Genomic DNA, 72,089 nt, shown 5'->3' with positions numbered 1-72,089 from the left:
TCCTGTTTGTCTAAGTTATTACTAATAAGTTAGTATGCAAAATGTATAAATAAATTCATGTATCCCTCACACAAAGGCCCAGAGGGTGCTGTCCGTGGTCTTGTTGTGTTTTTTGCACAACACTCTTGTCGCAAGTTGGCCTCAGACCTGCTGAAAACTAAACCAGTGAATGATGCGTTTCAAGGTCCATCAATAATTAACTTGAAGAAAACACATCAATAAGTAAGCATTTCTGAAATCAGCTCAGCCTCTCTGACAGAAGTTTGTAGCGCGTCAAAAATATTCCCTGTGTTGCTCAAGTAAAAGAGAACATTCCTAATCACAGACAATAAAATGAAAGGGGAAGAAGAAGAACATTTCGCTTGCAAGTCACCATTTTAATTAATCTCCTCTCAGTCTGGGTGGAATTAAATATTTCATTAGAAAATGATGAAGAGACATTATTTAATTCACTTCAAACAGAATAGAGCTAGTAAGTAAGCTCAAGTCCTATCTTGGCCTCTGCCTTCATCCTGCCTTCTTCCACATGAGAAGATAAAATAAACAAAAACTCCAATTGTTTTCAGAACGTACCATCATGGGCCTCATCCATTCTGATGGCTAAATAATGCAATACACAATGGGAGTAGGAAAACGTTGTGCCTTTAATGCCATTCTCGCTCATTAAAGGCCTTTATTGATAAGCAGGACACGGCAAGCCAAGGTGTTTGATGCTTATTTCATCAAAACATTTCTATTGAGCCCGACTAAGGAACACAACATACATCGTTTACTCACTTGAAAGCTCTTACACACAAAACATACATGTTGGCGCAATGAGCAAAGCTTCCACACTGGAGGTTTTTGATGGTATGAAGGTACAGTAATTACATTTTTGTCTTTATCAGAGAATTAAATGAATTGAATTGGTTACAATACTGGTTTGACAACAACTCTCTCAGTATCAGAATGTAGCCTCCATCTCCAGCGTAATGAGTCCTGCTCAGGGAAACTATTCTAACCACTTTGATTTCATTGAGGGACAGGATGACAAGACCATTGAACATCAACACTGTTTGCTTCCCTTGATCATTTGCAGGCAAGAAAACCAAATCATCCTCCTTTTTTTTAAGGTGAGACAGGATGCAACTGACAATTTTGCATAATGAAAAAAGCAGTGGAGGAGTAGTGGGAGAATTTCTCATCAGAGAGACTGCTCACTGTAAAAAAAAAAAAAAAAAGACTGCAGCCCGAGCATTACACAATGACAATTATAACATGCTGATGTTTAGAGGTCATTTTGTTTACCATGGAAGTTAATTGATTCTTCAACTAATTGTTGCAGCTCCAATTAGATTTATCTTCTTACATCATTTTGTGCCAGTCAATCAAGCACATGTAGAGATATTTCAGGGGGTAAGTGGAAACTTTGAGAATAAGGGGGATCACCAAATCAGGCTCCATCACCTGAGGACCATCATTGTCTTTATAAAATTTCTTGACAGTGCATTCAAAAGTTGTTGAGATATTTCAGTTAGAATACAAGTCTTGGCCCAACTAACAGACTGACATCACCATCCATATTGCTAATGTGGCCTTCTTGAGAATGCTTTGTTGGGGAGAAAGGCTGAATTTTCTGCTGGAGGAAAATGTCTTACAAGACCTATTCCGTTGATGTGTGTATGGGCTGGCAGACAAAAGGAACCGTGGGTGCTGGAAAGGGCAACGGGTGTACTTCTGTCAGCGGTGATGACTGGGCAGATAAAGGTTGGGGGTGGCGCATTGATTTCTGCTCTTGTGTACGAACAGTTAGCCGCGGCAAATTAATGTGACGCTTTGCATTCAGCCCAGCCTGTCTCCCATTACATAGGACTGGAGACCTAAAAAACCACAGTTAATAGATAATGCATGTGAGGGAGTGAGATTAAAGGATTGTGAAAAAAGAAAAAAAAAGATCCAGCTGGGAGTGGAATAGGGAGGAGATGAGCTAGTGAAATAGATTGTACAAGAAAAATAGTCGCACAAAAGTGACACACAATAGAAAGGGAAGTGAAGTGAAAGAAAGTGGAATCGAAGGAGAAGAAGAAAAGCAATAAAGCTGTTGTGAAGAGATACAAGCTTGCTGAAAAGGCGGATGGAGAGAAAGAGGCCTGAGGGCAGGCATTGATCGACATTTACCTGGGAAACATGAAACACACAGTCAAGCAAACACACATTAAATCTTGAGATGTCTCGGTTTTAATAGAAGTAATGTCACCCATGCAAAGAAGTACATATATAAGCCCATACCCTGTAGACCACACAATTATATTTACACATATACATAATAAAGAGAAAAATACTGTAGAAATACACCAAACACACAAGACACTGGGAGCTGATGCTCAGCCAGTGTTTGCTTACACACTCTCCCTCAGAATGATTAATGTCTCTTTGCTCCACACACTGACCTATGGGGCACAGCAGGCCAGTAGCTGAACACAATTTATTAAGTAGCACAAGTGTGTGTGTGTGTGTGTGTGTGTGTGTGTGTGTGTGTGTGTGTGTGTGTGTGTATGCGTGTATGTGTACGTGTATGTGTATGTGTATGTGTATGTCCTGGTTGTAAAGGGAAAAGTTTTTATCTGCAAGGGCTCTCCACAGAGTTCTGGACATTTAAGGGTTTTCAATCTTGGTGGAAGAGGGCACAGCATTGAGAGAGAGCACGAGAGGACAGGTTTGGGGGCGGAGGGTGGATATTGCAGAGTTTCCATGGAGATATCTGTCATCATCCTGACTGGATATAACACACCATATGGATGTGTGTGTATATATATATATATATATATATATATATACACAATACATACATACACAATCTAGTCACCTGTCCAACCTGAAGCTGACAGCCAGAGGGAGAGAGACACATCACGATTACAAAGAGACCCAGCGAAGAGACACACAGAGAAATAGAGAGAGCGTGAAAACCACATCATATTCATGGAATATATCTTGCTCCAAAAACTGAACCCCTCGAACCGCTCCACTGCTTTGCTGCATCATAGCTGACCCTGTGTTCCAACCTGTAGAGAAAATGCATGTAAATAGAGAATATGTGTGCTTTATGCTTTATGCATAAACAGCTGTGTAGGAAAAATGAAATCCCTTAAAAGGTTGTAGAAAGTTCAATTATGTCATCTGTGCATGAAATGTATTGAAAATAAAGACTCTTTTATTTTGAAGTTCAATGTGCGTTCTGTAGCCTAATCACTAAACATTAAGATTTCCCGGCAGTGAACCAATCTAATCCACTGTTCACTATAGACAAAGGTATTAACTGTTTTTTTTAAGGGGAAAAGTAAATGAGGGAAAAATTGAAAACTGGTTTCCAGTATATATTTTAAAAACAAAAATGCAACTATTAAAATATAAATGACACTTGATGTTGGACCAACTTTCTTAAACCGAACAGAAGCTTTAGCGATTCACTTTTCAAAACAAGAAGAGTTTGATATTCTTGGCCAGTCAATGTGCTTGTCATTTAGCTAAACGGAGATAGATTGTGATATAAGCTAACCAAACAGATGTGGTTTGACAAGCCTGACTGCCTTTATCTCTGTTGTTGGTTTAGCTAACACTTCCATCAAGTAAGGATTAACAAAATGGGATTTCAGTAATGAGGCACAAGCCTGGTAATGGACACTGAAGCTATCTCTTTGCAGGCCTCTGCTGACACAACAACAAAAAAATTGAATGACAAGAAAAGGTGAGTGAGGTAGAGGACAGTTTTGGAGAGCTGAAAGAACTGAAGGCACTGTCAAATCATTTCATCACCCTTGAAAAAAAAGTGCAGCTGCAGAAGATAAGTGACAATACAGAGCAGAAGATTGAATCTGCTTCACTGTGGTCTGCCACAGGCCCACACTGAAGATGTAAGGAGTGAGGTTTTCAGCTTTTGGCTTGCTGCACAAGACAACGAAAAAACAAGAGTTGCTGGGTTTCATGACAAGTCTTTCTGCCATGGTATACTTCACAAAATGACGGGTTATCCTTCATTATACTGACAGACAGCAGAGCGTTGAATTTAGCCCCTCTTAAAAGCAGCAAAAAGACATAATTATTAAACAACAAAAAATCGTTTGAACCTTTGAACAAGTTCTAAAGCTTCCAATGGTTTCCAAAGGGGAAAGGCTGTTTACAGTGTCACAGAAAGAAAAGTGCAGATGTAAATAATACAATGAATCCTAAGAACATTCCATTCAGCTGCTTCATTGTCAGAGACTAACTGTGCATGTTCACTCACTGTCACATTGCAGTAGTTTACTTGTTTTCCATTCTAAGTGTGACCAGTAGTACCGCTGCTTTCTAACTATGATAATTCTGATTTCAGGAAGGGTCTGCTGGGAAAAAAAACCTGTTGTGAAGAGCATTGGCCTCCGTCTTAAATGTGGTTTAATTGTTAATTTGTTGTGCATTTTCTAAAGATATTATATGTGAGCCATAATTTTCAACCAACCACCTCATTTGTTATGTTTGTTATGTTATGATACTATTTTTTGAGGTGTAAACATTTAACAGGCTACTCTTTTTCTTTCTTTTTTTGGCTTGTTATGCCTTTATTAGAGAGAGGAGAGCGAATAGTGTCGGAAATGGGGGAAGATAGAGTGAGGATGGCACGCAGCAAGGGGCTGAGGGTGGGAGCTGAACCCTCGGTCGCCACATCGAGGACTATGGACCTCTGCATATGGTCGCCGATTTTAACCACTGAGCTAAACGGACGCCCAACAAGCTATTCTGAAAGTGAAAGTTTATCTTTCATTATTCTCAATATCCTTCATAAAGGACAAACCGTTCAGGATTTCTTTGATATTGTTCAATTTAGTAAAAATGTGCTATAATAATAACAATTGACTGATAATCTATGAGTGAAGAATAGAAATACAAAGCCTGGGGCGCTGGTTTGGCTCAGTTGGTAGAGCAGGCGCCCCATATACAGAGGCTACAGTCCTCGTTGCACTGATCGCAGGCTCGACTCCCAGTCTGCCGATCATTTGGTGCATGTCGTCCCCTGCTCTCTCCTCCCAGCATTTCCTGTCTATCTTCAGCTGTCCTGTCAATTAAAGGCAAAAAAGCCCAAAAAATAATCTTTAAAAAAAAAGAAATACAAAGCCTTGATAGAACAGTCCAGTAACATATATAATAATAAATGATAAATGGACTGCACTTATAAAGCGCTTTTCAAGTCCACTGACCACTTTACATTACATATCAGCATTTACCCTTTTACACACACATTAATACACTTATGGCAAGGGCTGCTATACAAAATGCCAAGCTGCCCATTATTACTGATCTAATCATTCACAGACATTCACAGCCAATGGAGATACCTTTAGGAGCAATTTGGGGCTCAGTATGTTGCCCAAGGAAGCCTCAACATTTGGACGGCAGGGGATGGAACCGCCAACCTTATGATTAGAAGATGTCCCACTCCACCTATGAGCCAAAGCTGGTGAGTAAATGACTAAACAAAACAAAGTCAGGGATTGCCACTTTATCAGATTCCCAGTCGTTTCTTGTCGTAATTTCTGTTTGTTTTGTAAATACCCAACAAAATAATGTAAATATATTTCCATATTGTAAAGCAGACAATATGACAACGCAATATGGTTCCACAGTGAATAAACTGGTAAATACTGAACTGAAACTAATTGAATTGAATAGACTGAGAGCATAACAATGTCACCACAGCCCTTTTAAGGTTCATCAGTGATGTCCATTTCTGTGCTGAACATCTGCTTGCATGTCTTTGGGGCAAATGATTAACATCCCCTTCAATGATTACCACTAAGTGAACCACATGAGGCAGTAGCCGATAGGTCCATTTGGATTCCTCTGCAATAGAAGCCACACACACACATGCACAGTACCATACATAAGACTAATACATCATTCATAGTAATATAGCAAAGGATGTATAGTTCTGGGGGGGAACAGGATCGTCATGAATAGAATGTATGATACTGCAGGCGCCCTGAGTGAGGATTTGGTGCCAAGGTAATTGCACTGATGTCATAAGAGAGAGATTGCCACAGGTCTTTGTATGAAGCTTGTGATGGGGAGGTAGGGTTGCAAATATGAGCTGAATAAAATCGCATTTCTACTCATGTTGATTAAGTGACAAGATTTTAGCTTGAGGGTTTTTATTAACCCTGATGTAGCATGCCAAGTTTTCTTCTCTAATATAAAACAAATACAGGCATATATTATTTGGCCATGGTGGGAGAAACAGTCCTCATTTACTTTCCCCACCCAGGTTTTCCAAGATTCATCCATCCATGCTGTTCAGGCTGTTATCGTGGATCCCTATGTAGAAGCCCTCTTTCATGTAAATAGCTGAGCATTACTCTTATGGTAACCACTTCTGAAATAAAAAATACAGATAGCAGCCTTAGACATTTAAAATGACGACAATGGCCCCACATTGAGAAGACATTCAATACTTTTTCAAAAGTGAAAGTTTTTCACAGACGTTCATTGAACGTTCATGTTTAGACCACATATTACCTGCTTGGGTCACAGGATTCATCCCACATTCACACACATATTAACGGCAATGTTCGAGTCTGGTAGCGGCTAAAATGATTATATAAGTGAGCAGTGCAAAACAGTCACCAACACATTTTCTTTTGCTAAATGGGTTGACCTGGGTTTGATCCAACGATAGCTGCATTCAAGCTGAGCACTCAAACCAATCGGCTACCGTGTTCTCTTATTTCAGGCATAGGTGTCGGAACCATTATATGTGAGTGGGACAAGTCCCACCCACTTTTTAAAACTATTGGTTCAGACCCACCTACCACCTATCATTGCAAAATAATAACAACTGCTAAACAAGTAATTATCATTCCACCACCCCTCTTGACATCTAGACACAGGCAGGGGCAAAATGCAGTGAGAGGGAGAGTGGAGAGAATTTCCTTGCTGAGGTGAGTGATTTGACAGTTTAGAAAAAACAGCAAAAAGCATCAATCCCCCTTAAGTCATTGATGGTGATTAATTGGGTTAACATTTCATTTCACTGCTTTTCATGAAAGGTGGCAGGTGACTGTTATATTGATGCCTTTCGTTACGAAATGTTGCCCTAAACACTTATGTGGAGTGTTTCTTGGTAGCAGTGGTATGTGTGTAAAAATGTGTGTAAACAAAACCATTGAGATAACTGGCTGACAACATAATCTAGCTTTGAGACTCAGGCCTTAGGTCCTGGTGATTCTTCATAATAGTAGAAATGATTGGAGTGTGAATGAAGTTTATTGGAGAATGTACTTTGACTACAGTTGTCCTCTCCACTTAACTCAATGATTTAATAACAACAACAGGAATTCATTTTACAGAAATTGCAATTGCATGCAAGCATGAAGAGATCCTCAAGTTTAAATAAACAATGAGTGGTTACTGTTAAAGATGGCTCTGAATTAGTCATCAAATCAATTTCTGTACTTTTAGCTTTTTAATATCTTCAAATGTGTGATCTGACTGGGGCCAACCACTTCCTCTGGATGAAATTATAAAATATACCCATCATTTGGGGCCAGATAATTAACTACATGTTCAAAGGCACCAGAATATAGGAAATTACATCTACTCTGTTATTTGTGATGGTTTACAATGTCATCACAAATGTTTTATCGTTGTACAGCTACAGATGGTTGTAATTGTAAGATGCATTTGATAATAGACTTTTATTGTGGCATTACTGTCCCTCCAGAAAAAGACCAGCACAGACCCTGACACAGAATTACTTAAAACAGTTTGGGTAAAGCTTTATTGTCTGTAAACTGAATACAGAATCCTGTGCAAGGATTTAGAGAGTGCAATGAAGAAAAATGACAACAAACTAAACAGTTTAATTAATAAAAATAGAATATCTGCTTCATCAGTAATGCTACAGAAAGTCCTCGAAAATGTAAGCACTTTGATCACAGTATTAGATCATGCTCACTGTGATACCAGCCAAAGTTCTCATGTACTTTTCTTTTGCACTTGCAGAGATAATCACAGCATTTGGACACACACTGTGGAAGTTAAAAGAGGCTTGTCCTGTGATTTAGATGCTTCCTGCAGCACTGTCCTTCTCTTAGAATTTGGATTACTCCCAATTGTGGTACCATAATGATGACTTGTGTCCTTCAGTCCTTACTTTTTAAGCTAATACCCACAGAGACAATCTCTCCTCAACTGATAGTGTGAGGGAGAGGATAACAAATGAATGTTATTAGAGGAGAGAGAGAGCAGAAGAGCTGTGGCTTTGGAGGACAGATTAGCAGTAATACCAGGTCATTTCAGCATGTGGCTATAAGACTCTTGCAAGAGCTCAGTGGGAAAATGAAAGGGTAGCATAATTACCTGAGTCAGATCACTAAGAACTTCCAGCCTTGCAGACCACAATTAGTTTGAGCACAGAGGAGAGCCCATTGCTTTATCTCACTAATGACCGTAATAAATCATTAATCATAAACGGAATCAAAGACAGTGGATGGGATGAATCTGTAGTAATTTACTTTCAGTTACTCATTCGCAGAACTTTGTGTTGTCATGCAGTACAAATGGATATGCTTTATATGTAAAGCATGCTATCTGCACTCTTGTCCTGCTGGAGATGATTCTCTCTGTTCTTTTATTTTTCGTACACATCTTACCAGGGAGAATCCAATCCAATTTATGGATATTCAGTTCAGGATTGCATGTATGTCCAAGCACTACCATAGAAAATGCATCAAAACTTAAATTTTTACACACAGTATAGATTTTGTGGAGAAAAATGTAACCCCGGTAGTTATTGATCTGTGTATGACCAAGTCCATAAGATATCATGCTTGTGATATTTTTTTAATAGTTGCAATCTGAACAATTTATGACAACACTTGCAGCCTTAAAAGACTGCATTATGAGCCCAAGATGTTCCAGGTCTTTGGATTTTACCCAATGTTTACCTAACTTTCCTTCTCCCCTAGCTTGTCAAGTCAAGCCAATTTTATTCATATAACACCAAATCAATCAATCAATCAAACAATCAATCAAATTTTATTTGTATAGCGTCAAATCAAAACCAAAGTGATCATAAGACACTTTACAAAAAGAGCAGGTCCAGACTGTAATCTTTTTTTAAATTTTTTAGAGAGAGGCCCAACATGAATCCACAATGAGCAGTACTTAGCAACATTTCACAACAAATGTTTATTATAATAGAGTATTGTGTGACACTGCATCCATAACCTTTTGATCATAAATTGTCATCAATGTTCTACGACAAACATAACCTAATTCTTAGTTGAAAAAAAATTTGCAATGTTTTCTCAGAAAATGTATTTTGATAATTAAGTTTAATCATTTAAATCATTTATGGATTCTTTACAAGTCATGTGTATATTGCTCACATAGACTGTATAAAAAGATGGACGACATGACAGCTCCCTAAAAGTGAAGCCAAAACATTTCGGGCGCCCCCTGCTGAATGGGTGCAGTATAGGTCATAAAGCCCACCTCCTCCATGTTAACAGGTGGGACATGGGTCAAACTATAAAATCAAAATACACACCTGATAAATTTTTCTCAAACATGGTTTCTGTCATTATAGCTAGTTATTATCATGCTGATTTACGTCCAAGTGTTCATTTTTCTGACAAGTTTATTTTTAATTAGTTATTTGATGCTGTCAAAGTGATGATAGACAGCTCTGTTGACAAATTAGGCTCCTGCAGCCAATCAGTTCCGGGTGAGCAGAGCGGAGGACGATCCACGAGTAGAAACGTAACTAAAACAATCACTAAAGTCATTGAAGTTTCCATACCTGTGAGCGTTAACCTCAGACCAACACAGAGAAGCTATTCTGCTGTTAAACACACCGGTGTGCGGGATCCTTGCTGTTTTTTCGGTAAGTTAAGTGTTGTTTGGGTTAGCGGAAGTGGCTACCGCCGCTTCACTCGCTGATCTCTACTGCACAGACTCTGGCTCCGTATGATGTCACCATAGCAAGATGGCAGCACCTATCGCAGGGGCTATTTTGGCATCAATTACGTACAATGGGAGCAGATGGAGACGCACTGTCCATCTATATATACAGTCATTGATTGCTCATATGGAAGCACTAACAAATCACATAACATCTAGCCTTTGAAATTACCAAAGTGTAAGTTTCCTTGCCTAACATGCAAACCTTTCTTTTTGCTTTCTTTGAATGTTGAAAGTCAATGTTATGATAGAATTTAAATACTCAGAAGAATACCGACTTAAATGGATAATTCTTGGTTCTGAGTGTACTCAGTACAGTAGATAACAGTCAGCACGGCCCCTGTTAGGACAAGACAGACGGTGTTCCCACACAGAAGCTAATCAATTTACCGCTGCAGACGGGGTCACGAGTACCACGTACTTTAGCCATTAAATAGAGTCCTACATTTAAAAGAACATTTCATTTTGACTGTACGCTATATTTTTCAAATTTTTCACCACTCCACCTTGACATCAGACAGCCCTGTTCCTTTATGTCTTACTTTGCATGTCCCTGTATGCCTACTCATACAGCACACGGTATCAGGTACAACAGCTTTTCAGGTCAGCGGTAGCAGAGACAACAAATAAAAGAAAATGCAATATTATGGAAGCAACAAAATGTCACAGTTTGCCTGAGATATTACAGGTTTCAAGCTGGGTGTCATGAATCTCAACAAATATCTGTTACAGAAGTTTTCAACATTCACGGCCAAATTGTCCAGACTTTTACCAAAAGTATAATGATAATTATAATGTTATTCTTGTTTTCAGGGCTCAGATGTTTATCATGTTCTGTCCCATTAATTATTTCCTAATAAAATAAAGAAACATAGAAAATGCGCCAAGAGTCTTTATTCTACACTGATTTGACTGTATGTGCGTCAATCAATCAATGTGTTGTTGTTTAAGCTGTTGCTTGCTCGGGGCTGGGAGTTGTTGATGCTTGGGGCTCTTTCGGCGCTAACTGTTAGCTTTCATTTTCAGAAAGTCATTCTTTTCTAAAGAGCTCCTGGAGGCAGAAATTCTTTCTTTGATTTAAACCTTCCAGGAGGCTTACACCTTCCCAAAGCAATGTCCACAGAAAAGGCTGCGTTGGGCATGGTGATGAAAGGTGCACAAAGAAGGTGTGCTAAAGGACTCAAATAATTATCCCCTATCCTGATGAAAACACCAAAGCACATACATTTGCTCACGTCTGAAAATGCAGCTGTGGGACAGACAGCCAGACAATTACCCAAAATGCCCTTACCTGAGCTCCATAAAGCTGAGGGGCACTGAAATTCAGGTCATAATTCACTTTTCACATATTTGTCACTGATGGTCCATATTAAAAACACATACAGGTGGTATGTTATTTAGGAAGAGCAATGCAGTTCCTACTTTAAAATGAAAATAACAGTAAAACAAATAATATACAAAATAAAAAATTATTTGGCAGAAATTTGATAGAAACTTGGCACTATGGATACATGGATCTCTGCTATTTTATTGTAAGTCATCATAAAATACACTTTTTAAATGAGAACATCATGTTTTACATGTACAGACAAATGCATGACACATACATGTTTATGTGCACACTGTCAAGATGTATAGCCAATCACTTATTAAACATGGATATTTTAAGAGATATTGATAACTAATTCTAGGCATACATGTATAATGCATTTACATATTCACATATATAATTCACCACCTCCAAATGGTCCTTGTTCTTGGATTTGTCTTTGACTGGGTTTGACTTTGTGCCTGCTGCCAGAGCTAAATCCCTGAGCTCTCCTTAGTCTCCTCATGAGACAGCATCTAATGAAACATTTAAATATTTATGTGTTGAAAGTTGTTTACCTCCCTCTCTCCGGTGTACTGTAGGGTGAATGTGGAGAAAGCTGACTCTCTCTCTGTTCTGTTTGAGCAATGTCCTTTCTCTTTTGTTTCACTCCTACCTCCATTTATCAGAGTTGGTGAATTAATGATGGTGAAGACAAAAGAGAGGAGCATTTTCAAAGACCAAGGAAGGACAAATGGAGCCATACAATATTTATATTGGTATTTTCTGTAACTGCCTCATTCTCCAACTTTCCCATATGCATTGGCTGTATATTACAGGTTACTTTTGAAAATAGACATAAGTGTGAAAAATGGGATTTACACTTGCATATGTAAATGCTTTACTCCCTACTAACTTCTAGTCCTGAATGTGTTGTTCATGGTGGTGACTATATTTTCAACCGTGTTAATGAAAGACTAATACTTTAACAGTATAGCAATTAGTGGACATTCTCCTCAGCTTTGTCCTTCCAAGATTTTTTTGCATAAACAGGTTCATATTCCGATGAACTTTTATGTGCACCTTGGGTAATACAGGTCAATTTCTTTTATATTTATTTTAGGCTGTTGATGCATGAGCTAATGAGCATGGCAAATTTAAGGTGACAAAAGTAACTTCGGAAGGTTAGATAAGTGCTGTATGCGGAACATGTCGTGTTGCATAGCAACAACATTAAGATTGTGCTCTTTATAGAGGTGGGCTGCATTCCAGTTTGGGTGAAGCTTAACTGGGAAATTGGGATCGTGTTCTCATGGAATGCATGAAGACTAGGGTTGAGAGAGAGAGAAGGTAGTCTGGGTTAGGCAATTAGTTAGTTAGTTAGTTAGACAGACAGACAGACAGACAGACTTTACTGATCCCAAACTTGGAAATTGTGAGAAAAGTTCCAGAATTGAAAATAGCCATGACAACTTACTAGTGTGAACGAAAAACTTGAAAAACACACAGTAACAAAAATAGTAAAGCTACAAAATTTAAGAAAAAATAAAACACACATAAAGGGAGCTGCTGCAACAGGCTGCCACCTAACATCATACTAATATACAACCTGCTGCTGCTGCATTTCCCGACATTTGTCCAACTCAGATTCAGGTGCAGGAGGTGCCACCTCAGCCCTCTGAAAGGGGTCTGACCGGGGTACAAATTTCACTTCTTAGATGTCTGGGAAGAATTTGAAGCAACTCCATGTCATACACATGCCACCTCTAGTGCATACCATCCACAAAGCCCGGGAGCTCTTGAAAGGTTTCATCAAACCCTTAAATCTTTGTTATGCTCCTACTCTAATGAGTTGAACCCTGACTGGGTAGAGGGTTAACCTTGTTGTTGTTGGCTGCCAGGGAGGTCATTCAATCCAGTACCGGTTTAAGCCCAAATGATCTAATTTTCGGACATCATGTCAGAGGCTTTTTAGCAGTCCTACAGGAAGATTGGAAGTTTCCTGATCCCCCAACCAACCTGTTGTTATGTTAATGGTTTCAAGAGATGGCTCTTTGAAGCTGGCTAAGGAAAAGTTGCAGTCTGCTCAGCAGAAAAAGAAAAGGTTATATCACAGGAAAACTGAAAAACGCATATTTAGGCCTGGTGTTAGCATTATTGCCTTTGGTTACTTCCCCTTTTCAGGCTAAATTAATGGGACCTTATTCAGTGTTGAGAAAAGTGTCTGATCAAAATTATGTGATCTCGATTCCTGATAAAAAGAAAGCTACCCAGTTGTGTCACATAAATCTGTTAAAGCCTTATTTTTCTCGTGCTTCCTCTTCAGGAACTGGACCAGGGGTTAAGGTGGTAGCCGTAGCAGTATCTACTGGGAGTGTGGAATCGTGCCAGTCCATGGTGGAGACTAAGGTCGGTTACAAAATTCAGAGTCTCTGGGTAAACTAGGGCAGGGGTTCTCAAACTTTTTGGGGCCAGGGAAAGAACATTTTCAAAGGACTGCCTCATAATCCTAACATCGATTAAGCATAAGCTTACTACCATTTTAGGGCTGCACCTGATGATTATTTTTTCTACGGCACTGTGTGATGATATTAATACTGTAAGTACCTGTTTTGTTTTTTTTGGTATGTTTTTTTTCCTGGACTGTTTGGTGTGTATATCCAACCAGTCCATGTATACATCCATCTACATCTCATTACATTAGATTACTCCAACACGTAGACTCTTAAGTGAGAGTAATAATAATATAAAGAATATTGCTTTCTTTTGTTTCTTTTGTTTTTTTGCCATTTTGGATAATGAAAAAATCGCACAAAAATCAAGAAAGAAGAAGATGAAGCAAACAGCAATTCAAATACTGATAATATGAACACTGGAATACATGGAATGAAAAATGTGTGTACAAAATGATGATATATATCATGTAAGCACATCTAATTATACATTTTCTTTGAAGCGACACAGCGAACACTTTGTGTGTTTGTGAATGTGTGTGTATGTGTGTTGGCTCACACATGATGAGGCTAATGTGTCCAGACACCTTGCCGGTCCCAAAGTGACACTTGCAGTAACAGATCAATCAGGGCTGGCTGAGTAGACAAGCTCCCCATGCCTCCATTGTGATACCATTATCTTCCATTTAGGAAGGAAAAGCTGTATTGATTCTTTCCATTATGCCCCCGCAAATTTGGCTCCATTTTGCTCTTTACAAGTTCTCTGTTTCCCTGCAAGGTAAAAGCTTCAAGCTATGGAGCTCTGAAAGGCGTTTCTTCACAAATAATCGTCTATATGGCTATAAGTGGCACAAAAATACTGACGTAATTATATAATGAGTTGTTTGGCTTGTTTATTGAACACGGTAGTGCATACTGTTTGGCCTCTATCTGCAGCATTCACAACATCGCATTCATCGCCAAAGAAAAGAGAGACTTCCTCCTTCTAGTGAGATGAATACTCACATTGATTGTTGTATTGATTAGCTGAGGGAGGCCGGGTGGGCTTTTGTCAAAATTTACGGTGTCGTCTTCACAGTAGAGTTTGGATTAGCAAAAAATGGAGAGAATAGGATGCTCACTGCAGTTGGCCTGGAAAAGTGATGGAGGGAAGCTGTGCTGTCAGTGAGGAGTGTAAGATAAGTAAAAAGAAAGCACAGAGAGGTGAAGGGGGCTGAGGTTATACTATACTTAACAGTGATGAGACTGAAAGTCTTTTATATAATGAAACATATTTTACATTCCTGCTGATAAACAAGAACTAGCCATTGATTCTCCGACAGCCATTGCCAGTGACTAGGCTACAGCTGTCTGTTGAAATGGCTCAAGGATGCAACCTGCACGCAGCTGTCTCGAATATGTAATTATTTGTCCTAAGATTCTATGATTGTAACTCAAATGGTATGCATACCTGTGTAATCACAGCAGGTAGTTGGCTGTGAATGCTACTGTGTTCTATCAATGTAAAATTGTTGAGTCGAGTTTGTGTACTGTATAAATAGTAATAATAGCACACAGTTGTCTCAGCCTGAGTCAAGTGTTTTTTCTTTGTCGATAGTTACTTCTTTAGCACACCTGCACATGAATAACAAACTGCATTCTGTAATTAAACTATGTACTGTGTCCTCCTTATAGGCAAGGGAACCATTTGTAATAGCAGAATGAAATTATGTAGTTACACATTATTTTCATCTTTGTTTTTTAAAGGTGCACTATGTAAGATTTTATGTATTTATCAGTCAAATAAGTTTTTATTGGCAATGTGTGAAGGGATAGTAGAGGAATGGGACGTTTTTTCCGAAAAAGAAGAGGATGTAACGTATCTGCGCGCTCGCAAGTACCTCTGCCCAGAGCTCATTCTCCTCCCCTACAGTCAACAGTGTGCAACACGAGACCACGCAAGCTGTGAAATGGAGACGGATAATGCCAACAAATGACCGGCACCCACAACAACACTAACACAAAGTACACACAAGAATAAAAAACAAAAAAACGTTTTATCTAGTGAAGCCCGTCTGACCAAACAGGAATGTGACTGACGTCATGGGGAAAACTAGAGTCAACATCAGCAGGGCATTCGAATCATGGAGAGACTTCCAAATGCTTTTGGGGATTAAAACAGACCCTGATCTGGCTTTCTTGCTACGTGATGTAAGCTTGTTGTTAGCTCTGTAGTAAGTAAAACACTCGCGTGTAGCGTTTTTTCTCTCACTGGTCGCAGCGTTTTTTCTCTCATCGCACAAGCGCCCAGCTCTCTCCAGCCGCCCCGACCTGCCTGGCTAATGTTAGCTGTTGTGATGATTTGCTGGTTCGCCAGCGTAATCTGCCGTTTGGTTATGAAGCACAATACCAGAGTCATGTTGTGTAGTTATGTTGGAGCCAGTGTTGTAGTAGCCTACTCAAGTCCACGACTCGGACTTGAATATTGGGGACTCGAGACTTGACTCAGACTCAAGGTTTGGTGACTCTACTACAACACTGGTTAGAGCTAGTTGGCTAACCTTAGCATGCTCGTTAACGTTATGACTACCAAAATACTATGTGTGTGTATGTCAGTTGTTTATCTTGACAAATAACTTTGCCAGCTCACATTATACTAAATTAGGTATTAGGACAAACTGTGTTGATTTTGGACAACATGACGCCAGTTCAGAGACTGAGCATGCTCAGTTTCGTGTGTCTTTGGCAAAAACCCCGGATGCTCGTTCATGCGTGTGAGTGTCCACCAGAGAGCGTACAAGAAGGTTGACTGCAGTTCACTCAACAGCCAACTGTGCCACTAGGAATGAGAATTTCTTTAAAGTTACATGTAGCCCCTTTATCTTGAATGAATTGAATTCCTAAAATGTACACATTTGAAGAAATGTATAATGTTTGAGATGAATAGAAATTATGTTACTCATATCAAACCATTGCTCAGGAATAACCAACCTTACATGTGACTGAATTGAAATAACAATTAATCAGAGGTGTAAAGAGTACTGAAATGTTCTACTCATGTAGAAGTATTGTTACTTGACTGAAATTGTACTCAAGTAAAACCACACTGATTTTTATACCATCCCATATGCTGAATCTCCAGCTTTAGGGGCGGGACCGTGTGGTCACGGCAGATATGATGCAGTGAGACCTTTCCAAGCCAAGCTGCACCTGTTGGAGAATTACAGTAGATGAAGCAAGGAAACTTAACTTGGGTCACTTTTCGTGTGGCCATGACAAACCAGGTCTCCACTGCTGTGTTCCCAACTGCACATTTTGCTGACACTTGACACTGAGTTTACACGGTGATTTGCTGACTTTTAATTTGCACTGCTCAGTAATTTGTTTGCAGTTGACGTGGAAAGTGCACCTGTAAACATCCAAAGGGAGCTGATACAACTCCAATGTAATGGCACACTCAAGGCAAAGTATGACTCTGTGGGTGCTGCAGTGTCTACACTTCATCCCTGGAATGATACACCAACACCGCAAACATCACAAAGCACACCTTGATTCCATCCTAAGATTTTCCACAACTCAGAACCTTACCCCAAAACATTAATGAACTTGCAGCCAAGAAAAGATGGAAAGCATCTGGCTCGAGCAAATGGGCATGAGAGCAGAGTGCACTTAAATAGGTTTTGTTTTTCCTGTTTTTGGTTGAAATATTTGCACATTTTCATGATATTGATCACATTTAAAATATTCTCCTTTTGCTTGATGGCACTGATTATGAAAAACAAAATAGTTAAATAGTTTAGATTTTCTCGAGAATATTTATAGTTTTCTGGCTGTTTTGGATGGCCTGTGACAAGACTGCTGAAAAACTGCTGATAAAGAGGGAGACAAAAAATAAATGATGCTGATGTGTCTTATTTTAGATTTGATCTCTCATTTGTTTTCTTCGATACCCTTGGTTTATTCTGGATTCTAAAAGATGTCTTGGCAGCATTTAAGTTCATATTTCTGTTTGAATAATTTGTTATATTACCTCTGATGAATACATTGTCAATTTAGGTCTGTTGTTCAATAAATGACCAAGTTTGGCTCTCAACTTAAAACCAGTTTTAAATTTTGGCCCCCCTCTGCAAACGATCAGGAATCATAGGAGGGCGTGTCAGCCAGTAAAAGACTTCTGTGAAGGCTGCTCTCCTTGTTCATGGCTCCTCAGAGATCCCTACTGGCTCCTAGTTTCTTGCAGCAGATCGGAAGATGACAGAAGTTCCTGAACAACTTACAGTTCAATTGAGGAAATATCAAATAAGAGAATTGAGATGCACCCATGGTTCTGTTTTGTCACAGGGATGAATGGGCACACCGGGCAAGTGGGCCCAGCTGTGTACCTGAATGGAAGGTCATAAAGGCAGCTTCATGAATCACCTCAGCAGGGTTAGCCTGCCACAGATCCCCATGATTTATCTGCAGCTTGAGACAGCAGCCATGAGAGGAGGTCAGATGCATATAGCATGCAGTGGAGGACTCACATAGAGTATTCACCTGTAACTGCCAATGTAGAAGGCATACACAAACACAAAGCCACATGCCCTCAAGCATGGCTAACAGCACACTCGACCAAGATACAGTTACATACACAAAAATCTTAGTCTCGACCCCAAAGAGCAAAGCTTTCTTGTTGTTTGATTATAACCAAGACAAACAGCCAATATAAGCAAAGTTATCCATCTTAACGAGCATTCAGCGGTGTGAGTCGATTCACAAGGGTGCTCCATAGTTACGAAGACAAGTGTGGGGAAGGGGACTCAAACCTGAGGACAAGAAGGAGAAAGGTGATGTGATTCCACGAGAATTCACTTGCCTGGTGACAATTGGATTAGATGTAAAAAAAAAAAAAAAGAGAGAAGGGAGCATACAACTCTTTAGATTTACTCACTCAAGGTACTTATTTTCTGTTCTTTCCACTGATTTCCACAAGCTTCAACTACATATATTATTATATGGCCCAGATAGAGTTATTGAGTATTGGCCCCACCACAGTACTGCCATGGATTCTGCTTTTATGAAGTTTAGTTTTTGTTGACTTTTGTTTTGTTGAGAAGTGTGTAAATTCAATTGTTTTTTATTTTTTTATTCTTTTTTTAAAACAAAACACGACATACATGACCAATACATAACAAATATAACACATCAAGTCACATTAAAGTAAAGCACAAACACATAACATATTTATACACCAAATATTCTCAGGTCAACCCAACCCAAATTAAGTAACAATGTTTAAATACTAAAGGAAGTGAGGATTGTATAGATAAGGTAAAATAATAATAACAATGATAATTAAAAAAAGATTAATAATAATACTAAAACAATTCAATTATGTTTATTACTGAGGCCATAATTAGTTAGGTGGTGTTGTACTGAACTAAATTATATTGAGATGTGTCTCTAATTTTTTGTCCTCCCTATTTACATACATGAGGGGGCCAGAGTATTGGAAACACCTCTGAATATAATGCAGCTCAGTACAGCCCCACCACCAATAATGACCTTGACGCTGAAATATCATTGAAGCTGGTGTATTGGAAGTGATCGGTGAGTGTATATATATGCAGTATACAATAAAATATAAAGAAGACTTTGATTACTAATATGAATTGGTAACCAATACTGAATATGAATTGGTAGCCAACTTTGGGTCGGTTTAAGCCGGTCAATGGCCTGATTCTAAAGTTATAAAAGAAGATTTTAACGTTGACCTTTTACATTTTATATGAGTACTGTTAGTGTTAGGTGGGTCGTAAGGAGAAAAAAAGTCTGAAAAAGAGATTTATAGTGCAACAATGTCACAATCAGAAGTCATGAACTTTATATGAAGAAAGGAAAACTTTGTCTGCAACAATGTTTAGGTAGGTGGTACGTGTCAAAGTAACATCCACATGAATGGCAGGACCTTCTTCCCCCATGAATAAACTGTGATGCACTGTGTTCTGACACCTTTCTATCAGAACCAGGATAAACATTTTCAGCAGTTTATGCTCGAGTAGCTCTTCTGTTGGATTGGGCCAGCCTTCAGTGTGGCTCAGTGGTGGAGTCGGTCGTCTTTCAATTGGAAGGTTGGTGGTTCAATCCCCAGCTCCCTCAGTCTACATGTCAAAGTGTCCTTGGGCAAGACACTGAATCCCGATTTGATCCCGATGGCATAGCCAACGGTGTGTGAATGTGACGACTGATTGACTGTGGAGCACTTTAGGTGGCAGCCTCTACCATTAGTGTGTGTGTGGGCGTGTGTGTGTGTGTGTGTGTGTGTGTGAGTGAAAGGGTGAATCTGACATGGAGTGTTAAAGTGCTTTGAGTGAATGATGAACTTATCCAACATTGTTTTAGTTTTTTTTGCAGCCTAATGCAAATTTGAAAAAAAGTTGAATTAAATTCTTATTCAAATCTAAGATTTAATATTGTCAGAGTCATTCGTCCCAAGTTGTGGTTCTCCACTTGAGAGACAGGCTATCATACAACTGTTTGCATCTGTGAGCTTTGCACAACCAGATATATTAAATATCAGGCTGCCTGCGTCTCTGCGCAGTGACATGGTAGAACATATTAGATATCTCCTTTTCTCTTATATTGTGGTGGTGTTGTTTGGTGTTGCCGTCAAAACACAGTGGTACAGGTGGTAATGGGATTTCTAAGAATGATATTGTGCTGTCCTCCTGCAAGTCTGAACTTTAGTCACTTCCAATAGTGCAGACGGTACAGTGCGGTGAGTCTAAATCTCCCAAATGAGTGTGGGGCCAGTTAAGTATACATTCCACCAGCTGAAATAAACTTTGACAGTATTATTCTGTTTGGTGTTTTAATACATAATAATCAGTGTTGTAGTTCGAGAGTCCAGGACTCAGACACAAGTTCAACTCAAGTCTTGTTTTACAAGACTCGTCACTAAACTTGGACTTGAGCACTGATTACTCGGACTTGGACTGTGACGACCATTGACTGCATTCAGACTCGGAAGATGGAGAGGACTGTTTTTTTTGTATAAGGTCCAAATAATTTATTCAGTTTTGAGCAGGGCTGGCAGGTGTGTTCACCTGCATATGTGGTCATGTGCTGTCTTGTTAAGCAACAGTTCCTGCCAGGATACTGAAAGAGGTGCCACGAATGCCCTTTGTTTTCAAAGATTTTAGAGCAAATGTTAAAAAGCTACCTGGATATTTTTTTAGTTCAAGTGCACAGAAAGATTTATATACTTGGATGATGTCTGATGTTAACTATACCAAAATTTTTTGTACATTTACATTACTGTCACATTGTAAATATGAGGATATGTGTATTCAGCACTGGGTCTGCCATTAGAGATGCGCAGATTGCAGTCCTCTCAATGTGAATTGGGCTAACGTGGTCATGAAAATTAAAATTCTGATTAACAGCAGGTGGGTTGCAGGTATTTTTGAGTTTATTAGACACCTGCAGTGATCCCGCCCTGCAGAAACAATGAGTGTGTCTCCCCATTAAGAGAGGCACAGCACACATTTACGCAGAGCGCTGTAACTTCATTGATAATTAAAAATCTCCAGACACGCCGACAGGATCAGGCAGAATCTAATGTTAATAAATGAAATGTTTGTTTTTACATATCCAAAAGGTCCCACATAGTCAGGTTAATACAGCGAAATTGGTTAGAATGAAACCGCAGTCCTCCTTAAAATCCTCAGCTCCATCAGAGCTGTCTTCAAAATTTTATTTCAGATAAAAGTTTATTTAGTTCTCTCTGGAGGGTTTCCTCTATCCTGTCAATTTCTAACCTTTTAGAACAGTTTTTTGCTGCTTAAGGGCCCGATCAGACAGGGCGCGTTTTAGCAGCTGGGGGCGGCTTTTTTGTCATTGTTTTCGATGAGAGGGACGCTTTTTGCGCGCTGCTTTTGCTTTGTGGAGCCTTCTATCAGTTTACAATGTAACGGTTAGGTTAATGACAGCTAATGATTCGGTGGTTGCCTTAACAACAGTAGGGGAAAAAAGCCACCCACAGCTGCTAAAACGCGCTCTGTCTGATTTGGTATTTACTTTCACAAAAAGGCAGTGCGGTGCGCCTCGGGTTTTACACCTGCAAAACGCGTTTGGTCTGATCGGGCCCTAAATATTCCACGATATTCTCTGCAGTGACATCAATGTGCACAAGGAAACATTTACAATTGCTGTAAATGGCTTCTCTAATCTTTTGAAGTAAATAGTTGAAGAAGACATTCATACATCAGTACAACACAGTAAAGAAATCACCTGGAAAGCTGCACTGCTCAATATAATTTATAATAATTTATTGAACATTTGGCTCCGTGTTTTAAAAATATCACACCCTCAAAGACTTAAAGGGTGAAAGAGAGTTAAAGCTCAGCTTAGTAGCATTTAACATGATGAAACCTTGAGGACTCAGACTTGGACTCGACTCAAATTCTTCTTAGGTGACTTGGACTTGAACCCTGAAGACGAAAGACTCGACTCGGAGTCAGGGTTTAGTGACTTGACTACAACACTGAGTAGCGCCTTTTAACCGGTGATCATGTATTTTGTAAGTACCCTCCTACACACCAGCTGTGCACCAAACTTACATCTGAAACTGACCTGAGCACTAATAAGCCAGTGCATTTTAAAATACCTATGTGGGTGTGTGAAGCCTTGTCTTTGCAACGTGACTACAGTAGAACCATTTTCCCCCTCTAAAATGTCTGTTAAGGTTAAAAGTGTAGAAATTGTATAAAAATCCAATTGAATGTTTAACAGTTGTAATTTCTGGGCAAATCTGAGCAAACCGATGGCATTTAATCCACCTGTAAGGTCATGCCCTGCACCTTGGAATCATTTAGATCCCCAGAATCTCCATGAATCCCCTGCAACACCTTTCAAAGGACTCGGAGGGTGGGTATTAAAGTGCTCTCATTCTGTTCTGCCCCGCAGGCATTGCTGTCAGCTGGAGCAGGTCTGTTGCAAAGCAGAAAAAAGCCATGACAGCTGTGTCCACAGTGTACTGTGCTCATCTCCTTACTGTGATAAGATGCAAGAAATGTCTGTAAAGCAGCATCCTGATGAAGGCAATGTCGGAAGGTGAACAGAGTATACAGAGAGCAGTTCTACTCAGTGTTTATCTTTTAGATTTTATATCTGTTGAGGATAGAACAGTAGGATCAAATACAGATATGCCAGATAAAGAACTCTGAGCCAATCTATGCTGGTAATGTGTTTTTAATAATAAGACTTTTTCACCTCGATTCCTAATGATGATCTAAATACATCTGAGCAGTTCTGTCAAACATACCAGCTTATTTGTCTTCAGTTTATGTCTCTCTCTCATTAGTTTCCAGGAGCGCAGAAATCAAACATGTTGAAAATATATACTTTTTCTGCATGTAGGTGGCAGAGCAGCTCTGATGGAAACCTTGACTTAGAATCCTCTACCAGCAGCTTCAGTGCATAAGAATGGAGGAACAGTAATTATTATTTCCATCATATTCATTACATTTTGAGTGCGTTATTGCAAAATGTATCATTTAATATTAGCTTCATATCCCCAATATGGTAATGTAAAGAAACAAAGAAAACATCGGGTGACAGAAATCAATTTTATCCCTTTGATGTAGTAAACAAACCACCTTATCCATGAAACAAGCATGAAATAATTTCTATTCCTCAAAGTAAATAACAAGACCAATAAGGGTAATAATGAGTCAGGTGAGTTGCCCATATCACCCTTGTCTGCATATGTTGAAAAGAACTTCAACTAAAGTAGGTTTGACCACTTTTATAGCAATAAACTTTGATTGTACAAGAGTAAAATCTTCTCTTTAAAGTCCTGTGGTTCCTTTAGGTCTGTGTTTCAGGTACTGTGACCACTGTAGTGCAATACTAAGGTATTTACAACAAGTGATGTGAATAGAGGGGATTAATTCACAATGACACATTTTAAAATTAATCAATTTTAAAATATGTTTAAATAAACAGATACAACTAGCTATGATAACTATGATACAACTAGGCACAATACTGTACTGACATGGAAATAGAACATAAATCTAATTAACACAAAGTCATTGGACACTTAGTCAAATGCCCCTCAGATGCAAACAGATATGCAAGTGCATTCACACTTGATAGAGCTAGTCAAACAAAACATTAACAACATTTGGGGAGAGATTAGTTTGATTTGTACTTATTATCGCATGTGGATCAAGCCAAGGCAAAGAGAAATCAAACAAAGCGCATATATGTACACAGTCACACAGACTGCAAAACAAAGACAAACCCCCTGCAGACACCAAGTGCAAGCATGCAGGCAGGAATAAATCAGAGCTCTAGCCAGGCAGATGAGGTGTATTTCACACTCAAAGAGTGGCCTACTCTGCCGGCACCAGGGATCATTAATCTCTAGGAGACAGGCCCTCTGGCTTGAAGCTGGCACAGGTACCTGAGCCGGCGAGACCTGCACTACGAGCCTACAACACTAATGGTCTCATTGTGTTATCAGTTGTCAGATAGTACAGAGCTGGTGCTGTTGACCTAAATGGAAGGGTATACCCCTGCCAAGAGCCACAGGCCCTTGTGGAGTAATGGCAGCAGTGTTTGAGCTGGATCTGGAGCTACACTGTCGATGCTTGGATCCGGACAGCAAGATAAAACTGCTAGGGCAAAAGTTTGGGCTGTAGCATGGAAGTGCTACCCAAGGGAGCAGTGTTGGACTCATTATTTAAAAGAAATCACATCTATTATTTATGGTCATTATTCATTTAAAATGTAATTTCTGGATTTCAGACACCACTGCCATTGCTCTTCCTCTCCATCTGTATGCATTAATTTCCCATTAATGCATGTTAGTAACTTTGCGTCTTCCCTGGAGTTCTTGTACTTCCTCGTCTTGCAGGTTCCTGTCAATAGTTGTTAGACTGAACTGCTTGACTTCCACTACTGCTGTTATTATAATCAGTCATAATTTTACTTTTATTTTTGTTGTTTTTGCTTTAGGTAGTCATTGACTGTATGTGTTTTTAGTATTAGTATTTTTTGCTATTGTTAGGATTGCTATTGCTTCTTATATTTTTATTATTATAGCTGTGATGACTATTTTAAGCTGCTGTTGCTACTGGGAAATTATTGTGATTTGGTACATTAAAATTAGACAAGTCATGATTCTGCTCCAAAGCTGCCAAATTAATTTTCTGTACACTTTTACATTACTCAGACACCTGTGTTACCAGCATCATTCATTTGTAGTGCTCTGCATCTGCTTTATGGAATTATTTCTACCCACAGACAGAGAATTCACTGTCTCATTGAGGTTGAGATATCTAGTAACTGAATTAAACATTCCCAGTGGTGGCAGTACTTTAGCCAAATAACATGAAATGTGATGAGCATTTCTTTATACACCATCAAAGCCAATATTTCCTTCAATCGAAACAGTTAAAAGTAAAAGTAGTTTCGATCAGACTAAAGCTGTGGCTTGAATGTTGAAATGTTAAGTGTTTTAAAACCTTAGAAAATGAGTAAAAACATCAATAATCCACGTGAAGTTGATTCTGTAAAGCAAAATATCCCTTAATTTTCAAACTTAGAAGTGAGATTCTCAATTACAATTCAGTTTGAAACAACAATGTCAGGAGATGTAACAATTTGAATTGTACACTGTATGCAACTAGATTAACCATAAATGGTTAAATCAGAGGCCAAACAGAAGATGTTGCTATGAACAAATCCAGCAACACCTGCAAAATAGTTCAGGCAGTCAACTCGAGTTGCACTGTTATACACATTTAACAGGTCTCATTTACACAATTACATGGCAAACACACCCTGCCAATTTGGCGGGCTATTTCAACTGCAAAATTTCCCATCTCTCCCTTTGCCCTGTCAGTGCCAAACACAGTGCCGCACTCAGTCTTTAAGCCCCTCCACCAGCTTAGACCCCAACTGTGGGCTCCAATTAGGTGGTTTAAGATAGTATCTCATCACTCCCCAAATTTATGGAGGAGTGGTGATGCCGGAGCCAAGACGCCAAAGTAAAACAATATTCCGCTCTTGCAATAAACATTTGAAGCGTGAGCTGTCTGACTGAGATGAGGTTTAAATGTTCTGTACTTGATTTGATTGACAAATGAATCAAGGATATAGATTTATTTTAGCATCAAGAGACTTTGAGCTACAGCAGACAAGCATCACATAGCTTAGACAGAATCAGAGACAGCTGACTGACTTCTCATACAGAACAATGCATGTGTTAAACTGACCTCTGTTTATGTTATTTTTTTTATTCTGCATGAGGTTTAGTGATAAGGCTATTAATGATAGTTGTTTAAAATTTACTGAGATCAATCACATTGCTTGTTCTCGGGTGCAGTTAAATTTAATATTGCTGGCAAAACTGTTATGCTAATTCCAGCTGCAGGTGTGTTTGTTTAGTGGTAGATGATAGATGCCAGAGAAATGGAAAATAAACACTCACATTTTCCAGTGAAAGTGAAAACAATTTGGTCAAATTCAGATACACAATTATTGAATTGTTGCATCCTGTTCAGCTAGTGAGCCTGCAATCACATTGGCAACTAAGCAAAATTTGACATTTATTTTTGAAGGGGGAAGAAAAGGCAAACTTTATTCTTTAGGTTTGCTAAATCCTGAGCTTATCTCAGGTTGGTGCTCAGCGATGTTTTCTTCTAGTGTTGTGACGTTCGCGAACCATCCGATTCTTTCTAAGGGCTCTTTGGTGCGAAAGATGGGAACCATGTCGTAGGTGAGCCGTAGGTCTTTTTAAAGGTGCCCAAATTTCACTGCCTGCCCTAGATCCACTCCCCTTTATGCCGAATTACCACAAGCAGTGTCATATATACGCTTGGTCCATGGGTTGACAACATTGACGCGTTGTGGGAGCATGTTTAGGATAATTGACTTTTCTTATGGGCAAATATCTACACTCCCCCATGTGGTCTCTTGATTCTCGCATATGGTCTCTGGATCCCTCAGTGTGTGTCCGAGAAAAAGAAATAGCTGTGAAGTGGGCATTTCTTGGCACCGTCTATCTTGGCATCTAAGCAAGAACAGTCAAAAACAAAATCAAGGACAACAACGACAATGGCACAGTATAAATAATATAACATCAAATTTGTGGGGTTTTTTTTATAACAGTATTACGAGTGATATAAATCTGTTAAGGTGAGATCCAGAAAGAGTGGCACCTGGAATGATAAGGCCATTTCTGGAGTGTCCAAGACTTTTTAATGGTTTATTCTGAATGGATTGACAGTACTGATAATAAGGTATAACGTATGACTTTGATCTCGGCAGACTTAACAATTTATTCCTTAAGGCATTGATGATACAGTAGGGTGTTATCACATTTTCTGAAATGTCATAGTCCTACCAGCTGTATCATGGTGATGTAAAGGGTTTGTTTAACAGCACAGTAATGTCCAAATCTTGTGTCGGATAGGACATATGTGAATTAGTGTTCTGCTACAATGATATTACAGACAAAAACTACCCCAGAGTTGATTTAAGTCCACTTGCAAAGCTGGACAGTTGTGTCTGAAAGTCCATTGAGAATTTAGGCATCTCTCAGCTAATGGCTATTACTGAGTCTATAATTATGTAGTTGCTGCTGCGTACAAATTAGTTTGCCTGTGCAGAAAGGTACCCTAAGATTGGAGCTCTTTTGCCCTAAGTTTGTCTTAATTTTGGGGCTCAGGGCTTAAACACTTAAAGTCGAGGTGAAATGAAAACTGTCATTTTACTCCTTTTAGATCACATCCCCGGTAATATTGTGCATCAATTTGACAATATAGGCAAAAAAAATTACAGAAAATCAATTTCTTCGTATTCTTATATCAAAATCCGATAATTTTTTCTTCCGGTAAAACTAAATTTCACGCGTGCTTACGTAAGTTAGCACCAAACAATTTCAACCAATCAATCTCCAACATTTAGCCGCAGAGCACCAAGAACGCTCGGTCAGTTAGCTAGCTACTGCGCTGGGGAGAACGTCTGTCCCGCCTGCACGTCCTGTTTCACTCGGAAATACGTCACGATACGGAAGCTAGATACTCTCGAAATGCCGTTTCAGCTCGACTTTAATAGCCTGAATCAGAGGGACATTCATAGGCACTGCACTGTCAATGTCTGATGGATTTTGACTATGTTCTGAACTGATTTTCTATTCGTGCTTGATGCAGGTCTTTGTGGTACTTTCTGACACTAGGAGGCTGTGATTGTTTATCATGTTTAATTTTCTTAATTTGGCATGTGTTTGAATCAATTACTCTTTGGATTCTGCATATGCACAGCAGCCTGGTACCTGTTGTTTCTTAATTACCAATAAAAATGTGAATACGTGAGATGGGTTCATCAAAGACTGGGCAATAGCTTTAGGCAGTAATAAAGTTAAGGGTTATGTTTTGGAGTGATAATAGTGTATCCGTGTTCTCTGCAGGCAGATATACAACACAAACACATTATTGTAAAAAGAACACAAGATGCGTAAATCTCTGGGATATCCAGTCTCCTATAATAGTGAAGTGTCTTCATCACAAAGGGAAACTGGAACATTGTCCTTGCATCCTGGTGTTGTTTATGACCCAGCTCAATAATATTCCATGTGCACTTCCCAAAGCCAGCTCATTTTAAATCCTTTCTCTAAACCTTTGAGTTTACATGCTGTGTGAATTTTAAGGCATGTGATGAATATATGGGTCTCTGGTAAGTGAAGAACGTGACATACAGTCTAGCCATTGTAACATATTTACCAAGCCCCTTTTCGTTTAGAAATGAAAATGCACCCTGCTGGCATTAACAAAAAACAGATCCAAAAGAGTTTACATAAGCACACTTGATTTTCATCCATGAGTAATTCACAACCCCTGAAAAGATATGTATAGTACTGTCATACCAATTTGTCTATCACTCCCCCACCTCCCTTTTTCTTCCTCCCGCTCCCGCCTTCCTCACTCTGGGTAAACAGATGGAGGTGTCAGTGGATTTCCACCTTAACACAAGCCAGGGAGGAGCTATCAGGCTCATTTGCATGTTCTGGAGTGAGGAGTTGTCTGTTTGGGTCACAGAGGTTTCTCAGCTGACCCAGCTGCTAGGTCTGTCTGCACAGAGAGGTCAAGGGTAGGTGAGCGATGACAGGGGGAAAGGCTTAGTGTTGCATCTCTACAACTGTAAGCTCAGAATGCACCTTTTGTCCTTGGTCTGATAAAAATGGCACTGTTTTTGGCATCTGTACTCCAAAAATAAAATCTGTCCTTATATACTCAACCTGAAGTGATTCTACAGCATTTCATCAGTCTACCAACTGATGTTAGGATGGCTGGTTTTTGTTTTTTTACAGAATTTATTATGTAGATTTTTGTCAGCTGATTCTTACTAATCAAAGATGGTATTTATTTGATATCACAAGGTGATCTATTAATTTTTAACAAGGGGATGGACCATTGTGAGCACCTAACCCTTTCCTAGATTGGGGCAGCAGTTACTCAGAGGATAATTCACTAATTGTAATATCGGGGGTTACCTGACTCCTGAAGTTGGTATGTTAAGGTTTCCTTGGTTAAGACACTGAACCCTATAATGCTGCTATAGTGATTTTCATAACTGGCCCTGTAAAAGAGGCCAGTGTGTGTGTCTGTGTGTGAATGTGTGAATTAAATATGACAATAATGAGCACATTGGCATCTTGCATGGCAGCCTCTGCCATCCGTGTATGATTGACTGTGTGATTCGGTGATGTTGGGGTGTAAACACTTTAAGTAGTTAGAAGACTAGAAAAGCACTAGTCCTTTTACCTTTTAGATCATGGATCAATGAGTCAGGTAGACTAGACTAGAAAAATATGTATTCTATTGCCACTATTCCATCATCTAATCTGATCTTATTAATTGATTAATTATTTGCCAATTTAAAACGCATATTGTGAATTATTGTATTATAAATGACATTATATAAGAATAAATTAAATATAATCACCCTTTCACACTAGGACCTTCTCAAACTACCCCCTACTCCCTCTCCTTAGACACTTCCACTCCTATTGCACGCTTGCGTGGAGGCTCCGCCACATTGAGTGCTGTCAAAAACCTCTAAGTGTGGAGTGGGTTGTTAAACCCTCCACCAGCGAGTCTGCACCGATGCTGATTTACTGACCAGGTGAAACACTGTGTTATGATCATCAAGAGATGAGAGACGTAAATTAAAGTTCTATGTTATTACCCGTTCAAATGAAAACTGCTTAAATTAAAAACATGAAATAATATATGACATCTAAACGTCTTAAAGTTAACGTTATATTCAGGATCTAATAAACCATTCTAAAAATGATACAAGTGAAAAGTCTTTATATTAACAAGGACTGTTGTAAAAACTCAGCAGTTCATTAACATCAGATTGAAAAATAATTACAGAATATGGTATTTATGTAGCTTTTATTATTAGTGCGACATGAAACCATGCTACATAAATTCCCTGTCTCCACCCGGAGTGGGGGGAGTTCATCTTAAAGCTCGCCGCTGTATTTAATCCCTTCACCTAAACAAAGGGTTCTCCATTCAGCTGTCAGAGTGACTTCAAACGGAGTTCACTACGTGACGGAGTGTGAGTGGGAAGGGTCCTGTTTGACAGCAGACATCCCTCCTCATACACTGATGGCAGAGACTGCAATGCCAAGTGCCAGGATTCTCAACAGGACTTAATCTATCTATCAGGATCTATTCTATTCGCATTCACACAAGCTCATGGATGGCTGTGATGGCTTTGCCAGTGGCATGTTCTTGTTCGCTATCAGGAGTGTGCTATCATGATCTATTCTATTTGCATTCCCATACAAGCACACCTGTGGCTATGCATTTGGGGGCAATTTGGGGTTCAACATCCTGCCCAAGGGAATTGACCAACCAATCTTGAGATTGGTGGTGTTATGCCCCACCCTAAGGCGGCCCTATTGGGCTAACAACTGTCCACAATTGACCCAACAAAATCACATGAAACATCTTAGAAAAGTCAAAACCAGGGGATTTATTATAGGATAATCAAACAACCGAATCGTTCAGTGAAGGCAAACAAAATCAACCAAGACACAACAATACAAAATCCCTGCTGAGAGGCAGAACCACTGTAGTCCACACTCCAGAAGCCTCTTCTGCATATCTCATCACTTGGGTTTTAAAGCATCCTTCAAGTGAACCTTGTGCAATGACCTGGGAAGAGCTGAGAAGACACAACAGGAGGGGAAAAGGGACACACAGTGCAGGGAACACATGGAAAAGGGACACACAGTGTAGGGAACACATAAAGTCATAACAGGGGACGACTCTCTCAATGTTGTTTTGAAGCGGAGGCCAGTGCTTCTTATACGTACGCACATGGTGGATAGAAACCGAAAATGTAGAGGACCAAGCTGCCTTCAAATGGGTCGCCGCCCCAGTGTGTGTTTTTACACTACGTTCCAGCGTTGCGAAAGCAAAACGTTCACAAGGTGTAAACAGAGTGTGCTTCACATATATACACATGGCGCTGTTCCGCCCTGCCATCTCCGTCGTTTACACTGACGCTGTTTTGCCAGTTACTACCTCCGAAAAAGAGAAAAAAGAAGAATTTGAGCTGAGCGATTTGCCATTAGGAGTGTCAGTTCTGTTATCACTCTGTACCTAACATACAGATATAAGATAGGTAGCTTTTGTTGACAAACTTTTAGAATAAAAAAGGCATTCAGCTATTTTTTAATTGGACCAGGCATCTACAGTATTCCTTCATGCTGTTTAATGTTACCTAATGCTCAATTTCCAGTGGCAGTTAAATGTTCACAGATCCCTGACTATCTGGTATGTCATTAGGGCTATTGATGATTTTCATGTAAAAAAAGTTGTAAAACACTGCGGGCCCTATTTAGACGGAAGGCACACAGTCTAAAGCGCATGTCGATAAGTGATTTAGTGTGTGTCTGACGCACTTTTGTTAGTAACATGGCGCGCAATCGAGCCACAAACCGAGGCGCAAGGCGCAAAGAGGTTGGCTTAAGTCTTATATAAACCGGAACCCGACCCGCATATTTAACTTATTTCTTTCCACTGTGTCCTTGAACATGCAGTAAAAATGTAGGTCACTGTACAATACATGTCGAATCACAGATTGATGTAAAAGCCACTGAATTAATCCCACTGCCCAACGGAAACAATAATGAAGAGAGACATATATTTATGCTGTGTACATTTACGCACAAGGCACAGCATTAATTGTTTATAGATGCTATATGTAACTTTCAGAAAATACTCATTCCTAGCGACACGGTCGGCCGTTGAGGGAACTGCAGTTACCCTTCTTGTACACGCTCGCACGGACTCTCACACACATGAACGAGCATCCGGGGTTTTTGCCGAAGACGCACGAAACTAAGCATGCTCAATCTCTGAACTCACCAGCTCTGTTTACTTTTCACTTACGAGAAGTGTTCATTGACCAGTATCATGTTGACCGGCATCATGTTGTCCAAAATCAACACTGTTTGTCATAATACCTTAGTTAATATCATGTTAGGTGGCAAAGTTATTTGTCATGCTAGACTGACAACACTGAAATACACACTTGGATAGTATTTTGGTTGTCATAACGTTAACGAGCATGCTAATGTTAGCAAACTAGCTCTCACTTAACTGCATGGATCTGGCATTGTGCTTCGTAACCAAACGTCAAATTACTCAATTACCAGCCAGATCAGCCCCGGGAGTCTGTATGAGTTGGCTGATGTTATCTACTCGACGGTATTTTGCTACGTTGCCTAACTGGCAAATCGTCTGCAGTAGCAAACAAGCTAACTGTAGCTTGTTGCCAGCTTACAGTTGGCTGGCTAACCTTAGCCTGGGCAAGTAATGCAATGATATTGGCTATTAGAAAACAATCGGTAGTTATACACATTTGCTTTGTTCTGCTACATAATTCACAAAATCAACACCGTTTGTTATGTTAGCTGGTGAAGTTATTTGTCAAGCTAGATAACTGACGAACACACTCAGATAGTATTTTGGTAGTCATAACTTTAGCGAGCATGCTAAGGTTAACCAACTAGCTCTAACATAAATACCCTTATTTACACAGTCTATGATAAATGCACTGCAAGACTCCGGCATTGTGCTTTGTAACCAAATGGCAAATTATGCCGGCGCACGAGCAAATCATCACAAGCATTAGCGAACATTAGCCAGGCGGGGCGCGGCGGCTGGAGAGAGCTGGGTGATGCGCATGACTCTGGCATTGTGCTTCGTAACCAAACGGCAAATTACGCCAACAAAACCCCAAAAGCAATCAAAGGTCTGCATGATTTGCATGCCCTGCTGATGTTGACTCTAGTTTTCCCCGACACCGATCACATTCCTGTTTGGTCAGACGGGCTTCACTAGATAAAACTTTTTTTGTTTTTTTATTCTTGTGTGTGGTTTGTGTTGGTGTTGTTATGGGTCCCAGTCATTTGTTAACATTATCCATCCCCATTTCATAGCTTGAATCATCTCGTGTTGCACAGATTACTGTTGTGGAAGAAAATGAGCTCAGAGGTACTCGCGAACATGCAGATAACACATCGTCTTGTTTCCCGGAAAAAACGTCCCGAGTGCTTTACATAGAAATCAGCCCACAGGTTGTTTGGGCCAATGGAGAAAGTTGGGGAAGGTCTCAATTTATCAGTTCCTCTACTATCCCTTCACACATTGGCAATAAAAAATGATATTTGATTGATGAATATTAAAGTTCTGTGTGCTGACCATCAAAGAAAGGTAGGCTTTAAATGTATATTTGCTAATTGTTGCTGCTCGATCACATGGCTTTGTTGACTCCTGCGTGCGTAATTGAGTCTGGACAGTGTTTTAATATCTGTGGACACGATTGTCAGTGCCGCAGGTAGTTATGTTTGAGTATGGTAATAAATGTACCTCTTAGTTACGTGTGTGTGTGAGTGTGTGTCTATTTCTGTGTGTATTAGAGAGAACATGCGTCAGAATGAGCGTGCATTATGGAGAGCTTTGTGTCAGTCTCGGTAGTTTTTGGCCGTGCGTGGCTGGAGCAGGAATCTAGGTGAAGCAGGTGAGGCAGCTTGTTCACTTCTTCCTGCACTTCTCAGCAGATTGGTAACAACTATTAACCAGTATCATGATTTAAGGAGACGAGGGAAACAAAAGCTTGCAGTCTGTCTCTTAAACAACGTTTAACAACAACCGTATCTGCAAACACAGTGCTTTTTCCTTATGAGTCAAAGCACTGCTGTGCATCAAGCAAAGACTCGTGTTGTGAACGCTCCGATGTATGCCCATAATGCGCCCTTTAAATAGCAAGCACAGATTGCACCATAGACTTAAGCCCGCATTTAGCAAGATCACTTGCTATTTACTTAGATGTTTTAAGAAACATGCTAACATAAAGTTTTATAAATAGCAGCAGCAATGGTGAAAACACTCATTATTTAAAACAGTCCCTTATACAGCTCTTGGCTGGCACTGAATTTCAGGCGCAATATGAAAATAAAGTGGTGAGTGCAGAGTTCAGCACGTAAAGTAATGATCTTACAGATAAAAAATCAAAACATTCGGCTACAATAAACTATCACGTCAGGTCATTAAGAAGAACTTCCTTTTTGAAGTGGACGTTTTAATTTACTGAAATGATTTCATAATTAAATGAAATTCACTCCTCTGTTTCTTCCCACCAATTGCACTTATTTTGCCCATATTGGAAAGTAAAACCATACAAATGTGCTTTTTGTCACTCTCTCTAACAGCCAAACAAACATATGGAGAGTTTCAGTTTGTCAGCGTCAAGCATCTTTAAAAAAAACAAACTGTGTGATGTTCAGATGATGAGACAGATGGTTCATTAGAGAATCACAAGTATCACACTAAGTCTTCCACTCACTTCAGGAGCAGACCTCAGAGGCTGAAACCAAGGCTGCTGAGAGTTTGGTTTAGTGTGCATGCTGCTACCATAACAGCAGCTTGATGCAAGACATGAAAAGGAGATTACAATGAGCAGTCAAATGTTTAAGAAAAGGTCTGTTTTGTACTTGTGTCTTTTAAATTCATGGGCCTTTATGTCATCCTAACTTATTGCTTTATACTTTCTGAATGAAATGCTCTTTGCCCATGTCTGCTCTGTTCTGCATTTCATTTCTTCCTCTTTTCCTTATTATTTTCTGTTACTTTAATCACATCTTCAGTTTTTCTTTTCCATCTGGACTACCAAGTTTTAGTTTCCATGGCAACATTCTGTATTTTTTTTTTCTTCAGCTAAACTAGTAAAGAGTTTGGATTGCAGCTACTTTACAGATCATTTCATTTGGTTAGAGTGTATATTCTTGTGTTTTTCTTCAACCTATACTAAATGCAATACTTTCAGTCATGCTGCTAGAGAACATGAAGTATGTATAGCTGAAGTTACATATGCACAATGTGTAGATGATTTAAACAAACCTTTTTAACATTTAACTGTTATACTTAAATTAAAAATAAAACAGTCGTCTTCTGAATTAGATTAAAGACTTAGTAATCTCAGCTAATGTCATTCCTCCCTGCTCTATTTTGATCACATTTTATTGACAACTGTGATGACAAAGTGTTTTGAATTCACGGCCGCTGCAAATCACACCTCTGACTATTTTTCGGTAACAAAGTTTCAGAACCATCAGGACTAATTTTTTACTGGTCGTAATGTAAACATATACTGTCATACTCATGTTTCTATGCTCCTAACCATTGAGGATATTGCCCCCTAGGATAAATGTAAGTATCTCATTGATGTACCATTAATGTTGTTAAAGGCAAAGTGAGTAGGATTTTCCCTCAAATATATATATTGACTCATACCAAAGTAATCACTCTCATTCACCACTTTTGACGAACTAAAATTATGTGGCCTTCTTTTATATTTGCAGTCACCTTGCCTTCCAGTATTTTCTTATTTTGCTGTGTTTAGGATGTTGAGGTGTATACAGGTCTGGAATCAAAAGTAAACACAATACATTGCTGTTATTGTCCATTGCCTCTCAGAGAGGCCACAGTGGGCAGGATGACGCTAGGCTGGCCTGGATTCCCTAAAAATCTAGCACCTGTGTGGACATGTGGCTGTTTTTATTTATGCTTTGGAACACGTGAATCAATCTGAAAAAAAAGTTAATTTTCAGCTTTATTCTCTCTAACAACACTCCTCTCTAAATTATGTCTCTGTTTCTCCCTCTCAGTCGTTGAGCCAGCAAGGAGGGGAAGACTTTCAATGATGCATCAAACCAATGCTCATTCTGCCTTTAAACCCTTCCAGCTTAATATGAAAGCACTTACAACATACGATGCTCTTGATCAACTAGTGACCTGGAATATAAAGACTTCAGCACTCTCAGCCATCATTGTCCTTTAGCATAATTATAACAGCATTATTGTGATCCATAGAGATACCAAAGCCTTTTTATACATTTTTCCTGGTGGGTTGTTTATGTGTAGCTCCAAGTAGCATATGGTTAGTTGGCTCATTTATGGCAACATGGAGACTCAATCACAGGTAATCAAAGGTTCATGTTAACAGATTAACCTTATTTGTGTTGGGCCAACAGCCAGTATTTCTGTTGCGTAAAACAGCCAGTGAATACATCATGCCATGTCAAACGGGCAGTGAGGGAATAAAAGGCTGTGTAGTAATGAATGTGTGTGACTGCTGCGTAAATCTCACTTTTCCAGTCACCATGCCCTTCACACTGCTGCCTTCAAAATGGGTGATCAGTTACACATGACAGTTCGGGCCAAGCTATTCATCAAGGAATAATGGGGAAATACAAATAGAGTGTTTGCAAAAAATAAATATATTGCTCAGAACTATTTATTGTTTCTAATAAGCCTTGAAAATACAGACCTTCCCAAATGATTGCATGTGTTTTCCTAAACTGACTATTGGTAAATCCAATAAGCTATGGCTTAGTCAGTGTAAATCATAACATTGATCATATCAACCACCCGACAGCTGTTACAATGATTCTCATTCATGCAAAGAAAATGTCCATATTTTCAGAATCCTTTCCCTTAGTAATGTCTTCAAATTGATTGAATTCTCCAGTAGATAGACTGAAAACTATTATGTTGATGGTCTTCTTGGCTTTGGGACATTCACTGTCAATTACTTAATAAAGCAAACAGTGTAACAAAATGCAGCCATTTACTCAAAAAATAGAGAGGTATTCACTGATGAAAAATGTAATATTCTTCCAGGTTGGTACGAAAATCATTACTCAATCATGCATGGAGATATTTTTGCTTCAGGAGATTTAAGGGGAGAGATGAAAATGGTGCATAAAGATGATTCTGCGTCGTGGATATGAGAACAATTTTCCAAATTAAGTGTGAAACACAATACTCTGAAATTGGTGAGACAGTCTCAATATATGCAAATGGAGTTCCACAGGAAGTCCAACTCGCTTTGCAAGGTCAACAATAAACTATCATGCTCTGCTTAAACCCTCCTTTTATCCTTGTTAAGTGTCCTTAAATAAATGGGGGGGGGGGCATAATACTCTCTAGAACTTTCCAGAATATTTCCAGCGACGTGAGGTTGGGCATATATGTTCCCCCAAGGACATTGACAGTTCAGTGGAGGAGCAAACATATAAAAGCTTGCACTATAGCCTTCTACTGGTGCTCTGTTTGCTTTCTCTTCATGCTCTCTCTGAAGAGAAAGCTGCCAGCCATGTCCAAGACATAAAGTCAGCATTTGAGCTCAAATAAGAAGCATATACTTGAGATGACAAATTTAGAGGGGAGGCGCAAGTCAAGTGAAACAAGTCAAAAGGTGAAGCAACAGCAAGCCTTTGGAACGCTGACACTGGAAGGACAATGTTTTAGGCCACCATGTCTCTCAAGACATTCCATGTTTTCATAAGTGTCATACGCTTTGATGACAGCGAAACAGGGCAGGGCCGATGACAAACATGCAGCAATACGGGATGTATGGGACAGGGTTCAGCGATTACCCTTGCTCTATACTCCAGGCCCCCATGTGACTGTGGATGATTGTCTGGTTGCGTTTTGTGCGCTCTCTCCTTCAGACAATACAGGAAGGTCGGAGGTTTGATCCCCAGCTCCCTCAGTCTACATGTCGAAGTGTCCTTGGGCAAGACACTGAACCCCAAATTGCTCCCGGTAGCATAGCAAACGGGTATGAATGTGATGACTGATTGACATCTTGGGCACTTTACATAGCAGCCTCTGCCATCAGTGTGTGAATGTGTGTGTGACTGGATGAAAATGATATGTAGTGTAAAAGCAGCTTTGAGTGGTCATTTACCATTTACTATTTACATAACAAGCAAACCAGCCAAATACATTACCAACATATTGGCAACATGTTATGACAGTCCAGCTATGCCTTGAATATGCAGGTGTACACTGGTAAAAACCCTAGGCAACCTTGAAAAAATCAAGTCAAGGTTGTACTGGTCAATAAAAGTTTGTATTTCTTTCAAAATTTTATAAATAAATTAAAAAAAAACACTCAGAATTTAAATAAATCCCTTAAAACACAAAAAAGATCTTTCTTTCCAATTTTAGGTCAATCGGCATTTTGGATGTATGATTATGTTTTATTTAAAGGGCTATTTAGGTAGTCAACAAAAAACCATAAAGGACTTGACATATAAACCTGGGTAAAAATTTTGATTATAATAATAATAATTTTCTGAAGGTTTAAATTGCTGGGGTCAAATTGACCCTAAAGCTGCTTTCCCACTGGTCAAAAAACCCGCTAAGACCCGGCTTTTTTTCCTTAGTGGGGAAGGTTACAATCGGCAGTCAGACCCAGGTCAAATGACTCTGCAGTAGATCCAGGTAATTATCGCATAGGTCCGATCGGCATTGATGGGAACACAAAACCTGTGTCGACATGCTAATCTCCTACCCCCTCGCGATGCTATGCTCTGTCGTTAACTTCTGTTACTCCTTGTCATCTCAACTACAAATTCTGCCCGTCTCCATCCGAGCAGCACTCGAACATCGTTCCAAATTTGTCGGCGCCAAGTTTGATAAACAGACTGAATGAGTAATAGATACAATAAAGATGTAACCACCGTAACATCTTCACTGCTTACTAACCCTTTTCAGACATGTTTGTGACGTCAGACGGTGACACAGCAGAAAAGAGACCGACAGGAGTATACTCCACTGGCAATGGGAAAACAGACAATTGGCATCTAAAAGCTGGTCTTCCCGGGTCTGAAAAACCCACCTCAAAGTGTTAATTTTGGTGGTAAAGGGGTATAAGGGTCAACGATATTAGTAAATTTGAGGAAAACAGGAGGGTTAAGCCAGAATGAACGACAAAGGCAGATAATAATGGAAATTTAAAATGGTATTCTGGGAAGTATTTTAATTTGTTTTCTTTCAAAGAGTTAATTAAGTGAAAGCTACAACTCTGTCTGCTTAATGAGAAGCCAGCAAGAACTTAGGTGCTGGTATGCAGTTTTTTTGGGGGCGTTTCAGAGCCCGGCTAGCTGCGACATGTTGAATCCCATGATCACAGCTGACTCAAGTTGGTGAAAAAACTGTGGTGTATCTTGGTGAGTCTGACTGCTAGCTTAGGTTATTGTGACAGTTGATAAACTACAGCCCAACACAAATACGTGGTTTATCATACAGAGGAACCCTGTGGGACACCATTGTCCGCTATTACAGCTCTATATTTTGAGGGGAAAAAAACAAAAAACAACTGCACTCCTAATGACAATAATAATTCCGCACAGGAAACTTGTGTCCACACAAAAACAACCAATACCAGTACAGTGGCCAGATGCCATAAGGAAAAAATCTGGTGAGTATGACCATAATATTGCCATATATTGATCTAAATGGTGAACATAAGACCTTAGATGTAATAAATTGACCTTTCATAATCTTTGGCCTGAAATTCTAAACCAGAGAATCATTAGCAGAGTAAAATAAATGAAGCTCAGTTTGGATATCAGTTTCACTCTAAATTGTGGAATCTGCCATTAAAAACAAATTTCTAACAATGAGAATAGAATGATTATCATCATAAAGTATGAGTCACCTTTCCTTTCAAACTCCAGATGTTGAAGATAGACCTCTATTTCATGAAAGACTGGCCAATTACCTTGATTTTAAATATATACTGTATGTGGAGTGAACACATGACCCCCCCCCCTCCTGAAACCTGGATAACAGTCATCAGCATCATTAGCCTCAAGACTGCATTGTAAGATCCCACTGATTTTAAAGATTTCAGAATTGTGCTTCTTCACAAGCGGGGGAAAGGAAAAACAAGACAGCGTGAAACAAGAGGGGAAAGGAGAGAGTGATACATGACATGCTGTGATGTCTCTGGAGGGTTGAAAAAAAGGAAGAGAAAGGAGCAGGAGGAGAGGAAGAGAGCTTCAATGTTAGCTTTTGGATCAAAGGAGAGAAAGGGAGGCAGACTTTGGCGATGAAGGCAATTGAAACTGAAATCCATTGAAGTTAATAACATACAGTACACTGACACAGAAGTCAGCACATGAAAACAAAGACTGACTTAGATGTGTTTGTTTGTTGAGCCTGTAGGCGAGAGAAAGGTAGGGCACGTTGTATACTGTACATGTGAGTGTTTGTCTGGCTGTTTGACTATCTGCCTGTGTGGAAGTCCCTCCGCTCAACTGTGTGCGTGTTTGTGTGTGTGAGTGTATGCGAGACAGAGAGAGAGCAAGAGCATGTGCGTGGACATTTACTTGCGTTTGTGCGAGTGTGTATTTGTTTATGGCCGGAGGTAGGTGAGCGTCAGGGAGCAGGGAGCTAGGGAGTTTTGGGAAAGGTCGTGAGGCACAAGGGCTTGGCATGGTGGCAGATTTCATTTATAAGCTCACTGGGGCATAACTGTGCTGCAGGGAAGATTAAACTGTAACTCTTCTGTTTGTACTGAAAATGCAGGGCATGTTCCATTAGTGAGGAAAACTAAACCCTTCTTAGACCTACAAGTAAATTAGTTATGTTGCTGTGGTTGATTTCAGCTGCACAATGCCATTTTGTATATATATATATATTTTTTTTTTTTCATCATATTCATTAATTACATTTTCGATCAACTAGGTTAAAAGGGACCAAGGGTCACAGAATATACAGAAAGAGGTCATTCATACAAACAGACATTTTTAAGTAATATTTTGGGCAGCTTAATCTGCTTTTATGTGTTTTATTCTTCAGTTTCATAAAACCCTAGCAACACTTTAAGTTATCAAGCTCAGAAAACCGAAGTGCACCCTATACCTCCCATTACCAAAACACGAGAAAGACCAAATGTGTGGTTTTAGTAGGGTGACTGAGGTTTTGTTAGCAAATGGGCCAGTATTCCAATTAGGGCTGTAACGGCTAATCGATTAAATTGATTAAAATCGATGATTAATATAGTTGGCAACGAATTTCAGCATCAATTAGTTGGGTCTTTGTTATCATGCACGGAGGACAGTATACCGTGGTAGTAAAGCCTATAATATGCTAACACCACTGGTAAAGCTAATTTAATGCTAACTATTGATAAAGCTAATACCCGGCTTCATTAAACCATCATAAAATGGAGAGAAAACTGACGAAAAGTATTTCTGTTTAAATTAACTTGTAATTGTGCGTTTTTCCGTCAGAACGGAAACAAATCTATCGCTACTTAGCTGAAATTGGGTTGGACAGACACTGGAGTTTTTTTATATTTCATGCCATTAGTCAGAGAAGGACTAAAGTAAATTTTATTTGTTCACAACAGAAACTTGGGCAATATCTGCTTAAATATATATTGGTAAGTTACATTTTCCTATTATACTAGTCCCTAGTTCATGGCTGCATCCCCAATGTCCTTTTTTATTCATTTTATATATCTTTCCTTTTTAATGTGAAATTATTAAGTAAATCAAGAAAATATTAATTGAGTGATATTAATGACATATTAACATTGCATTGTACAAGAAAACATGATATATATACTCTGTATATATATATTTATATATATATTGAATATAACGCTAATACTAAAATTGAGCTCTTTTTCTTTTTATCCGATGAATAATCCATAAATCGTAATTTAAAAAATCAAAATAGTTGATAGCTGCAGCCCTAATTCCCATTAATGTTTATGCTTAAATAAAAAGCTGACAAAGTTCAGATTCAGCAACATGAATCTGCACACAGACAGAAGTGTATTAGGTATAATGCATGGAAATTCAGGACCTGAGTATAATACAATATTTCATTCAGGAGAGACCAGTAAATGAAGTAAGGATAAATATTTATTATACAATAATAGCGGTAATGAAACATGGTCAGAAGTCTTTGGTGTATGGACTCTACAGGGAGAGACGTGGAGCTTAGAGTGAGCTTCCCTGAGCAGCAAGATACATCCCCCTGTGGAGTTCAGACACTGACGGTGGTGCCTGTTATTATTATAAAATCTCTTTCATCATTTCATTTCATTTTTGTATGATAACTTTGCCTGTGCATACTATTTTACTTTTGACAAGATGTAGATATGAGACACCCCTTATACACGAGCTAATGGAACAATTACCATGTGCAGTAAAGTCTATCTTTGTGATGCTTATTATATTCATTGTTTGTTGACAATGTGTCAGGTTGTTTATTCTTATGTATGTAATTGGTGATATACAAATACACTCTATGCAACCACAGATCAATATCCAGCTTGGACAAACAGAACTTATACCAACTAAGTCTGCCCGGAACCTGGGTGTCACAATTGACAACCAGCTAACCTTTAAGCTTCATGTGGCCTAGATTGCTCGGTCATGTCGATTTGCCCTGTACAACATCAGGAAGATCAGACCCTACCTCTCAGAGCATGCAGCACAACTGCTGGCACAGAATCTCGTGATATCACACATTGATTACTGCAACTCCCTCCTGGCAGGCTTTCCTGCATGGACATTCAAACCTCTGCAGATGATCCAGAACGCAGCACCGCGACTGGTCTTCAATCAACCCAAAACGGCACGTCACTCCACTGCTCATCCCTCCACTGGCTCCCAGTTGTTGCTCGCATCAAATTCAAAACCCTGTTGCTTGCTTACAAAACAGCAACAAAAACGGCTCCTGTACGTTTTCGTACGTCTCTTTGGATAAAAGCGTCTGCTAAATGAAACTTTAACATTGGAACATTGTAACAAAATTCAATCTGAAAAACCACCACACAGTGGTGGGAAGTTACCAAGCACAAATACTATTATTGTTCTTAAGTAGAGTTTACTGTGAGTACATTTCAGAGCCCGTATTTTTGACTTTTACTTCAACAAAGAACTGAAATCATTTTTTCTACTGTTACCACAGTCTCATTTTCACAGAAGTATCTGCACTAGTATCCAGTAAAGAATGTGTGTACTGTTGTTGTTTTAAATAGTAAGTGCAGGGTGATTCTTAATTTCTGTTGTTATTGTTGCTTGTTTCCATACCTTTATTTTATGTTGTGTCTATATACTATCACCTCTTTAAATGTTATACATTTTGGGTTTTGATGCCTCCTTGATGCAAAAATAATTTCCTCGTTGAACAATAAAGATCTGAATTGAACTCAACAAACAGTCATTCATAATATTCCTAATTGCTTGCTGAACAGCTCTTAGATGCCTATATGTCTCAACAGTAATTAACATGAATGTATTATACTGGTTCATGTACACCACCGGAAAGACCTCATCCCAGTCTGAGTCAGCAGGGCAGCAGGAGAACAGTATGCCGTTTATCATTTAACATATTTCATGTTTCTTTCACCTTTAGTGCTGTTCAATACTGTCTGACGGCTGACCTTTATTGGGAGAATGAGAAAGGCCTGTGACTGTAAGCACACACTCACACACAAGCAAGGAGAAATAGGCAAGTGCACACACTCTTCTAAGGTCATAGCTCAAGGCAGTCAACAAAAATGGTGAGCTTTTGTATTTGTCAGTACCTGCGAGCAAACAGTTAGACGTGGCTATATGCTTAAGATAAACACAAGGAAGAGCTTCTCTGATCCATTTATGATAATGCACATATGTAATACAAATACTCACATATTGGATCAGTGTTCATGTTATAACAAAAATATGACACTTCCTAACTTCACCACAACCTCTACTATATATGTTTACTTAAAACTGATTAAATGGCAACCCAACTATGGTTGCTGCAGTTACACATACAGAGACACAGCCTGTCGGTAACACACACAGACACATTCAGCTGCATAATACCACACACACACACACACGCTCAAAAAACACAGTCAGAGCTGTGTATACACTGCTCCAAAATCCTGCAGAGAGGAACATTAAGCCATACAAACACCTTGAGTGTCAGCCTTGGCTGTGAAAGGGGGGAAGATGGATGGTCTTTAGCCTCGGCTGCTCAGGCAGTGATGAATGACCAGATAATCCAGGCCACACACACAAACAAGCATGTCAGGGTACACACCCGCACACAAAGATACACACATCTGTATGAAAACTGGCACACTTGAAAAAATTACACTTAAAAGCACATATGTATATACATCTTTACATATACAGAATGTTGCAAACAATGCATTTGCACCTGCATACCCTACACAACAAGCTTAGGACACACAAGCACTCGTGAACAGCAAATACACACATGGAACCTGTCTCCCACAGTCCACGTGTGATGTATTGCATCTCCATCTAACGTTTTGACAGTACAGACAGGTCCCTTCTCAGACCGTTCATACCTTCTGTCCTCCCTGCTATATGCTCCTGTACACTGCCCACTGATGACTGACTAACTGCTGATAGTGAAGAGATCCCACAAGAATCCATAGCTGTTCCACTGACTGAAAAAAGATAGATAGAGGCAGAGGATATTGGTTCGATATTAAAAAAAAAGATGGACAATAACATAGAGCTGTTTTATGGTCTCTCTGGGGATGCGGGATGTGGAAAATAATGGAGGAGTGTGCCCTATCCTAAGGGAGCATTTTCACTTTTATTTGTTAGACTGCAGCGAAATTAACATACTAGGTAGAAACAATATTCCATTGCAAGTAATAGTCTAATATTTAAAACCTTTTCTAAAGAGTATTATAAGCAAATTGTGCTAATGGTAAAATTACTAATAGCAGATAATTGGCCCATGCTTGTGTTGTCATATTTAATATAAAAAAATTGGATTACCAAATAAAATAAAAAAACCTTTTTTTCTATATACTGCTCTGTTGAGGTTAAGTTAAACTTAAATCTGTATACATTCAACCACTGTTCTTCAAGCACAAGTACAGTGAAAGCTTCCTCTGCCTTGCCCAGGACAGTATCTGGAGGAGTTATATTGTTATTGGACAATTCAATGTCAATTTTTAGTTCCACTGAAGGATGCAGTGTGACAGAGGGAAACTTGAGTTTGTATTCTGTCAATATCAGGCACTTTTTTACAACTATTATGATCTTTTATTCCTAAAGTCTGTGTTTCACGTGCTCATAATTAACCACACTGGGACAACAGTTAATATTCCTTAACTACCATAACCATACTTTGCTATTATGTGCAGCTAAATATATTTTTTAAAAATGACCATCAACTTTTTCTACAGAGTCTTCCACTATCAACATTTTTTTATGGAGATAGTGTTGACTTGCAAAGCCAGATGCTGAAGTGAGAAAATGCTTTTATGTTGGTCTGTTGTCTTTCAGTAAACAAAAGCACAACAGTTGACTGCACCCACTAGTTTGGTTCAATTTGGTTCCCTACTGTGTTACAGCCAATCTTCTTTTAGACTGGGCTACCACTTATAAATACAAAACAGAATACTAAATGGAGACTCACTCACCAGCTAACCTTGCCCTTTTTTGTAATATGTCCCTGGTATCTGCATCATAGAGTATGAGTGTGTACTTTTACTGTGGACTCGTCAGTCAGCTACTCCATCATAATTCTGAAGATTTAACAGTACAGGCTGCTGTAGAACAGTGAACTAGTGCATCAACTAAGTTACTTTGCCACCACCATGTCTCTATAAAAACTGTTATTACACAGCTGTGTTGAATATTTGATTCTTATTTGTCAATTACATCATTCTAAGGTCTGCTATTTCTCTATAGCAGACTGCTGCTATAAAGTAAAGTTATTGGGACTGTTATTAGGGACACAGTTCCAAACACAGGCACTGGAGGACAAACTAATCAAATCAATCTGAGTTTGCTGTGGGGGGGGGGGGGAAAGGAAAGAAAAATCCAAAGCGATTACAAGACAAAAAACAGGATGACAGCAAAATCGACAAAATTACAGCAGGCAGATGAAGTAAACTCTAAACAGAACACAGTATGGGATACAAAAGTGTTTAAAGTTATAGGGCCCTATCGTCCACCCAGCACAAAGCGCGCAGCGCAAATGTCATTGCTATCTTCCACCAGGCGCAGTCGTCATTTTCACGCCCAGCGCCCACGTTGTGTAAATAGCAAGTGATCTTGCGCCACCAATAGCGCGCGTAGGCGTGCTAGTTTTGATATGAGGTGTGGTCAGGCAAACAGGTGGCGCGTTGCTATCTAGAGGACGCAGAAGGGGCTGCGCCTTAGACCAACAAAAACCTGGTCTAAAGTCTATGGCGCAATCTGTGTTTGCTATTTAGGGGGCGCATTATGGACATACATCGGAGAGTTTACAACACGAGTCTGCTTGTCACTCACACAGGGACGCATGCTTCTACTCATAAGGAAAAGCGGTGTGTTTGCAAATACAGTGAAAACACGTTTTTTAAGGGACAGACTGCAAGCCTTTGTTTCCCCCTATCCTTAAATCATGATACTGCTTTCGGTTTGTTACTGATCTGCTGAGAAGTGCAGGAAGACGTGGAAAAGATCACTGCTGCCTCCACACAAACCTGCCTCACCTCTGGGAGATTCCTACTCCAGCCGCACATGGGCCAAAAACTACTGAAAACCAAGACACACTCACGTAACTAGGAGGTAAATTAAATACCATACTCAAACATAACCACCGACAATCATGCCCACAGACATTAATACACTGTCCAGTTAGTCCCATTACGCGGAGTGCCCATTACGCAAGGACAGAATATAGCCATGTGATCCAGCAGCAACAATAAGTAAATTAACATTTAAAGCCTACCTGTCTTTGACAGTCAACATGCAGAACTTTAATAATCATAAGATCCTGTCCGTCTGGAGATTTAAATCATTAATGCTGTGCCTCGTGCATATATGTACACAGCATGCCTCTTTTCATTTTCATTTCTGTTGGTGGGATCACTTCAGTGGCTTTAACATCAATCTGTGATTCGACATATTGTACAGTAACCTGTGTTTTTTGATGGTAATCAAGGACACAGTGGAAAGAAATAAGTTAAATATGCATGTCGGGGTCCGGTTTATAAACGAGGAATGACTGAAATCCGCATTGTAAATAGCAACACGCCTGCCTACAGGCGCACCGGGCTCTAAAAGGGAATTAGAGCTGACACTCTGATTGGTTTGATTCATGTTATGCCGAAAACACGCCTATGAATAATCAAGGTACTTAAGCAAACCTCTCTGTGCCTTGTGCCTCGGTTTGCGCCCAGATTGTGCATTGTGTGACGAGCAAAAGTGCGTTGGACTTGCCTAAATCACTTAGCGCCATGCGCTAAATAGGGCCCACTATCTCGAAGATGTCAGTTTAATTCTCTTTGGCGGCACCTTTAGCAGTAAACTGTAATTGTGGGAGCACACTTCCCAGATATCCAAACAGTGTTGCATAAGTGACATCGTCAGTTGGCTCCGCTTGTAACGGTTGTAACTCTTGATTTTCCTTCCTGACGGTCACTTTCCTTTTTAGACTGTTTGCCTTCATCTGAATGGATTTTCACTTATTTTTGAAATCTATCTTTTCTTTGTTTGTTCAGCCATATTACATTACTTTTTACTCGCAACACTTGCAGAGGTCGAAAAAGCAGCCGCTTAGCTCTGCCTACCCTCTCTGGTAGACCAACTACTACTAGGTGATGGAAAACGCGTCACTAATCGGGCGCCACTTGTGATTTTTTCCGCTAAAGTCGCTCCAGACACCTAGTCCATAATTCTGCAAATGCAAAAGCTTTCATCAGTGGGCCATGGGCTCAATCACCATTGTGTTACCCCATTCGCTGATTGATAGTGACTAAACAGACATTTATTTAAATGAAAATCTTCGAGATTATTACTTTAAAGACTGATGGATGGAAATTGTCAAGGTTTCAGCTGAAACAAGGTTGAGGACCCAGATGCAGACTTGGGTATGTATTTATTTAAACAAAAAGGCAGAAGGCAAAACAAAAGGCTTCAAGGCTACTGATTGAGAGTCCAGGTAACAAAATAATCCAAAGGGAAAAAACCAAAACACATTGGAAACAGGTAAATCCATCACAAGAAAAAGCGACAAAAGTCAACAGGAAACACGACAAAGACAAAATCCAGGGGTAACACGACAATGAACCAGCACAGAGACAAGGAAGCAGAGAGACTAAATAAACTTAGGAGGTGAGGCTAATCAGACACGTGAGACAATCAAGGGCAGGTGAAAATACTCAGGGCAAGGCACACAATCAAACAAGCGGGAAACACAAAGGCAGGAAGTGGACCAACACGAGTAGACAAAGTGAAACAGGAAATGATCTAACCAAAAAGACACAAGTGAAATACTACACTAAACAAGACTAAATACTGACAAGAACACGGAATAAACTATATACAAAACTAAATGATGAGAAGTCATGACAAGAGACAAAGTGACCAGGTAAAACAGCAAACAACAAAACAATATCTGAACCCCGAAATACAAATCAAAAACATAACTAAACTAGAATAACTCGTGACAGAAATGACTTTGACATGGACGTGGCAGAAAACTTCAATCTGGTGCTGAATCCAGAATCTATTTTTTCTTGGAATTTCTGGCAATGGTATGTTCATATGTACAAAAAATGCATTTTTTTCTTTTTCATAAACCTCTCACCTTAGATTAAGGACATACTGGCTAACCCTTTGAAGCTAGGTTGGGTGCATGGCTAAATAATTTGGTTAGTGCTTATCATTTGTTCTTAATTTAAATTGAAAATATAAGAATATGGATGATGAAATGATTGGGTTCCTTGTGACACACCTCAGGGGGGGATTTGAGCTAACACGTTACTGCAAAACTTTAGTATTATAGATATGACAATGACTGTTCCAAACCCAGCATGTGGTTGTATTTTTTCTGAGAATCTGATCTGTTCCAGGTTTGTTTGAATTAGTAGACAAAGCACTACTGTGGGTGATTGACATGAACAGTGAAAACGTGACTGAGGAGACAAAGAAAAGAGCACCGCCTACAGAAACCTAAACTTCATCAACAGGAACTGAGCACTCAGGCTGATTGACAGCTGATCTCTGGGTAGTGCAGTGCAGAAGCACCCCGGTAATGAGCTATCAGCACCTCAGCTAGAGCAAAGGATGAGAGATTTTGAGATGTCATTGAATACAAGTTTAAAAACAGTCCGTTCTTACAAAGCCTTCAGTCAGAAAACGTATTCCCATCAAGTGAGTGCTAAGATGGCGGGATGAGCTTTAGCGTCTTAAAATTGTTGGTCTTCTCATTCTCTGGTCTGGCCTCTCAGGTGTGCAACCCTTCTCAGGGTGGTTGAGAAAACCTCTGTGTAACAGGTAGACACACTCTAGCACAGATGCAGCCTGCAGAATGAAAAACATTTCGGGTTGCAGCAGCAGTGCAAGATCCCATTGTCATTATCTATGTTTGTGGTAGTGAGTGCGGGATTGCATGTATTGATACTAATGAGAACTGTATTTCACTCAATGCAAATTCAACTTTTGTATATGTGTACATGTGTGAAATGTATGCAGCATGTATGTCTATGTGTCAAGATGCTACGATCTGCTCATACTCATACAGATGCTTTCGCTCACATTCTGTCTTTCTCTCTCTGTATCTCTCTCACTCACTCGCACACACATACACAAACAAGCTGCCAGGCTATACCTAGTTAGTGTAATGACACATTGGAGGGCCATCAACTGTCCAGGAAGATAAACAGTAGTGACTGGAGGGCCCATTACTCTCAGTCATGCCTGAAGGAACCCATTTTAGATGCTCCATCATCACCACCCATATTAAGCCACAGTAAAATCCAGGAACAGAGGCGCAATAGGCAATTTCTGTCTTTGATGAAAACTGAACTGTTTTGTGGGATACACTGATTAATTTACTTCTATTTTTCATATTTTCTACTGTCCCAAGAAATAGTATGCTATCTTGTGGTTTAAGCTGAATATCATTCAGTCCCAAAGTTAGAAGCAAGAAAGCTAGTCGTCAAGATAAAATATAGAGTTGGACTTTTTGGGATATCTGCTAATTCAAGTTTTTGCTGAGAGTTAGATAAAGGTTGATACCACAGTCATTTGTGTACAGTGAATTTATCGTTTAAGCCAGCAGCCACATAGCGTAGCTTCGCATAAAGTCTAATCAGGTAGGGGTTGGGGCAAACTCTAGCCTGGCTTGGTTTTATAAAGACTAAATGTAACCGGTAAATCAGCAGGGTACGCCCCGTAGTGTGTCGGGTTAGGGGGGGGGACCAATCAATGGTTTTGCATAATCCTCTTCAGAAAAATGATCAGTGCAGGCCTATAACTGTCTCAGTTTTGTGCCTGGAGTGTTGATGTTTTTATTTTGCGGAGCTAGCCACCGCTGTCTAACACCACTATCACTTAACAGTATAAAACACTTCACGGCATGAAGGAAAACAATGTCTTCTAGTCCCCACCATGAGCGTCACTTTGTCATTTCCATAATATTTTGGGTTTTTTTGGTTTGTTGTCTCTTAAACAAACTGCTGACACAAACAGCTGAAGTGACACCTTATGTTGTTGCAGGCATAGTAACACGTATGTGTTGCGGTCCACACAAAGTAGTGCCAAATAAAGAGGCTTCCTTACTGAAAAATGAAACGCAGTAAATTATTCAAATAGCATACAATTGAAACCACCATTGATTTTTAGGTGGAACATCCTTTTAAGTGAATAAATTACGTGTGAAAGTGACCCTATCTGCAGTGGCATATAGCCCTGGCCGTGCTGACCGCCATCCACTGTATGTAGTACACTTACTATTGATAAGTAACCCATACAACCCTAATTCAAACAAACCGAACTATCCCTTTTAATCCCCCTGAGAAGCGCCCGTTAATATTTTTCTGGTGAGTCTCAGTTTCACTGTAAATAGTAAGTTACACTGAGATTTCACTCTAGCTTACTTCAGTGGCATGCACCTGAAAAATGTGATTTAGTTAACAGGTCTTAAGTTTGTCGAAATTACAATATCATGATGCAGGTGGTAAAAAGAAACAAGACTAGGTCAAAACCTAGTATGATCCGCCATTGCGATGTTGCAACTCTCTCTGTCTCTACGGCTCTGAAAGTACCGTCACTCACTCAGTCAGTCAGTCAGTTACTCAGTCAGTCACATACAGACCCATGTCTAGGGCTGACCCGGTGGTCAGCCAAAAATGCAAGCTTTGTCAGGTCTGTCCTCAAGAGGAGAAGAAAACAACTTTTAAAATGCTTTGTGTTAAATGGAGGTCAGATCAATAACTGATAATGCATTCAGGAAAGTCAGGAAATCTAAATGCTGATTGGCTTTTACAACAGAGGGTCAAGCAGATTTCTCCGTCAAGAGAATGCAGATGTCTGTTTATTAAGATAAATATATATTTGTCAAATTACCGCCCATGGCAGCCGGAATATCATTACGGCAAATTGACTGCTTTGTCTGTGGATAAACCCTGTTTTTCCTGCATACGCCTGCTGACACTTGATTGGTCGGTACTACTTGGACTTCAAACATACCACAAATGGAAACACAATGGTACCAAAGTCCGGTCCGGACATTTTTATGAAGAATCTGTAAATAGAGATTCAATTTAATGTTATGTAGTTGCTTGATTCTAACAGTATGTAACCATGTATCAGACTACATTTTAAGTAATATTATCTGATTCAATGCTAGGTAATGTTAGTAATGTAGTGACATTACTTACTTGGTTCAGTTGAATGTATACTCTAATAAAATAACTGGTTAAGTACTTTGAAATCGTAATCCAGTTACTTGAAATCAGATTACTTCTTTAATCCAATTTCTTATAATCTGATTGCTGATGTAACTCCAGCAGCAACCTCCTGTGTTGAAGAGAGAGAGATGTTAATAGGTAGTATTTTCATAATTCTATGTGTTTACAAGGGCTGATGTGTTGCCATACCTGTTTAATGGGGCTTTTGTTGTGTGGACTGACATGAATGTGTTCAGTTAAAGTTCGACGAAATCAGTGATGAAAAGTGAATCAAAATTAATGAAAAACCTTGTTTAATTTTTATTCCTTCGATATAAACATGTTTTTTTTCCACCAATATCTACATTAGAAATGTTTTTTATTACAATTTATCACCAAAAACAAACTTTTACAATAAAATTATCTAACAGAGGTCAATGGGATATACCATCCCATAACAATAGATTATCGTGCAAAATAAACAACAATCTTGAATACACAATATAACAATTAAAAACACATGAACTGATGTTAAGAGGAGAGTCCTGATTCTCCAGACTCCCTAGCTCCATGGCATGGCTCCATTTCTGAAAATGTTCAGGCGCCCAAACTGCAAAATTGTGCAAAGTTTCATGCCTTTATGGAAAAGTAAAATTTTATTTTTTTTCCTGTTGCTTTGATGCTTTTAATGTTTTCTAAACACTGGTGTCAATGTTAGAAGAAAATAAAATCACTGGTGTGATCTGTCACAGTCAAAAGCTGTTACTCCACTCTACTGCAGCTTTGTCTCCGAGAGCACAGGCTCATGCTTTTCACAGCAATGTATTAAAAACAGCTTGCAGCAGCAATCTTTAGTCGCCTTGACTATAATATCACTTTGAAAAGCACAAGTTTTTATCTAAACTGAGAAATTTGGACATACAATTTGTGTCTTATCCTCTCTACACCTGCCCTACTCTTGGCTTGTTGCTTGCCTTTTAGTTCATATCTATGCAGGTGTAAGTTTTTGATCATGTTGCTTATAATATGTAAAATTGTTGTTTTTATTGATGAAACAGCAGCTGCAGTCTCAGCTGTTTCTGACTTTAAAACAGGGCCGGACAGCTCATATCCTACTCAGCAACCTTGTCAGCACAGATTTTGGCCCGATAGCTTAAATGATTTTTGGGAATAGGAGCCAGTGTTTGTGAATTTGTTAGAAAATACAGTTAGGGTGGTGTATTGTTTTTTGGCAAGAACAAAGATGGTGCAGAGGTAATGGATGTGTGCCTACAGCAACAGTGAAATGTATGTAAGTTTGAACACTGTCTACATCTGTGTCATTCGGTTAGACAGTATTTAGAAATGTATTTGTCCAAACCTCTGGTATCAGAAGCTGCTGTCAGCTGCTAAAACAAACAGATTGGGAAACGCTTTTGTAAGAGGATTGGGAATGAGTCACAGAGTATCACTCCCAAACTTTTCTGCTTTTTGGGGGGGGTAAACCTCTCAGCTACCTGATAGCCTATGAATAATTATCTTCTAAGAAAAATAAGCAGAAAGCATACTCAAACTGTCTTTCGAAGCAGTTTGAATTTAATATAAGCCTCTTCGACATTTTAGTCCAGGGCCTGAGTTTCAGCAGGTGAATGTGGAATTGTGGGCATTGCTCAAACAATATTTATTTCCTGCAAGTCTAGCACTTATAGGGTAAGAGATTCCTACACACATTTACAGGATGTTTCACAACCCAACCAGATGTCACACAGTCAATGTTTACATGGTACTATACAGACGGAATGGCCAGAGATGCAGTATCAGAAGTAACAACTTCAGTCTGGACTCCCTCTCTTCATCTCCTCAAAAATGTATCTAAATTTTTCCAAGCTAACGCAAGTCAACTTTAACCATAGTTAAAGCTCTAATGATGAATGCTATGCTTTGCTTCACAGTGTTGTGTTTTCTTCCTAAAACACAAACAGCAGGTTGAGCAAAAGATGGAGTTTATCAATTGAGTGACGGCTTTTAGACAGACATTAGCCTAAAATCTAATATGTATGAAATATTATGTAAAATAATTAAATATTATTTAATTTAGTATACATTTTCATGGGATGCATGGTGGAGCAGCGGCCAGCACTGTCGCCATACAGCTAGAAGGTTCCTGGTTCAAAGCTCAGACATAGGGGGCCTCTCCGTGTGGAGACTCCTCATGCATGCATGGGCTCCTTCCAGGTACTCCATCTTTCTCCTACAGTCCAAAGACATGCTCCTTTGGTTAATTGGTGACTCTTAAAGGAGAGTGAATATTGAATCTAGAACTTTTAGATAGACACAAACTGAAAATATTAAGGAGACAAGGGAAACAAAAGCTTGCCATCTCACAGTCCCATAAACAAAGTAATGTATCTGTAAATACACTGCTTTTTCCTCATGAATAGAAGCACTGCTGTGCATGCATGTGTGCATTAACCACTGCACCAACGTACAGCCCCCTGATTATGATGATAATGACAAAATATTACTCACAGACTGTATTTACTAACATATATTTATATTAATATTTAATAACAGTGAGGCATGAAATAGCCCTAAAAATATCAAGTTATGGTTTGGGTCATATTTACTATGCTTTTTAAAGGTATTAATTTATTCTTATTTGTTTATTCTCAGGGACAATGCACATTAGTTACCATCACTGTAAAAGTGCCTGTGTTAGCCAAAAGGCTAATTTTCAACTGTTATCCCTTAGCCTGATGTAAATTTGACCATTAAAACAACAAATAAAACACACAACATACAAAAAACAGAAAAGGAAAGGCAAAACGTGAACAGCTAAACAGGCTTAAAAAGCTTGGGACAATAAGGCAGCTTCATGCAAAGTAGGATATTTAACAATAAATACAAGCCAATGTTAAGCAGACAATCAGCACAAGCAGTTAAAACATGACGCATAAAATCACATTACAAGAGACATGGCATAAGCAGACAGGCAGCGTAATTTGCTAGAACATGACACATAAAATCTCATCGCGAAGGACGTCACACAAGCAAACAATCAGCACAAATTATTCAGACATCATCATACCACTATTATTGGCATTGTAACCATAAGTATGTGTCTGTTGTTGTTGTTCATGTAACAAGGACATATGTTGCTGTAACAAGAACATATGTTGTTGTTGCTCTCTTTGCCTGTCTCTATCCTGCATCTCCTTCTATCCCATTTTCGGCCCATCCAGTCGAGGCAGATGGCTGTTCAACATGAGTCTGGTTCTGCTCGAGGTTTCTGCCTGTTTTTCCTTGCCAATGTGCTGAATATTGCTAATTGCTACTCATGGTGATTCATGTTGGGCCTCTCTTTAAATAACATAACAAAGAGTCGGTCTAGACCTGCTCTTTTTGTAAAGTGTCTCGAGATAACTGGTTATGATTTGGCGCTATACAAATCAAATTTGATTTGATTTGATTTGATTTGATTTGATCATCAACATAAAATCACCTTATATTACAGAAGACAGGCAAGAACATGCAGTGGCTAAGTATGTTGGCGGGTCTGGTTAATTTCCATTTACCTTATATGGTTTCTCGATGAATGGATGCAATAATTGGTAGAATACTTAATTTACCAAATACCGTCAATTTGCTGGCATGCTGTATGCAAGTTACAGTTTGACAGCCTTGCTGTTACAGACTGTGCTTACATAGACATTATAATTTAATCAATAGATACATAAAAACATCACAAAGTGATTCTTTATATTCACAATCTGCATTTATTCAGGGTTTTTAACGTCCTCTCTACATAAAAATACTTGTGCCATTTTTACAACCGCGTCCAACTTTGACTCCTAGTGTCAATATTTGTTTAAATTATGAATCAATATAAATACTTAAAATATATAATAGATATGAAAATATATGCTTTTACAAATATATTGTTTATTAATATGTAATTAATAAAAAACATAGCAGGACTCTTCTTGTAAATCGTCCAATTTAGAGTAAAATGGATGATTAAGCAGTGAATATTTTAGGGCATGACATTGTGATTACCAAGTCGCTACCATGGTGACCTGTCGATCAGAGTAAAGTCTTAGCGTGTCCATGGAAACTACAACATTTTTTCCAAATGATCCCAAATGCAAAATTTGTCAAACCTTAGGCCTTAATACAGTAGTCCACAAACAAAAGCATGACCTCACTGAGGCTACATCAATGTCTTTTATATGGTTTATGGTTGGAACATCATGCTGCTGCTAGTGTTGATTGGTTGAACTTCTTCTGCTTGTTTATCAGCTGCTCAACTACCAGATGACTTCTGATGTCCAATTATATTCCTTCAGGTATACAAGGCAGCCTGTGTGAACTGAAAGTCTATTCCTCTGTCTCTTAAGCTTATGGTATTGCAAATGTAACTGTATTTGCTACATTTTCAATTTCATAAAATGTCCCTGGCTGAACCTCAGGGGATTGATGCAATCATCTAAATACCCCTAGATTTTTCAAGGGGCCCAGTACACATGCTAGGAAGTAACTAAAAATACTTCTGTGATGTGAATAATCTGTGATGGCTTATCTTTGCAATAAAGTGCAACGTATAACATCGTTTTTGCTGCAATGGTCTCTGTTTACAAAGCTTCAAAAGCTGTCTTTCAACTACTTTTAAGCTGCAGTGGAAGCATGTCTATCAGACCACTGTGTTCGTATGTGAGTTTCCCAGCATGCTTTGACAGCTCTGCTCTAATGGATGTTGCCTTTAGGTGTGAAAAGGTGAACAGAAGTTCGAATGGAGTTTCACTCTGCAGTTTGTCACTACAAATTGGGGTGTCTACTTGCTCTTTGTGTGTACGTCTGTAAGGATACACAGTAAGTGCTTGTTGGTGTTGGTTGCTCAACAAAGCAGTTTTGCTCAGCTTTACAGACTGCAAAGTTACTGTATTCAATCCTACCTGTATTTTTAGACTCCAGTTAGACTTGGGACCTTTGAAGACATGAAGTGTCTACTTGCTTCTACTCATACTGTGCCTTTAATCTATTGTCCCTTAAAACACACAGTCACACACAGAGCAACAGCCTCAAAGCGTTTATAATGGGACATTCAAAATAGGGAAATGCTCAATAAAAGTTGTTTTTTTTATCATCTAATTTTTCAGCAAATAAAGTTCCTAATTTAGAAACATGCAGAAACTCTCCAAGGTGCCAGTGCTGGATGTCTAATCTTTATATGGAAACTCTTTGTGCATCTCCCTATGTGCTTGAGAAATATCAGAGAACTTTTTTCACTGCAGGCAAGAGACAAATGTCCTTTTTAGTGTGAATACTGTAAAAGATGATTTTTACACTTGTTCACACCTATTACAGAATTCTATTATATTGCGAAAAAGAATAATATAATATTCTTACCTATTTCCACCAACAAATATTCAGGGTTTTATACAAAGCAAAAGGGCTTGATCTGATTAAAGCTGAATTGTTTGTCCCCATGCTTCTGGAATTTTTGATGTTTGATGAGTTAGAACCAATGCTAAACTTCATTGTGTTACAACAAGGGGGTTAATCTGTGGAACAGCTGTAGTGCAGAAATGAAAACATGTAAAAACGTTAAGCAAGTTTAAAAAAATCTTCAAATCTAACTTACTGAACAGATACAGAACAGAAGAACAAAAGGCTAAACTGGACTAATATCACTACTGTGTATCTTGTGTAATTAATATTATTTGGTTGTTACTTTTTTTGTCTGGTTAGCTATAGGTATCTGTATTTTTTAGTGTTATTTTGAATGCTTTGGCCTAGACCGAATTGATATAGTTTATAGAAAAAAGGGGTAGGACTAGATACGTTTTTTTCACTTCATTCACACCCTTCTCGAACAGACTTTAGTTGTAAATTGAGACTCTTTAGAAAGAATGTGGTTATTGCGATTTGCCTTATTTGACTGAATGTTATTTTTCTTTCTTTATGTTGTCATTTTAAACATGTTCGAAATAAACAAATATAAATTTAAAAAAATGATAAGATCGCCAAGCTAAATCATAGCAAACCTTTTGAATGACTTTACTTTACAATAAGTTAAACGTTTTATTATTTATTATTTACTATTTAATTTACATAAATCCAATACATTTCCAAAATAACATTTTGTTCCATTTATTTGTATGTCTTGTTTACCTCCTTATATGCACAAATACAAAAATAACCCCGGGGTCTCCTCCCAGTTGGACGTGCCCGGAAAACCTCCAAAGGGAGGCGCCCAGGAGGCATCCTAACCAGATGCCCGAACCACCTCAACTGGCTCCTTTCGACGCGAAGGAGAAGCGGCTCTACTCCAAGCTCCCCTCGTATCTCCGAGCTCCTGACCCTAGCTCTAAGGCTGAGCCTAGACACCCTCCACCGCTTGTATCCTCGATCTCATTCTTTCGGTCACTAATACGTTTTTTTCTACTTCTTATTGTCATTGCAAATACAACGGTCAATGTAAATGCCATCACTAGTTTCTGCTTACTTTTGTATATAACTTATGGTAATATTGTTAATGTGTAAGGCACTGTTCACTGCTGCAGTTAACCCATATGGACTTTATATTTTATAAGTCATTTATATTTGATTTGTTATTTTTGTATTACTCCTGTTTTGTACTGTAATTTTGCAGCAATCTGGCACTCAAATTTCCTTTGGGATTAATAAAGTTCTATCTTATCTTATTTTATCTTTCAGGCCTTGTTGGTAAAGGAGTAAGTCAATAGAGGGAAAACAACGTTCACACCCACACACAAGAAGAAAGACATACAGAGAAGGTTAAGGCTCAAGGGAGACAGGGAGAGGAAGGAGATAGTATAGATATTGGACTTGGTTTAACCAGGCTGCAAAAACAAAACTTGAGAGAAAAGTAAATGTTGCTGGTGTCTGCTTGTTGTTGATAATGAGCTATTTGCACGCTAGCCTTCATTCTTAAAAAAATAACTAATAAATAAATAATAAGTTGGCCAATTAACTTCTTTTATTTAAAATTTGCAGTCTCAGTTTTCCAGTGTTCCTCTTTCTGAAGTTAAGATGGGAAAATTGTGCCTATCTAGTCCACAGACCAATCAATAGGCCCAATCTGATGCACAGCACAAGTGTCATTGCTATTTTCCACATGGCCCAGTTGTCATTTTCAAGCCCAGCGGCTATGTTGTGTAAAAAGCAAGTGATCTGTCGCACACGTCAGTGCCCATGGATGTGTTGGTCTTCAAGGATAACTTCGGGATTTCTCAACCTAGACCCTATTATCCTATGTGTTTGTGTGTAATTGACTAGTGGAGACAACAATTTATGAAATCGATCCAGTATTCAGGGAGGGAGCACCAGCCGGCAGCCGCGAAATGAGATACAATTTAACTAAACGGGGCACCGCGCATACGCCAATATATAGCCACTAAAAGCGCTTGTTTTTGCTACTGACAGGCTCAGATCGTTATAATAAGTGTCTGACAACACTGTGGCAGCGGTCTCGTGCTAAAATCTCGTGCGAGACCGTAGTTGTTTCAGGAAGGAGAGAGGAGTGAATCGTAGAAATCAGTCTTTCTCAATCTCAACAATCTTTCAGATAGCACCGAGCAACGCTTTCTGTACTCCAACACAACAAACGGCACTTCTCCCTCTTCATCTACTCTCACTCCTCTCTCCAAGCAAGCTTTTGTTTCCCTCATCTCCTTAAATCATGATACTGTTCTTGGTTTGGTGCCAATCTGATTAGAAGTGCCTGAAGACGTGGACAAGCTCACCTCCACATGCCTCCACATACACCTGCTTCACCTCAGGAAGCTTTCTGCTTGAGCTACGAACAGGCCAAAAACTCCAGCCAGGGCTCGACATCAAGCCTCTATGCGTGCTCACTCTGATGTACGCTCTCTCTAATACAGAATGCAGAAACACACGCGCAACTAAGAAGTACATTTATTATAATCTTTAATCATAACTACATGTGGCACCGACAATCATGCCCACAAATATTAATACACTGTCCAGTGTCCACCAGCACGCACAGGAGAATACTGCCATGTGATCCAGCAGCAAAAATAAACATTTACAGCCTACCTTTCTTTGATGGTAAGCACACAGAACTTAAACATAAGATCCTGTCTGATCCTGACGGCTTGTCTGGAGATTTAAACAATTAATGAAGTTACGCTGCTGTGCCTCATTCTTAAATGTAGACATTTTTCAGCTGGGCAGTGGGATTGCTTCTGTGGTTTTAACATTGACGTATGTCATACATTGACTTGTATGTGTTCTGTGTGTACAGAGGCACAGTGGAAGGAAAGAAGTCGAATATGCCTGCCGAGCCCAGATAATATAATAACAAAGGCTGAAATCAGCCATGTAAATAGCAACATGCCTGCCTGCAGGCGCACCTGGCTCTTAAAGAGAACAAGAAGTGATGGCAGACTGCCATCTGTGTATGCAAAGGGCCAAGCCGCCCATCAGCATCTGACTGTATAGCGCCAAATGATAAACAAAGTTATCTCAAAACACTTTACAAAGAGCAGGTCTAGACCGTACTCTTTGTTATGTTATTTAAAGAGAGGCCCAACATGAATCACCATAAGTAGCACTTACCAACATTCGGCACATTGGCAAGGAAAAACTTCCTTTTAACAGGTAGCAACCTCGAGCAGAACCAGACTCATGTTGAACAGCCATCTGCCTCGACTGGATGGGCAGAAAAGAGGCACTAAAAAAAATGTGCTGCACTGCAATGCAGATAGAAGCCATAATTCATTGATTTTATCTATACTGGGAACTAAACTGAAGGGCCCCACAAATGCTGCATTTTGAAGCATCTTTTTGAAGTTTTTAAATTAAACTGTGTTTAATCTATTGAGTACACTTTTGGATAACTGTTATGCACCACTGTAGGTTTACCCTTATATGTCACCAATGTCAAGGCCACACTGAAGTAGGTCTTTGATCATCACAGTAATTATTTCTGTATCTGTATTAAGAAAGTCATACATTTCAAAAAAGGACTCAGTTGATACCCACTGTAAACAGATATCTGTTCATAACTGGCTGGTGTGTTGCATAGTGTGTTGCATTGCTTTTTACAAGTTCATGATTGTCTCGTCTGAGGGATGATTTCCCTTTGAACATGAAGCTTTAGTGAGTGGGCTTTTGTTCAGCTACATCTTTCACTAGCTTTCAAAAGATTGCTCTCCTTATTTCAATCAGGAGACTTCATTGTGAGTGAACAATTTATTTTACAAGTTTTGAAAAGAATGACATGCAAACATGCAAAGCCCTTGGCAATTAGACTCTATCATGCCATGTTCATGTATTCAAAAGAGGAAGTGAGGCAGTGAGCAGGCAAGGATACCACTGGTGGGATCTACACTTGTAGTGGTGGTAAAAGAAGGGTGTGCTGAGGGGTGGACATCTCAAGAACTCACAAGCACGGAGGAAATAGATTGTAGGGGACTTGGGAGAAAAGCGGGAAGCGATAGGGAGGGAGAGAGACATAGAGAGTGACATGAAAGTTGAATTAATTAATGAATTGACTTGTCAAAGACAAACTTTTGCGCACAGAAAGTACACAATAAAGATTTTTCTATTCTATTCTATATGAACTTGAAGTTACTCTGAGCTTTATTAGTATGGCCCCAGATCCAGAGGCCCTGTCAGGTAAGAAACTGCAGACAGCTTAGTTGCTCTATCATTCCATGTCTTCATTTCTCCTTCTAAATGTGCTCCTGTTTGACAAGCTGAATATTGACAGTGTTGGCCATGAATTTTTGAACACACTTTTTGTCAAAGTAAGACTTTTCATGGTTGGCTAGAAGTTTTGGACCCTTTTTCCTGTTATTAATTCCAGACATTACCTAGCCATCACCTCCAGATTTGTAGAAGGTATAGTAACTCTTTGACAGCACCAAATCAGCATAGAAAGTCACTTACAGGTTATGCAATGAATTAACTACCCTCTGTTTTTGTTCCATTTTGCACTGGCTTATTACTCTCTTGTAGTGTGTACTTTTAGTCTTATGTTACGTCTTAGGCTAGGGGAGGGTAGGAGCGCAATATAAAGAATTGAAAGGTCCTCAGACCAAAGGCTGAAACTAAATTGCAACTAATAGAAAAAAAAATGTATACTAAAAAGGTGAAATGATTGACAATAACTGATACAATAATAACAAAGGCACAAACAACAAACAAAAGAAACTATATCCTCCTTAAGTGCTTACTAACCACAGTGAAACAAACAACACCAAAAGACATTTACTAAACCAACCTCCCTGAATTATGTCACAAACAGGAGAAAAAGGCGCAAAAGAAATGGAGAGTTCACCCCTACTACTTCAATACGATCAAAACTAGTAACACTATAACCAAAATAACACATTAAACACAGGGGCCCTATTTAGACGGCAGAAGGCGCACAGTCTCAAGCGCATGGTGCTAAGTAACTTAGGGTGTGTCTGACACACTGACACACGATTTCAGTCTTTCTTCTTATATAAACGAGACCCCGACCGGTATATTTAACTGATTTCTTTCCACTGTGTCCTTGAACACGCAGAAAAAAACACAGGTTACTCTATGATTCATGTCGATCAAGGATTGATGTTAAAGCCACTGGAGCGATCCCACTGCCCAGCAGAAATGAAAATGAAAAGAGTCATGCTGTGTTCATTTACGCACGCGGCACAGCATTAATGATTTAAGTCTCCAGACAGACAGGATCTTATTATTATTAAAGTTCTGTGTGCTGACTATAAAAGAAAGAAAGGCTTTAAATGTTTATTTACTTATTGTTGCTGCTGGATCACAAGGCTGTATTCTGTCAGTGCGTGATGGAGACTGGACAGTGTATTTACCATATCTGTAGGCACAATTGTCAGTGCCACAGGTAGTTGTTTGAGTATGGTAATTAATTTACCTCCTAGATGCGTGTGTTTGAGTGTGTCTCGGTTTCTGCTGTATTATAGAGAGTGTGTGTCTGTATGAGCACGCATTATAGAGAGCTTTGTGTCAGTCCATGTCTTCCTGCACTTCTCAGCAGATTGGTAAAAGAACCAAAGCAGTGTCATGATTCAAGGAGACGAGCGAAACAAAAACTTGCAGCCTGTCCCTGAAACAACGTGTTTTCACTGTATCTGTAAATACAGTGCTTTTTCCTTATGAGTAGACACGCTGCTGTGCGTCCCTGTGTAAGTGACAAGCAGAGACTCGTGAACTCTCCGATTTATGTCCATAATGCGCCTCTAAATAGCAAAGACAGATTGCTCCACAGACTTTAGACCAGGTTTGTGTTGGTCAAAGGTACAGTCGCTTTCTGCGTCCTCTAGATAGCAACGCGCCACCCATTTGCCTGACCACACCTCATTGCAAAACCAACACGCCCATGGGCGCCTACGGTGGCGCAAGTTCACTTGCTATTTACACAACGTGGGCGCTGGGCGTGAAAATGACGACTGCGTTGGGTGGAAGATAAGAATGACACTTGTGCGCTTTGGCGCTCTGCGCCGGGTGGACGGCAGGGCCCAAAATCACTCCGTGTAAATAGCCTTACACCTTGGGCTGGTTGAGTTGTTAGGCCAGGCTCCAACAGATCAAGGTGGTAAAATCTTAAACAATGACATTAGATTTTGTTTGACTGTTTTTACTTTCTTATGAACTGGTCATTATGGCATGTTTGCAAAAGGATGCAGTCATTTGCAATGTCAACAGATAAAGTTATTTAAGCAAACCATGTTAAATGGTAAATGGACTGACAGTCTAGCATGGAAATACAGTATAATGTCTGCATACACTGCAAACTTAAAACACCCACTGATAATGTACTGTACACTCTCACAACTTACATTCTCGCATGCTATGGTTACTGCTCTGACATCTTATTAAAAATGCTAGATGGGGCACAATAAAGAGTATCAACTTACTTGCAAAATTGTCTTATTTGCATTACAAGAATTCCATTTCTCTCACATCATCACTATACATTGTGTATTAACCCACTAAAATAGTACAGGTGCTTATGTACATTAATATATCAAATTACGACTGAACAAGATAATATACCAAATAAGAAAAATAAAACATGAGAATAGGAGGGTGCCTTATCCATTAATATGCTCGACAGTGTTTATAAATATGCTTAAAATTATTGTGGGTCGCACAATCGGGTGTTCAGTCTCTTTTGCCCAGTCTTTATTTAAATAAGGCAAACAGCTTAACGTCAGCAGTGTGTCACAGAAAGAAATATTTCAGCATGAATATCTAAGAATAGGCATAACTTGCAGAGATCTAGTGTTTGGGATTCAGTATGTGCTCTTTCATATCTCTGTGTCATTCAGGTTTAGTTATATCTGTTATTTGCGGATTTGTACCTTCTGACAATGGCAAACATTGTTTTTCCTCATTTTAAACAGATCACACATGGAATACTGATAAGCTTTGAATTGATGATGCTCTAATATCATATTACATTTGTTTCTGTCACATCTCAGAGTTTTTGACTGTTAGGAAACAGACTTATTTTATTCTTTTTCAGACATGACTTAAGCAGTTAAAAATACAATTTAAAATGCTCTCCCTCAAAATAGTTACCTGAAAATTATTTATTAAACAAGTTTCAGGCTTAATTGCAGTGAATGTTACTTATGCTGTGCTTCATCTGTGACTCAAACAAACAGTTTTGTGGCCTCTGGTTCACCTCTTTAGGCAGACGGAATTTCATTATTTTTTAAAGTATTTTCTGTCTCTCTTTTAAGCACTTAATATTGACCTTTTGTCAAGGAATATTTGAACACATAGGGTCAAAGCTGACAGAGACTGTGTCACAGTTTCGTCTCTATTCTGGTTGCAAAAAAATATTTTAGCGCCTGAAGTACTCTGACTGTGTTTGTGTGTGGTCTTTCATCTGAGGAAAACAGACTCTTCACTGGTTTACAATTAAATCCAGGATGGCAATTAATTAATTAGCCCCTTTCACCCATGCAATGCACTCATGAGCGGAGTCCTGCCTAAGGTGAGGTGTGCAGACATGTAGAGTTATAGAAATGTGCATAGATGAGGGAAGGAGCTCTCGTAATACGATGTAAAAGGTATACAAACAGATACACAAATAAGAAAAGTCACCAGCTGAAAACAACAAATAAAAAAATAAAAAATAAAAATAAATTATTATATAAAATAAACATATTTGACAAATGCTAAATTAATATTCCCATACAGACTAACTTCACCCATGTTAACACTTATCTTTGTACACAAAATGAGAAGAAAGGAATAGTTAAGGAATAGCTGCAGGTCCACAGCAGCAGGTCTATTTTAAGGCTCATGGGAAAATTCACTCAAAAAACAACACAAATTAAACTCCCCATACCAGGAGGGTAGCCTTAAGAACCGTAAAGTTTATATTCAATTTGTTGTGGTTTAGGGATATTTACTGTATTAATGGATAAATGCATGGACTATATGATTAATATACACATTTCCATTTAGTTTTGCAGGTTTCCACAGCGACTTCTAAAATGAAAAGTATCTGTCTCCAGCTGTTTTGACAGCCATGTTTGTCACTGTGTAGCGGTAATAGCACATCATACAGATGTGGATAATTGCGGACTTGGTCTATCAGCTCTTCTTCAGAACTTTCTGCCATTGTTGTCCCTGCTGCTGTGTTGACACTGTCATATCCCCTCTGCCGCTACACTGCCCCTACCGGTCATGTGCATACTGCAGCCCTGGGGATAGCGTAGGGTTAATATTTGAAGACGTGCACAGCCGACGATCCAGACAGACGCAGGGAACACGTGGCAGCCACAATGCGTACGCGTAGTTAAAAGCAAGTATATCTCCAGCTTAAAATAGCAAAATATGTGCCTCTATATGAAAAAAGCATAAAGTGTAAACAGTGCACAACAGCATGGTATTCTAAAAGTGCAACTTTAGATCAACAGCTGCATTAACTTCTGACAGCAAATGATCACACAACACGGGTGTTTCCCTGAGGATTATGGTGGGTGGACCTCAGACCCTCAAGTGCTGTTTGAGGCCATGATTTGCTCTACATTTGAATTTCAGTTGATCAATGCTTTTCCCTTTGAGAGCTAGGACTTCACTATATTGTTAACAATTGTGTAGGGATGATAGGGCAAAAAACTCAGACCCACAAATTATGATAAAGGAGACATACAAGCCTATTAACATATGCAAGGAGACTGGCAGCTTATATCATAGATAATGTTTACATTACTGATATATATTCTGAGAAATGCTCTGTAAAAAGGTTATCAAACCGTACTAACAAGGCAGTGGTCTTGTGCTATTGCTTTGCTGCCTTCTCTTGGTGTTCAACATATCCTCAGGTCAGATGGGAGCTGATCTTCCCAAGGAGAACCAGGGCCCGTATTCATAAAGCTTCTTAGTGCAAAGAGTTGCTCCTAGTGACGAAATTCTGAGAAAATTCTTAGAATTGTGACGTTTTCTAAGAATTTCCCCTTAAAGTTAAGACTACATCCTGGTAAAGATAAATGTTACTCACAAAGCATCTCAGCCCTGAAGAGAGCTCTGACGGAAAGACGGAGAGTTGGGAGAAATGTTCTCCAAACAATGAACGACAATGAGCTAATTAAACGTTACAGATTGGATCGCGCAGGGATCATGTTTGTTGTAGATCTTCTTAGAGATGCGCTCACATCTCCCACCATACGCAACAATGCAGTATCGCCGGAAATGAAAGTGATCACCACATTAAGGTATTTGGCAACAAGGAAGATGCAACAGTGCAGCAGTGATGACCTTGGTCTTTCGTAACCTTCAATTAGCAGGGTAATCACGCAAACAATTGAAGCACTGTCAGCCTCATATTGTGACGCGATTTGTTTTTTTTCTCCATTTGATGTTCACACCCTGCAGGCTCACAAAAGGGCATTCATGGGCATAGCATGCTTCCCCTGTGTTGTGGGTGTCATTGATGGGACACACGTCCACATTATAGCGCCATCTGAAAATGAAGACGTGTTTATAAACGGGAAAAGTTACCACAGCATCAATGTGCCAATTGTATTCAGTGATAACTACTACATTTTAGACATTGTTGCAAAATGGCCAGGGTCAACTCATGATGCCAGGATACTGTCTGAGAGTGGACTGAAACAGCTATTCAAAGGACATCATGTGGCAGTCGGTTGCCACTTCTTAGGAGGCAATGGCTACCCATGCAAACCATGGCTCCTAACACCGTACCTCCATCCAGACCGGGGACCACAGCTGACTTACAACAGGTGACCCAAACAGTAGGCTATGGCATAGAATTATTTTGCTTAGAAATATAATTTAAAGACCATGTGTGACTATCCTAGTAAGTTCAAAATTTCCCTCAAATAGTGTCATGTAGGCTATCAAAAATATTCAGATTATTTTCAGTTGCTTTGAATTTAATGCTGCTGATGTTTGTATCAATTGAGACGCTTTCATGTGCTACATGGAGAGGTACGGCTGATGCCATCTAAGGTCTGCAAAGTTATCACAGCCTGTGCGATTCTTCACAACATCTGCAAGGCTAGACACATCCCAGAACCTCTCCAGGGGTATGGTGACGATGAAGACGAGGATGATGGTGATGATGTTGAAGATATTCACCCTCCACAGGGGAGGGACATGGCTCAGAATGGGCTTCCTTACAGAGTTCAATTTACAAATTTGCATTTTAGGCAAGTTACAGTCCATGTAATATAAGAACTGGTGGCTGTATTGAACAAACATACCATACAGTTTTACTAGGTGTACATTAGAAAACGTGTTGTTAGACACATGACACATGTTACACATAAAGACACACGGATGCATAATTTCTATTTGTCATGTAATTTATTTCAAAGGAGATACATTTTTAAATGTAACAATTTTTTGGGCTGTCTGAGGATGTCCACTTCAAGTGCCAATTTTGTGTCCTGCAGAGATGGTGCTGAAGCGGTAGCAGAGAGCAGGCTCAACTGAGGGTCGTAAAACTGGGGCTTTGGTCCCGGTTCGTCTGATGGCTCAATGCTGCAGAAAAGTGGACAATACTGTATTTAATTGTTTCTTTCCTATTTTTGATTTTGAATTTTGAATAAGCGTCCACCGTGATAATGAGCATGCGAGAAAAGTGAGAAATTGCTTTAAAAAATTGTTATTGATATTCTGTTTACCAGCCTATTGATTTATGAAAGCTTGTCCTACCTTTGTTGTATTTTCATAATTGAACTGTCAATGCCTTCCTTCAGCCCAGTGATGGTAACTTCAGACTGTCCCAGGACATTAAACACAGTTTCAGCTACTTGAGAGAGCAGTTTAGCAGGTGGTCCACCCCCTAAAAACAATCCAGCATGGGCATAATTAAATTATGTATTTAAGTTCACAACTGCCAGAAGTAGTAAGTAAGTGGTAGGCTACAGCACTCACCTGCTTGTGCTGCAATCTCCCCTCTCGCCTTAGATTGCAACACATACCATCGCTTTTCCCACTAATTTGTGCGCACAACCAGAGGGAATGATGCATTTATTATTTCTTCCCATGCTTGCCTCTTGGCTTTGGCTGTAATTCCAGGGCCAAATTTACTTCATAAAGCATTTTTACGCTCATCAAATAGTTGAGCTAGCTAGAGTAAACACTGTTCTTCTGTCCAGTTTTTTTTTCTTTCTTTCCATGACGGTGTCTGTTATGGTTTCTTTATAAGATTTTAATGCCAGCCAACCCTGTTTCTTTTATGGGCTGGCCAACAGTCACAGAAATGAATGAAAGCTGAACCAAGTTGAAAATAAATAAAGATATCAGTATGCGAAGAGGCTACTGCGCAAGTGAGCATTCTGTAGGCTGTATACATTAAAGTGTGACTTTAAACATTAAAGTATGACCATTTCTTCAACAGAGATGTTCATAGTGTTTTTAATTAACAATAATATGAATAATAATTTTATTTATATAGCACCTTTAAAAACAAGAGTTTACAAAGTGCTTTGGCAACCAAGCAAGCAAAGTAAAGCAGAGAACAAGCAGAAAACCAGCAAAGCACAAAACTCAAGACCCAACAGACAACAGGAGAACCCACACAACCAAGACCAGGGGGACGAAGCAGGAAGAAGTAGAAAGAGTAAATAAAATAAAATAACTAAAAGAGATAAAAGAAAAGAAAATAACGGAAAAAGAAATAAAAGCTGTAAAAGCAATAGGAGAGATAGAAACCAGTAAAGGAAAAAAAACAATAGAAGAGCTAAAAGCAATACAAGCAATAAAAAGAAATTAAATCAGTAAAGCAACGAAAGAAATTAAAGCAATAAAAGCAGTAAAGGAGATAAAGGATCAATAAAAGCCATAAAGGATGGAAAAGTAAGAATAAGGTGGGTAACATTTTAAAAAGATAGATATGAGCCAATAAGAAGACGACATCACATAAAAGCAAGTCTATAAAAATGAGTTTTAAGAAGAGATTTAAAAGATGTCACTGATTTTGCGAGCCTTATCTCCTCAGACAGGTTGTTCCAAAGGGGCCCTGGCAGCAAAGGCTCGATCCCCTTAGGTTTTAAGCCTCGACTTCGGAACGACCAGAAGACCCCCACCTGACGATCTAAGGCTCATATGGTGTCAACAACTCTGTGATGTAGCTTGGAGCCAGACCCATACGTGCTTTAAAAGTGATCAGTAGAACCTTAAAATCAATTCTAAAAGTAACTGGAAGCCAATGTAGAGAAGCCAGGACCGGGGTGATGTGACGTCGTCTGTTTAAACCAGTAAGAAGCCTAGCTGCTGCATTCTGGACTAGTTGGAGGCGAGAGAGGGATTTCTGGCTGATTCCAGAGAGGAGGGAGTTACAGTAATCCAGTCTGGAGAAGATGAGAGCGTGGATTATTTTTTCGAGGTCCGGTTGGGTAATTATTGCTTTAGTTTTTGAGATGGTGCGTAATTGGTGGAAGCAGGACTGTACAACTTTCTTTATATGTGGGTTGAAGGTTAGGTCGCAGTCGAATATTACGCCAAGGTTTCCGTCAGTGAGCTTTACATTATCAGATAGGGTGCCAAGGTTGCTATCGACAATGTCTGACTAGATTCTATGATTAAGCCAATCTATTTCACTATCCTTCCTGCCCATTATTGCTAAGAGAGCTTTTTTCTTTATGTTTTGGGTTCAACCAATCACAGCTATTGAAAGAATGTGTCATACCTAGCAACGGGGTCAACCACGCCTCCACACTAAGATATACGTTTCTGCCTCTTCTTTGCTCAGAGTTGCTCTGAGAGTGTTCCTAAATCACTCCTAGGCTAGGACTCCTTGCTAGAAGTTTTTAAGCTAAGTTAGGAGCTCTCTGAGAGTACTCTCAGAATGTTTGTGAATACAGGCCCAGATGTTTATTCATCTACGACATGACTAAGCATAAAATGAACCATGGCAAGCCACCATAGTTTGAGTAATAAATGGGACAATAACAATTTTATTGTTATTAGTATTATTATTATTATTATCATCATCATCATCATTATTGTTATTCTCATTATTATTCAGCCACATAAATTAACCTGGGGATAAATCAGACTATTTTAAATCACACATATGGGCCTAAAAGTGTATTCATATTTTCCTTGGCCAGATAGCAGCAGAGATCTGAGATCATGTATAACAAGTATACAAGTATCAAGTATCGACAACCTTTGGAGCAATCTTGCTTGGAACAGGCCGCTAACTCATGAAGTTCCAGGTAAGGCAGAAGGCGAGGGTCACTACATACAGACGAAAGGAAAACCATCAATGCGTAAGCAGATGCAAAACAAAAAATCCTGTTGGCTCTGGAAATATTGCAATGTTTGCCTCATTTGTAATGATCAGACCACTGGTATTACCTTTTGAAATTCTGGTAAAACAGAGCAGTTATGCCAATCTTTCACTGATTCCTTATTTGAAACTGAAATACAGCCATAAGATACATAGCAAAATGAACTAACATATTGCATTAAGTAATTATATCTGTCATAAAATCACATAACATCAAGCACAAAGCAACACCAGAATATCCTCAATGGCATAAATATCATATTTATGTAACAACGCCACCTGAAAATATGTTTTCCACAGATTATCGTAGTCCTTGTAACTTGTTAGAATACTTTAAAGAGAAGAATCTGTAGTCCCCAATACAATTAAGAAAAAACTGCCAATGATCTAAATGATCTAATTTGCTGCCAATAAGTATACTGACCATTTCTCCCCCTAATTTGGCTGTTTGACTTCTTCTGATTGGATGGTAAGTGAGCTTTGTGGAAACATACTCAGGACAAGTCGGTCCTCAACATGCTGGCTCGAATGAGGATATAAACTGCCACACTGTGTTTGGAAACTGTTGAAAACCAATAATGTTGTTCCATAAACAGCTTTTTTCATACTAATGATTGTCATCAATGAGAAGTTATTTTTTAAATTATTTCTCAAGTCATGGCTGATATGCACGCTTCTTACTCAGATTTACTGTGAATAGCTGGCTGTAGTGACTTTATTTGTGTTCCTACTGTTTATTGTACCAAAGTGGACTCATAATCTGTTTAAATCATTAGCTAATGGTTTTCAAAGATTAGGTTATGTTATCGCTTTACTTGGTGAGGCACGATTAACTCACTATGGTACAAAGCGGCATCAGCCCATTGTGGTAATTAACACATGAATATGCTTAATTAATTAATACTAGATGTTATCAGGGAATTAATCAATGAATACAGACGTTATTAATAGTATAGTATGTGAATCATCATGACTCTTTATTAGTTGCTGATGTAATAATCATTAATGCATGTCTTAGTTCCCCATGAGTCATTAATTAATTAAGAATTAATAAATCCAGTGAGCGCACCAGTATTGTAAAGTGTTACCAAAAGTGTTCTGACTGAACTGTGTAATCAGGAATTTTTTAAATGTTATTTTATAAGTTCAGATCTATGTTTTATATTTATTCCAGTGACATTGCTCAACCACCACACAGCTTTTCATATGTTTTTTTTACGCAGGTTAATTATTACGCATTAGAGCTAATTTTATTACTACTACTACTATTATTACAATTCTATTTGCTATAGTATTACCATATAGTAGCATAAGATACTGGCTTGCAGGGTACAGTAGGTCAAGACCAGTTTAAAATTGCGGCTCATGACTGCACCTGAAGCATGCAGTTTCACGCATACCAAACAACTTCAGTCGAGCCCTTGACAATCCAAGGAATTGTTTAAAAGACCTTGGCTCCATTCACTCTACTATGGCTTTGGCATGAGGCCTCTAGTATGTGGTTCCTCTCAAACTCCTT

This window comes from Semicossyphus pulcher, unplaced genomic scaffold (genome assembly GCF_022749685.1).
Source record: "Semicossyphus pulcher isolate SPU_LCO1_2020_fin unplaced genomic scaffold, fSemPul1.0.p SCAF_5, whole genome shotgun sequence".
Classification (NCBI taxonomy): Eukaryota; Metazoa; Chordata; class Actinopteri; order Labriformes; family Labridae; genus Semicossyphus; species Semicossyphus pulcher.
The sequence above is the reverse complement of the archived record's forward strand: the minus strand, read 5'-3'. Positions refer to the sequence as shown.